Raw genomic sequence first — 72,089 nt, 5'->3', positions numbered from 1 at the left:
TTGTATCTCATTTGATGTGTGGATTATGTTTTGGGTATTCCAGTTTTCTAGGTTAGTAACCACTTATTAGTGAGTGCATACCATGATTCACCTTTTGAGTCTGGGTTACCTCACTTAGTATGATGTTCTCTAGCTCCATCCATTTGCCTAAGAATTTCATGAATTCATTGTTTCTAATGGCTGAATAGTACTCCATTGTGTAGATATACCACATTTTTTGTATCCACTCTTCTGTTGAGGGATACCTGGGTTCTTTCCAGCATCTGGCAATTATAAATAGGGCTGCTATGAACATAGTAGAGCATGTATCCTTATTACATGGTGGGGAATCCTCTGGGTATATGCCCAGGAGTGGTATAGCAGGATCTTCTGGAAGTGAGGTGCCCAGTTTTCGGAGGAACTGCCAGACTGCTTTCCAGAGTGGTTGTACCAATTTGCAACCCCACCAGCAGTGGAGGAGTGTTCCTCTTTCTCCGCACCCTCTCCAACACCTGCTGTCTCCTGAATTTTTAATCTTAGCCATTCTGACTGGTGTAAGATGAAATCTTAGGGTTGTTTTGATTTGCATTTCCCTAATGACTAATGAAGTTGAGCATTTTTTAAGATGCTTTTCCGCCATCCTAAGTTCTTCAGGTGAGAATTCTTTGTTTAACTCTGTACCCCATTTTTTAATAGGGTTGTTCGGTTTTCTGGAGTCTAACTTCTTGAGTTCTTTATATATATTGGATATTAGCCCTCTATCTGATGTAGGATTGGTGAAGATCTTTTCCCAATTTGTTGGTTGCCGATCTGTCCTCTTGATGGTGTCCTTTGCCTTACAGAAACTCTGTAACCTTATGAGGTCCCATTTGTCAATTCTTGCTCTTAGAGCATACGCTATTGGTGTTCTGTTCAGAAACTTTCTCCCTGTACCGATGTCCTCAAGGGTCTTCCCCAGTTTCTTTTCTATTAGCTTCAGAGTGTCTGGCTTTATGTGGAGGTCCTTGATCCATTTGGATTTGAGCTTAGTACAAGGAGACAAGGATGGATCAATTCGCATTCTTCTGCATGCTGACCTCCAGTTGAACCAGCACCATTTGTTGAAAAGGCTATCTTTTTTCCATTGGATGTTTTCAGTCTCTTTGTCGAGGATCAAGTGGCCATAGGTGTGTGGGTTCATTTCTGGATCTTCAATCCTGTTCCATTGATCATCCTGCCTGTCACTGTACCAATACCATGCAGTTTTTAACACTATTGCTCTGTAGTATTGCTTGAGGTCAGGGATACTGATTCCCCCAGATTTTCTTTTGTTGCTGAGAATAGTTTTAGCTATCCTGGGTTTTTTGTTGTTCCAGATGAATTTGATAATTGCTCTTTCTAACTCTGTGAAGAATTGAGTTGGGATTTTGATGGGTATTGCATTGAATCTGTATAGTGCTTTAGAAAAATGGCCATTTTAACTATATTGATTCTACCGATCCATGAGCATGGGAGGTTTTCCCATTTTTTGAGGTCTTCTTCCATTTCCTTCTTCAGAGTCTTGAAGTTCTTGTCATACAGATCTTTCGCATGTTTGGTAAGAGTCACCCCAAGATACTTTATACTGTTTGTGGCTATTGTGAAGGGGGGTCATTTCCCTAATTTCTTTCTCAGCCTGCTTATCCTTTGAGTATAGGAAGGCCACTGATTTGCTTGAGTTGATTTTGTAACCTGCCACTTTGCTGAAGTTGTTTATCAGCTGTAGGAGCTCTCTAGTGGAGTTCTTTGGGTCACTTAGGTAGACGATCATGTCGTCTGCAAATAATGATAGTTTGACTTCCTCCTTTCCAATTTGTATCCCTTTGACCTCCTTATGTTGTCGAATTGCCCGAGCTAGTACCTCAAGTACAATATTGAAAAGATAAGGAGAAAGGGGGCAGCCTTGTCTGGTCCCTGATTTCAGTGGGATTGCTTCAAGTTTCTCTCCGTTTAGTTTGATGCTGGCTACCGGTTTGCTGTATATTGCTTTTACTATGTTTAGGTATGGGCCTTGAATTCCTGTTCTCTCCAAGACTTTAAGCATGAAAGGATGCTGAATTTTGTCAAATGCTTTTTCAGCATCCAATGAAATGACCATGTGGTTTTGTTCTTTGAGTTTGTTTATGTAGTGGATTGTATTGATGGATTTCCGTATATTGAACCAACCCTGCATTCCCGGGATAAAGCCTACTTGATCATGGTGGATGATCGTTTTGATGTGTTCTTGGATTCGGTTGGCAAGAATTTTATTGAGTATTTTTGCATCGATGTTCATAAGGGAAATTGGTCTGAAGTTCTCTTTCTTTGTTGGATTTTTGTGTGGCTTTGGTATCAGCGTAATTGTGGCTTCGTAGAAGGAATTGGGTAGTGTTCCTTCTGTTTCTATTTTGTGGAATAGTTTGAAGAGTATTGGTGTTAACTCTTCTTTGAAGGTCTGGTAGAATTCTGCACTGAAACCATCTGGTCCTGTGCTTTTTTTGGTTGGAAGACTTTCTATGACTCCTTCTATTTCTTTAGGCTTTATGGGACTGTTTAGATGGTCTAGTTGGTCCTGATTTAATTTTGGTATTTGGTATCTGTCAAGGAAATTGTCCATTTCCTCCAGATTCTCCAGTTGTGTTGAGTACAGGCTCTTGTAGTAGGATCTGATGATTTTTTGGATTTCCTCAGTTTCCGTTGTTATGTCTCCCTTTTCATTTCTAAGTTTGTTAATTTGGATACTTTCTCTGTGCCCTTTGGTCAGTCTGGCTAAGGGTTTATCTATCTTGTTGATTTTCTCAAAGAACCAGCTCCTGGTTTTGTTGATTTTTTGTATGGTTCTCTTTGTTTCTACTTGATTGATTTCGGCCCTGAGTTTGATGATTTCCTGCCTTCTACTCCTCCTGGGTGAAATAGCTTCTTTTTGTTCTAGGGCTTTCAGGTGTGTCATTAAGTTGGTAATGTATGCTCTCTCCATTTTCTTTTTGGAGGCACTCAGGGCTATGAGTTTTCCTCTTAGCACTGCTTTCATTGTGTCCCATAGGTTTGGGTATGTTGTGTTTTCATTTTCATTGTGTTCTAAAAAGTCTTTAATTTCTTTCTTTATTTCTTCCTTGACCAAGGTGTCATTGAGTAGAGTATTGTTCAATTTCCACGTGTATGTGGGTTTTCTGTTGTTTCTGTTGCTATTGAAGACCACTTTTATTCCATAGTGATCAGATAGGAGGCATGGGATTAGTTCTATCTTCTTATATTTGTTGAGGTCTGTCTTGTGACCAATTATATGGTCGATTTTGGAGAAGGTACCATGAGGTGCTGAAAAAAAGGTATATTCTTTTGTTTTAGGATAGAATGTTCTATATATATCAGTTAAATCTAATTGGTCCAAAGCTTCAATTAGTTTCATTGTGTCCTTGTTTAGTTTCTGTTTTCCTGATCGGTCCATTGAGGAAAGTGCAGTGTTGAAGTCACCCACAATTATTGTGTTAGGTGCAATGTGTGCTTTGAGTTTTAATAAAGTTTCTTTTATGAAAGAGGGTGCCCTTGCTTTTGGAGCATAGATGTTCAGGATTGAGAGTTCTTCTTGTTGTATTTTTCCTTTGACCAGCAAGAAGTGTCCCTCAGAGTCTCTTTTGATGACTTTGGGTTGAAAGTCAATTTTATCTGATATTAAAATGGCTACTCCAGCTTGTTTCCTGAGACCATTTGCTTGTAAAATTGTCTTCCAGCCTTTTACTCTAAGGTAGTGTTTGTCTTTGACCCTGAGGTGTGTTTCCTGTAAGCAGCAAAATGTAGGGTCCTGTTTACGTATCCAGTCAGTTAGTCTGTGTCTTTTTATTGGGGCATTGAGTCCATTGATGTTAAGAGATATTAAGGAATAGTGATTGTTACTTCCTATCATTTTTGACGTTATTTTTTAAATTTGATTGCTTAACTTCTTTTGGGTTTGATAAAAGGTTACTATCTTGCTTTTTTCAGGGTGAAGTTTCCCTCCTTGTATTGGTATTGTCCTCCTATTATCCTTTTTAGGGCTGGGTTTGTGGATAGATGTTGGGTGAACTTGGTTTTGTCGTGAAATATCTTAGTTTCTCCATCTATGATGATTGAGAGTTTTGCTGGATATAGTAGTTTTGGTTGGCATTTGTGTTCTCTTAGAGTCTGCATGAGATCTGCCCAGGACCTTCTAGCCTTCATAGTCTCAGGTGAAAAGTCTGCTGTGATTCTGATAGGTCTTCCTTTATATGTTACTTGGCCTTTTTCTCTTACTGCCTTTAATATTCTTTCTTTGTTTAGAACATTTGGTGTTTTGATTATTATGTGACGGGAAGTATTTCTGTTCTGGTCCAGTCTGTTTGGAGTTCTGTAGGCTTCTTGTATATTCATGGGCATCTCTCTCTTTAGGTTAGGGAAGTTTTCTTCCATAATTTTATTGAAGATATTTGCTGGCCCTTTAAGTTGTAAATCTTCACTCTCATCTATGCCTATAATCCTTAGGTTTGATCTTCTCATTGTGTCCTGGATTTCCTGGATATTTTGGGTTACAAGCTTTTTGCATTTTGCATTTTCTTTAACTGTTGAGTCCATGGTTTCTATGGAATCTTCAGCATCTGAGATTCTTTCTTCTATTTCTTGTATTCTGTTGTTGATATTTGCATCTCTGTCCCCTGATTTCTTCCCAAGGCTTTCTATCTCCAAAGTTGTCTCCTTTTGAGTTTTCTTAGTTGTTTCTACTTCTGTTTTTAGATCCTGGATGGTTTTGCTTAGCTCCTTCACTTGCTTGTTTGTGCTTTCCTGTAATTCTTTAAGAGATTTTTGTGTTTTTTCTTTCATGACCTCAGCCTGTTGACCAAAGTTCTCCTGTATTTCTTTAAGAGATTTTTGTGTTTCGTCTTTCATGACCTCAGCCTGTTGACCAAAGTTCTCCTGTATTTCTTTAAGTGTTTTTTGCATTTCCTCCTTGTTGGCTTTTGTATTCTCCTGGATTTCTTTCAATGATTTTTGTGTTTCCCTTGCAAGGGCTTCTAACTTTTGATCCATTTTCTCCTGAATGTCCTTCATGTGTTCCTGTACCAGCATCATGACCAGTGATTTTAAATCCAAATCTTGTTTTACTGGTGTGATGGCGTATCCAGGACTTGCTGGTAGAGGAGAATTTGGTTCAGATGTTGCCATATTGCCTTGATTTCTGTTAGTGACGTTCCTGCGTTTGCCTTTTGCCATCTAGCTCTCACTGGTGTTACTTGGTCTTGTCAGTGCTGGACTCACCAGTGCAAGCTGCCCCTTCCCCGTTGGCCTCTGGTGCACAGCTTACACTCTGCACTGCCTGTAGACAGGGTGCTGTTGTCCAGGCTGTTCAGATCCTGAAGCAGGCACCTGAAGGCTCCCGCTGGGGCCCCGCAGGATTTATTGGAGCACACCGACTTCTCCCAGCTGGCCGCCCGGAAGCCCCCACTAGCCTCTTGAGGGACCTGGAGATGTGGCGGCCACCCAGGCTGATCTGAAGCGGAGAGAGTTGAGCTGGGGGCTTCTGCCTGAGGCCTTGCCCCAGATTGTGTCTGTGGACCAGGTGGAACCCGTGTGCACCCCCAGGGAGCTCCGAAGGTGAATGTTGCTGTGACCTCCCCTGTGCTCCGCTCACTCCGCTGGGCAGCGATTTCCCCAACTGGGCTGGCGCACACTAGGTTAGCCTTGTCGCCCGGGCCCTGAGTCCAGGCAAACGCCTGGGAGGCCAAGGTCCGAGCAAAGTTCCCCTAGGGCTATGTCTGTTATTTGGGTCCGCCAGGTGACCCGGATGGCGGGTGTGCGCGTCCGCGCTCCCCGAAAGCACCGGGAGAGTGCTAATAACCTCCTGGGCGGGTTGACACACAGATGGCCCACCAAGCCGCCCAGTTCTTGGGGTCAGTCCTGTACCTTTTGGGGCCTAGACCCCCGTTTTGTTAGCCTCAGGCTACGCTTGTTAGCAGTCTCTGCCCTCCTGAGCACTCTGGCTCCTGTAGGCAAAATGGCGGCGCGTGCGCCGGCCGGGGCAAAAAAAAAAACTCCTGGCTGGGTTGGCGCCCCGATGGCCACTCGAACAGCCCAGGGCCTGGGTGCAGGCCAACGCCCGTCTGGCTCAGACCCCTGCGGTGTTGGGCCTAGGATTATGTTTGTGTACCTCAGTCTGACCGATCTCTGGAGCCCGGGATCAAGATGGAGGTGAGTCTCTCCTGACTGGCGGGAAGCCGAGTTCTCCGTACATTCTTTCATGCACATACCTAAGTCATCAACCTAGCTGTGGTTCTTCTTCTCATCCTAACATCATTTATGTGGCCGAGTAAGAGATGGTTCAGTGCAAAGGTAAGGACCAGAATTGGAGCCTAGCACCCATATAAGGAAGGTATTTTGCACAGGTTGTAATCTCAGCCAATTAGATTTAGAGATAGGGGATCTCCAAAGACAAAGACAAAGTCTGCCTTACTGGACTAGCTGAATTGGTGAGCTCTGGGTTCAAGTGAGGAAGCTCTCCTAAATGATGGGAATAAGTGGAAAATAATTAAGGAAGACACTGCCTCTCAACATTTGTCTTGTACCTGAACTTGCACACATGTGTGTTCACCTCTAATACCACATGCATGCATGTACACATAACAGCATGCATATACACAATATGTATGCCACACACACAAAATTATCTAACAAAAATGTTTGCTGGGTAAAAATACATTGAGAAATGTGGTTAAAAGAGTGGTGGGCATAGGACTATAACTTCAGCATAGTCAGAGAAAGTCTCAATGTAAGACGAGAGAAAAGTGAAGCAAAGAGATATGGATATCTGTGCGAGGAAGCAGTAAAAGTAGACTAAACAGAAGTGGGAGGGCTCAAAGGTGGGAAAATGAGAGTCTTCAAATATAAGGGGCCAGGGAGTGGACATATGGCTCTGCATGTAACAGTCCTTGTGTAAAAACAAGGACTATAACTTGGATCTTCAGTATCCATAGAAAAAAGCTGGGCATGGAGCAGTGAGTGATGGCTAGGTGCTTAAGGGCACTTGCTCTCATGGATGGTCTACCTTTGGTTCCCAGCATTCCTATGGTCACTCCCATCATCTCTAGTGCTTGCTCCAGGGATCCAACAATCTCTTATATCTTTGCCAGGCACAGGGCACACACACATGACGCACATACGCACATACGCACATGTAGGCAAGTCCTCATACACGTGAAACAAAATGAATGATTCATAATATTTCTGAGCATGGACGTGTGTACCTAAAATTTCAGTGCTTGGCAGGAGGGATAGAAGGACCTCTGGGATTTCTTGGATAGCCATTTTAGCCAAATTGGTGGGCTGCAGGTTTAGTGAGAGACTCTGTCTCAAAAACTAAGGTAGAGAGTATTTGAAGAATATATAGGTTGTTGACGTTTGTCTCCATTGACCTCTGGCATTCACACACACACACACACACACACACACACACACACACACCTCATGAGTATAGATGTCTGTTGCCAAGCTTGATGACCTGAGTTTAATCCCCAGAATACACACGGTAGAAGGATATTGTCCTTTGATGTTTACACACACTATACCATGTACTCTTCCCTTCCTAAACAAATGTAATAAAAATGTATTTCCTTTAAAAAGCAAGCTATGAATGTGGCTGACCTGAAGGGAACAAAGAAGTGACTGACTGGACATGAATCCAAGTATAAAAAAATCTGATCCAGTTTTTCTCTGATGGGTTGTAATACTTTGGAATTTAGTTCTAAGAAATACAGTGTAGCTTAATTTTTTCCTCAATCCCACTTTAATGATGATTCTTAAATGCTTTAACCTCCTCTCTAGCTCACCACTTACCAGAGATCCACCAGAAAGGCTATTAGGATACCGGAGAAGTGGACCTGTTCAGAAAGGTTCTTTGGAGTAATTCCCACCTGTTTTGCCAGGAAATCAGCAGTTCTGATCACAGGTTTCAGCAGTGGCAGCAATATACCAGCAGACCAGTTCAGTAGTGTCGGGATAACAGCAATGGTGGCAACACCTAGCAGAAACAGCCAGGCCTCAGCCAAATCATACCGGTCAGCAGGAGCATTTTGGACCATCTGGGACACCAGGAGAAGTTCTCTCCCAAGCCTTTCTCAACTAAGTGAAGATCAGCGAAGACTGAAGCCTAAGAAGCTTTTGCACAGCTAGCTCTACAAGCAAGCCAAGCCAAACCCAGTCACTGTTCGATGAGTCCTATTTATATTCCTTCCAAACATCTTGCCTCACCATGTGTCTTGCCTCAGCGTGTATGTCTTAGCAAAATTCCGAGTCTGTCTCAGCTGACATCACTCTGCCAATCAGTCTGAGTCTGAGGAATCTACAAGAAGCTGCCAGTGCACCCCTAAAAGGTTTTTGGGGCATTTCTCTCTATTGACTCTCGACAAATGGAACTCAATTATGCATATAAGGTGAACCAATACATGCGTGTCATTAGTAATGAATCCTTCATCTTGCGTCCTTTCACGTGCTTGCTTTAGCTCCACACCTGACTTACAACCTTAAATTTCCATTTCAACATAGTTTTGGAATAAAGGAGTTGTACGGTCTGATTTTTTGTCTCAACTGCATCACTCTAGCTGTTGTGCTGATAGCAGAACTTATGGGAGACAAGCAAAAGCAGAACAGAGACCAGTTAAGAGAATTCCCTTCTACATCCTTAGGATCTAAGTCAACAGCTATCAGTTCCTACTAACATATTGGTGGTGAGAACTAGATATATCGTGGATAGGTTTTAGAAGTATTGTTGACTGAGCTTTCAAATTGTTGGGGGTGTATAATCATGGCTGAATTATATAATTTTTGCCCAGATTATCTGAACAGAGGGAATTGCTTTTAGAACATAAGGAAAAAGATGGTAGCAAACAGGTTTGAGAGTCAACATCCTGGAAATTATCTCAGATCTGATAAGGCTGTAAAACTTACCAGGCAACCAAGTATATACTCTTGGTAAGCAGCTAGAGATAATGAGCTGGGAAACACTGACAGAAGCCAGATTCTCTGTATCTGGAAGTTATCAGTATACAGGTAATATTTTAAGAAAGAATGAGATTACCAGAAATCCTAGGACTCAGTAGACGAAGAAGAGAAGATAACTTAATTACAGGATTCTTAAGTTATGAATTAAGTAGAAGGAAACAGACTGATTATAACAGGCCAGTAAGATAGATATTACAGAGTCCCAGACACCATGTAGGGAGGGATGAATCAACTTGAACATTACTCTGAGTAAGGTAAATATGTTTCAGTTGTAGGCACACCAATGAATGTGAAGATCATTTATGATCATGAAGAGAAGGTTTAGTGGGAGCAGTGGGAATGAAATCCAGAATGCTGGAATTGAACAGGGAAAGCTTATGGACAGGTTTTACTTACGTACGAATTTTGAGGAATTTTTCTATAAAGGCTAAAGTGCTGATAGCAATGTGACTCAGCAGTTAAGGACCAGGAGGTGAGACACAGGGGACTCATGTAGCAAGCTGGGCATCTTGTTTACACCTGTAACCCCAGCTGCACACGGGGCAATGACAAAGATAACTGGGGCTTCTTGGTTTCCAGCCTAGCTGTGAAAAATGCAAGTGCACCTTGCCCCCCCCCCCAGGGTTAAGGAGAGACCCTGCCTCAAAGGGAATAAGTGGAAAGTGATAGAGGAGGACTCCTGACACATCTCTCTCTCTCTCTCTCTCTCTCTCTCTCTCTTTCTCTTTATCTCTCTCTCTCACACACATTAAAAATAATATAAACATATGTGTCACGAAAATAAGATAAACTAGGATGCATTCCAATTGGCTCATATTTTGGCCTTCCCCTCTGCCCCAAAGCCCCTTAGCCCCACAGCTTGCGTCTGCCCACTTCTCAGACTCCCTGCCCACCTCTCTGTACCTCCACCCCTGGGCTTGCTTTTAGGCACCTCCATGCGTGAGTCACTCCTTCTTCTGGCTCCTTGGCCTGCCTCTCAGCACCTAGGCCTGCTTCTCTGCTGGCTGGTCTCTAGGCCAGCCTCTCAGGCCCTCAGCATATAGCCTGTCTCTTGGCCGGTGGCCTGATTTTCTGTCCCTAGGCCTGCCCCACAACTTTTCAGTGTTTTGTTCAACTTATATTGATTTGATTGTAATTAAAATATTTCTGTGATTGTGTCACTTGCTTGCATGTGTACCCCTCTTATGTCTGATGTCTTCAGAGGCCAGTATAGTTTATCAGATCCCCGAAAACTGGAGTTACAGACAATTGTGAGCCACCATATGGTGCTAGGAATCAAACCCAGATCCTCTGAAGGAAAAGTCAGTACTCTTTTTTGTTTGTTTGTTTTTTGTTTTTTTTGGATTTGGTTTTGTAGAGACAGGGTTTCTCTGTGTAGCCCTGGCTGTCCTGGAACTCACTCTGTAGACCAGGCTGGCCTCAAACTCAGAAATCCGCCTGTCTCTGCCTCCCAGAGTGCTGGGATTACAGGCGTGAGCCACCACCACCCGGCCAGTCAGTACTCTTAACTACTGACCTTTCTCTCTCATTTTTCTTTCTTTTGTTCATTCTTTTGTTCTTTTGTTCTTTTTTTTTAATATTTTTACTTTCTATATTCTTTGTTTGCATTCCAAATAATTTCCCCTTTCCCAGATCCTCCCTCCCCATATGTCCCATAAACCTTCTCTCCATCCCTTCTCCAATCACCTCCCTCCTTTTTCTCTGTCCTTATATTCTCTTCCCATGCTAGATCAATCCTTTCCAGGATCAGGACCCTCTCCATACTTCTTCATGGGAGTCATTTGTTATGCGATTTTCTTTCTTCCTCCCTTCTTCCCTCCCTCCCTCCCTCCCTTCCTTCCTTCCTTCCTTCCTTCCTTCCTTCCTTCCTTTCTTTCTTTTTTGATTTTGGGTTTTTTTTTTCGAGACAGGGTTTCTCTGTGTAGCCCTGGCTGTCCTGGAACTCATTCTGTAGACCAGCCTGGCCTTGAACTCAGAAATTCACCTGCCTCTGCCTCCCAGAGTTCTGGGATTATAGGCATGTGCCACCACCGCCTGGCTTTCTCTCTCTTTTAAATATATATTTTAATCCTAGTGTATTGGAAAGACTTTCTTGTATTTACTACACACCACAAACTTTTGTTATTTGCCTATTAATAAAGTAGGGTAAATTTTTAAAAGAAACCTTTACAATTGGAATATATGCATGGGTTTAGTGTCTACTGAGCCAGTTGAGGGTCGGTATATGGGCACAAAGAGAAATGCTGGCACTTTCCTAGATAGGTTGAGAAGCTGGTAGTGTGGTATATGTAGTTGAATCAGAGTGAAGATTCTTCATTAGAAAATTTCTCTAAAAAGTAATAGTGGTGATGGGGAACAGATAGTTTTGGAACTTTGAACACGGGAGCTGTGTAAAATAGTTCTGAGTAGGAGAGTGAGTGAATGTGAGAGGTGTTGCATATTACTTGATCAGTTTTAATACCTGCATTTCCCACCCCCCCCTTTATCTGTCTCCAACAGCAGAGATACAAGTAAGGAACAGGCAAAAAGTTGGATTTCTGTTGGTGGAGTTTCCCCGAGTTGTTCTAAATGAAGCAAGATGAAGCTAGGGAGGGAATGATTACAGGGGCTGAGTTCTGAAAGGGATCATTTGGAAAATGAGGCCACGAGACAGCGAGGAGAGTAGCTCTTGAAAGCCTGCCTCAGAATTGAGGTATGCAGCAAACGTGCATAAGCATAAAACACACGCTGCTTGAAGCCCATGTTCTTAGTAAATGTTGTATCATTGCAGACAAATCGAATGGAGAAGCTTTGGAGATAGAGAATAGCGTGCTAACAGCCAGACTTTTAACATATAGACTATCCTCCCAGTACTCAGCATGCTGATATGGGAAGATGACCACAACCACAAGGCCAGTCTGATACACATGGTGAGTTCTGGGCCAACCAGGAATATATAGTTAGATCCTATTTGAAAAGGGGTGGGAGTAGAAGAAAAATAACCAGAATGCTACAATCTTTGTGGCTTACTATATTCAATGAAATACACTGATTCAGAGGAACTTTTCTACATGCCCTTGGCTTTCTCATAAACTTTTCTCGTATTTGTGTCACTTGCTTGCATGTATGCCCCTGCTTTGTGCCACTCATTCAAAACCAAAAACTAAAACAAACTTAACATCCAGTCTGTGTGCTTAAAGACTCTAGTGAATTCAGCAACTCTTCTAAAAAGAAAAAAAAAACCTTAAGTTCTGGTATGTGTGCTTAAAAACTAGTGAGTTCAGTACACCATCTCACCTCATTTATATATTACTTCTATGATGGTCCTTAGTGGCTGAAAACAATCTGTCAGACTCAAACTTGCCTAAGAGTCTCTTGACACCTTGAACTTTGAGGAAAAGCAGATGAATTTTTAGAGATAGTAAGAAAGGGGCAGAAGGAAAAGGTAGGAGACATAGAAAGCAGCAGGCCTTGGTGATAAAGATGCCCGGGGAGGGCGGGGAGGTAAAACTTCTCTCGAAAGCACTAATGTTTATTTTCAATTAACTAATGTACTTATTTACTTTATCTCTAGATCCTCTTCTCCCATTCCCTTCCTCTCTACTCCCCTGCCCACCCTGTCTCCTCAAAGAAGGGGAGGCCTCCCGTGGATATCAAAAAAGAGTATTTTAAATAGCAGTAAGAAAGTAACAAAGAGGAATGAACAGGGCCGAGCAGGTAAACTATATATATAAAATATGTGATTAAAGCATGTTAAAACACTGTCTTCTGGGATGTTTCTGGAGGGGCGAGCCTGAATTTCCTTGTAATTTGAAGAGAATATTGATTTATTGCTAGCAGAGGCAAAGGCATTTTGTGTTTATTTCTTGACACTGTACTCTAATGGCTTATGTGGCAGTTGATGACAGTCTACATTTTACAGAAGAATAGACATATTCATTCACTTCCTGGGCCTTTCTCCCCAGGAGTCCAAAGCCACTGCCCTTTCCATTTTCTCACTCCACCTCCCAGTTGAAACAAATGCTGCCCTAGAAGGTATCCTTTTAGCAAGCTATAATTTGAACACCTTTCAATTTTTTATTTTTATAACTCACAGTTCCAAAACAGAACCATGTCTTCAATTGTGTCCATGACAAAAGTATGCCAACTAACCACACAATGAAAAGTTTATGAGAAATCTAAGGGCATGTAGAAAAGTTCCTTTGAATCAGTGTATTTCGTTGAACGCCATAAGCCACAAAGATTCTGGTTATTTTTCTTCTACTCCCACCCTCTTTCTTTCTTTTTTTCTTTTAATATTTATTTTCTATATTCTTTGTTTACATTCTAAAAGCTTTCCCCTTTCCCAGTCCCCCCTCCCCATATGTCCCATAAGTCCTCTTCTCTCCATCCATTCTCCTATCTTTCTCCCTCCCTTTTCTCTGTCCTGGTACTCCCCTACAATGCTGGATCAAGCCTTTCCAGGATTAGGGCCCTCTTCTCCCTTCTTCATGGGAATCATTTGATATGCTAATTGTATCTTCAGTATTCAGAGCTTCAGGGCTAATTAATGTACAGTTATCAATGATTGCATTCCATGTGTATTCTTTTGGGATTGCATTACCTCGCTTAGGATGATATTTTCCAGCTCCATCCATTTGCCTAAAAAATTTATGAATTCATTGTTTTTAATTGATGAATAGTACTTCATTGTGTATACAACATTTTCTGTATCCATTCCTCCATTGAGGGATATCTGGGTTCTTTCCAGCTTCTGGCTATTATAAATAAGGCTGCTATGAACATAGTGGAGCATGTGTCCTTATTGCATGCTGGGGAATCCTCTGGGTATATGCCCAGGAGAGGGATAGCAGGGTCCACCGGAAGTGTCATGTCCAGTTTTCTGAGGAACCATCAGACTTATTTCCATAGTGGTTGTACCATCTTACAATCCCACGTTCCTCTTTCTCCACATCCTCTCCAACACCTGCTGTCTCCTGAGTTTTTAACCTTAGCCATTCTGACTGGTGTGAGGTGAAATCTCAGGGTTGTTTTGATCTGCATTTCCCTAATGGCTAACGATGTTGAGCATTTCTTAAGGTGCTTCTCAGCCATCTGAATTTCTTCAGGTGAGAATTCTTTGTTTAGGTCTGTACCCCATTTTTTAATAGGGTTATATGGTTCCCTGGGATCTAACTTCTTAAGTTCTTTGTATATATTGGATATTAGCCCTCTATCAGATGTAGGGTTGGCGAAGATCTTTTCCCAATTTGTTGGTTGCCGATTTGTCCTTTTGACATTGTCCTTTGCCTTACAGAAACTTTTTAATTTTATGAGATCCCATTTGTCAATTCTTGATCATAGAGCATAAGCTATTGGTGTTCTGTTCAGGAACTTTTCCCCTGTGCCCATGTCCTCAAGGGTTTTCCCCAGTTTCTTTTCTATTAGTTTCAGTGTGTCCAAGTATGTGGAGGTCCTTGATCCACTTGGAGTTGAGCTTAGTACAAGGAGATAAGAATGGATCAATTCCCATCCTTGTCTCCTTGTACTAAGCTCAAATCCAAATGGATCAAGGACCTCCACATAAAGCCAGACACTCTGAAGCTAATAGAAAAGAAACTGGGGAAGACCCTTGAGGACATCGGTACAGGGAGAAAGTTTCTGAACAGAACACCAATAGCGTATGCTCTAAGAGCAAGAATTGACAAATGGGACCTCATAAGGTTACAGAGTTTCTGTAAGGCAAAGGACACCATCAAGAGGACAGATCGGCAACCAACAAATTGGGAAAAGATCTTCACCAATCCTACATCAGATAGAGGGCTAATATCCAATATATATAAAGAACTCAAGAAGTTAGACTCCAGAAAACTGAACAACCCTATTAAAAAATGGGGTACAGAGTTAAACAAAGAATTCTCACCTGAAGAACTTCGGATGTCGGAGAAGCATCTTAAAAAATGCTCAACTTCATTAGTCATTAGGGAAATGCAAATCAAAACAACCCTAAGATTTCATCTTACACCAGTCAGAATGGCTAAGATTAAAAATTCAGGAGACAGCAGGTGTTGGAGAGGGTGCGGAGAAAGAGGAACACTCCTCCACTGCTGGTGGGGTTGCAAATTGGTACAACCACTCTGGAAAGCAGTCTGGCGGTTCCTCCGAAAACTGGGCACCTCACTTCCAGAAGATCCTGCTATACCACTCCTGGGCATATACCCAGAGGATTCCCCACCATGTAATAAGGATACATGCTCTACTATGTTCATAGCAGCCCTATTTATAATTGCCAGATGCTGGAAAGAACCCAGGTATCCCTCAACAGAAGAGTGGATACAAAAAATGTGGTATATCTACACAATGGAGTACTATTCAGCCATTAGAAACAATGAATTCATGAAATTCTTAGGCAAATGGATGGAGCTAGAGAACATCATACTAAGTGAGGTAACCCAGACTCAAAAGGTGAATCATGGTATGCACTCACTAATAAGTGGTTATTAACCTAGAAAACTGGAATACCCAAAACATAATCCACACATCAAATGAGATACAAGAAGAAAGCAGGAGTGGTCCCTGGTTCTGGAAAGACTCAGTGAAACAGTATTTGGCAAAACCAGAACGGGGAACTGGGAAGGGGTGGGAGGGAGGACAGGGGAAGAGAAGGGGGCTTACGGGACTTTCGGGGAGTGGGGGGGGGCTAGAAAAGGGGAAATCATTTGAAATGTAAATAAATTATATCAAATAAAAAAAAAAAAAAAGAATGGATCAATTCACATTCTCCTGAATGCTGACCTCCAGTTGAACCAGCACCATTTGTTGAAAAGGCTATCTTTTTTTCCACCGGATGTTTTCTGCTCCTTTGTTGAAGATCAAGTGACCATAGGTGTGTAGATTCATTTCTGGGTCTTCAATTGTATTCCATTGGTCCACTTGCCTGTCACTGTGCCAATACCAAGCAGTTTTTAACACTATTGCTCTCTAGTATTGCTTGAGGTCTGGGATACTAATTCCCTCAGAAGTTCTTTTACTGTGGAGAATAGTTTTAGCTATCCTGGGTTTTTTGTTATTCCAGATAAATTTGAGAATTGCTTTTTCTAATTCTGTGAAGAACTGAGTTGGGATTTTGATGGGGATTGCATTGAATCTGTAGATCGCTTTTGGTAAGATGGCCATTTTAACTATATTAATCCTGCCAATCCACGAGTATGGCAGATTTTTCCATTTTCTGAGGTCTTCTTCAATTTCCTTCTTCAGAGACCTGAAGTTCTTGTCATACAGATCTTTCACTTGTTTGGTCAGAGTCACACCAAGATACTTTATATTGTTTGTGGCTATTGTGAAGGGTGTCATTTCCTTAACTTCTTTCTCAGCCTGCTTATCCTTTGAGTACAGGAAGGCAACTGATTTGCTTGAGTTGATTTTATAACCTGCCACTTTGCTGAAGTTGTTTATCAGCTGTAGGGGTTCTCTGGTGGAGTTTTTTTGGGTCACTTAAGTAGACTATCATGTCATCTGCAAATAGTGATAATTTGACTTCTTCCTTTCCAATTTGTATCCTCTAGGCCTCCTTATGTTGTCTAATTGCTCTAGCTACAACGTCAAGAACTATATTGAAAAGATAAGGAAAGAGAGGGCAGCCTTGTCTAGTCCCTGATTTTAGTGGGATTGCTTCAAGTTTATCTCCATTTAGTTTGATTTTGGCTACCAGTTTGCTGTATATTGCTTTTACTATGTTTAGGTATTGCCCAGGCTGCTCCAGACCCCAAGGTGGTGACTGGATGGCTCCTGCCAGAGGCCTCGGGACAGGATCCTCAGCTCTGCGGGGTCAGACGGACTCACCAGTGCAAGCTGTCTCCTTGCAGCTGGCCTCCGGATGCATCGCTGGCCCTCTGCACTGCTTGGGGACGGGGTGTGTGGCCCAGACTGCTCCTAATCCAGAGGTGGCTACTAGAAGGCTCCTGCCAGAGGCCTCCGGACTGGATCCTCTGCCAGAGGCCTCTGAACTGGATCCTCTGCTCCGCCAGGTCAGATGGACTCACCAGTGCAAGCTGCTTCCCTGCCTCCCGCCCTTTTTCAAATAGGATTCAACTATATATTCTTGGCTTGCCCAGGACTCACCATGTCTATCAGACTGGCCTTGTGGTTGTGGCCATCTTCCCATGTCAGCCTCTTGAGTACTGGGAGGATGGTCTATATGTTAACAACCTGGCTGTTAGCATGCTATTCTCTATCTACATTCATTTACTTAATTATTTATCTATTAATTGCATGCTGAGTTTGAGTCTAGGGCTTCACACTTCCTAGACAATTTCTGTACAACTGAGCTACATTCCCAGCTCCCATATTCATTTAGTTTATAATTGGATTCATTCATTTAATTTTGTATGTGTTCCTTTCCATAGATATTACTGCAGCATTTGCTGCTGTTTTGGGTTGAGTGTCTTTTGGGTACGTGTATATTTCTGGTGCTATGTTATTCTATGTAAATCATAGAAAAATAAATATAAATGAATGCTAACTGAAACATTACTTAAAACTCAGTTTTGAAGGCACCTTAGGAGAAAACTAACATTAAAAATACCTGCAAAAATAACATTGTTTTAAACATAGTAGTACTTCCTTCCTCAGTTTTTTTTCTTTGCTAAAATACTGTTTTATCCTTATTGAAGGATAACTGGGTTGTAAAAGGTAGGAGACAGAACAAATGTAGCAATTCATGTGTAATTGTGGCATATGCCTGCAATCCCACTGTCTAGAAAGCTTGACAGTTTTCTAGGCCATTCTCAGGTACTTTGAGCTTTGGGATACATGAAGATCTGTGTCCACCCTGCTTCCCCAAACCAGAAAAAAGTTAATGAGATAAAAAACAAAGATTCACTATTTTGAAAATATGTAATAATGAATTATGTATTTGTAATTCTGAAAATCAAACCTAGGGGCTCACATGGTAGGCAAGCACTCTGTAGAACTGAGATATAGCCAACCCACATTGGTGTTTTTTAAAAAATATATCCCCCCCTCTCTCTTAACATATTTCAAGTCATACAAATGGAATGGAATTATACTTTCCCCATTTAATTTTTTTTCGTCTTGGCGCACATCTTCACCACAGGAATCATGGCCTAAAACACTTTCTCTCAAGCAAGCACAAGAATAGAAGAAAAGGTGAAAAGGAGAAATCTTGATTTATGATTTCAGACCTCTGTGGAATGTTCTTCTGTAATAACCTCAGACAATCAACTGTGGATATTTTTGCCCAGCATTTGTTGATTGAATTTCATCATAGAATGTGGGCTGGACATGCTGCCTAATAGTTTTCCCTGTTACAGAGGCTGCATGGAAAAACACTAGGTCATTGAAGCATTTAAGCCAAGTTAAAAAATAGTCAGTAATGTATTAGAATATAGTGCAGAGATCCAAGGAAGCTTCTTCAAGATAAAATAAGAACTCTTCATTATTTCTAACTGTTTGGAAAAACAAAAACAAAAATCTTTGTTGTGCTTCTGCATGCTGTTCTTTTTTTTTTTTTTTTTTTTTTTTTGCTTCGACAGAAAAGCAGACATATCTGGGAAGAGGACATCTTAACTGATAAAATATCTCCACATAATCAGTCTGTCGGCGGACATTTATGGTATTGTCTTGACTAAAGTTTAATGTGGGACAGTCCAGCTTCCTGTGGTTGATGCTACTTACCCCTGGGCAGGTGGTCCTGGATAGAACAATAAAAGCAGGCTGAGTAAGCTACCAGGAGCAAGTCAGTAAGCACTGTTCTCCATTCCATGTTCCTGCTTGACTGCCCTTCCTGGTGGATTGTGAGAAGCAAGTGTTAGCAAAATAAAATAAAGCCTCCAATTTCCAGGATGTTCTCTGTCAGAGGTGTTTTATCAAAGTGATAGAAACCTGGTTCTTCTAAAATCTGTTTCTTCACATTTTACCCAAGAATATTCATGCAGCAGGTATCCTTTTGTGTCCTTTCGTGTCTCTTTCTTCTCCCTTCACCTGATCTCCCCCGTTTTCTTCTTTTTCTCTGAGACAAAATCTCATGTGTCACATGTTGGTGTTGAACTTCCTGTCTTGCTGAAGATGACCTTGAACTCCTGACCTTCCTGCCTCTGTTTCTCAAGAACTCTGGTTACAGGCACACATTGCCACATTCAGTTGGGGTGATTCAGTCAGCTTCATTTTTTTCCAGGTTTAACTACAGTATTAGTTTCATATACCAGTACTTGTTCCCTTTTTAAAAGTGTTTGTGTTACCACATATCTGTTATACATAATAATTAGCTTATTATGACAGATTCACACCCCCCCCCACACACATTTGAATCACATTCAGCCTGAATTGCCTCTTCTTGACCATTTCCATTCCCACTATCCTTCCTCTTTCTAACATGCCACTTTTCTACTTAGACAATTTTTTCTCTTGTGACTAAATTAGTTTAACTAGGTCTGCTTACAGAAAGGTGAGTAAGAGCTTGTTCACAGGAGCATGGGCATCTTACCAGTACCCACTTACCAGTTCCCAGACCATTGGAGAAAAAGGACTTCCTTTTTATATGTATGAATGTTTTGTTTGCATGTATATCTGTGCACCACTTATTTAACTGGTGCCCATGGGAACAAGAAGAGGGCACAGGGTCCTCTGGAAGTAGAGTTGTGAGCAACCCTGTGGTTTCTGGGAATTGAACCTGGGTCCTTTGGAAGAACAGCCTGTGCTCTTAACTGCTACATTATTTCTCTAGTCCCTTGCTTTCTTTTGTTTTTCCATCTGATATTTTCGATTCTTGTGCCTGGTCTTCTGTGAGTGATCTCATGAACACCAAAGTTTTTCCTTGCATACAATATCCTTTAAAAATACTTTAGTATTACGAAACTCAGGTAATGTAAGTGAAAATAGGGAAAACCCACAAATTTTTGAGTTTTGGTTGTAGCTACATTGTTGGAATGCTAGCCTCAAATGCAAAAAGCTGTGGGCTGGTTCTCTAGAGGTGTATAAATCTAGCCCTAGTTGGTCATGCCTATAATTCCAGCACTTGGATTGTGAGAAAAAATGAATTGGGAAGTCAGCATCATATGAGACCCCATTCTCTAACTAACTAACTAACTAACTAAGTAACTAACCAGAACAACAACAACAACAACAACACCCCATAATATATTAGGCATAAATTTGTTGCAACTTACTTTTAATAAGGGTTTAGGCTCCTCTCTAGCCCCCCACCCAGCAGAGGTAGTGGAAGAGAACTGTTATCAGGATATGGGGAAGTCCTGTAGCAAACACCAAATATGATTTAGCAGCTGCAGAGCAGTCCTCTAAGCAGGCAGACACAAGGCATGAACTAGCAACTGTACTTCAATCCTGAAGAAATGGCTAGGCTTATCAAGTGGCCCGAGGAGAGGCTGTGGAAGCAGCAACTGCCACAGGAACCTCAAGATCAGTTCTTGGCCAAGTTTCTCTCGATGGCCCTGTTATCACAAGATGAGCTCAACAATGATCTCTAAGGCAGAGCAATATGTGTGTCTTTTTTAAAGAATAGCAAGGAAGAGCAAACCAAACCAAAGCTCAATGCTTGTCCTGGGTCCTTTCATATGTCTGCTATATCCAAACATCCTTTCACCTGTGTCTGCTTCAGAAAAACAGTCATTCACATGTTTGTTTTAGCAAGATATCCTTTCATCTGTGCTTCCCAATAAACTGTCATTTGTCATAACTAACTTTCCAAAGAACTAGATGTTTCCATTTCACATCTGCAATGATATATTCTAAAATTGAGCTAGAAATCCAGCTCAGTAAAGCAATAATACTGTTGGGAGATATACACAAGAGAAGAGTACTCAGACATGGTCAGCAGAAAGGCTGTATTAGCCCCAGTGCAGTGACAAGCCTTTCTCTGGGTGGGATTTTAAGCACAAAAACCATATCCTGGGTTGACATACCTCAGTTAGTAAGCAGAAGTACGAAACCAACATTCAAGGTTAGTATATTTGTAGATTTTTCCAGGACTGTGGACATTAATGGATTAGGTCTTTGTCCTTGTTTTGGCTGGTTTGTACTGTCTAAGTGCTGGCTTTCAATGCTTTAATGGTATTCTCATCATGGTGCCCATGGTGCTAAGGTGTGGGGGCTTATTATAATATGCCCAGGGATTGTCTTGGTAGGAAAAGAATATGTTTCAGACTGAGAAGATGTGTCAGTGGCTAAAACGCATATCATACAAATGTTCAGACCTGAGGTTCAGTCCATAGAACCTATATGGTAACAAGTGTCTGTAACCACATCCTATGGCAGAACGGGAGTCAGGAGAATGCCTGGATGCTTGTGGGTTAGCTAGGCTTGTTTTTGTAGCAGCAATCAACAAAGAGGCCCTGTCTTGGACCATTATCGAAGATTGCCTTTGGACCCCCATAAGTGTGTCACTAAATGTGTGTACTATGTTTCATACATCAGAATTCACAGAGATGCATCCCACAAACACATACAGATGTTTTAACAAAAAAGAATATTTTACTCATGTAAGCCAATTCTTTGTGATGATGTTATTCTTCTGACATAATAAGACTGCCTCAATCTAGTTAAACTGTTCATTTCTCCTTAAGAGCCACGCAGATTTTAGGCAAGTTGAGTAATACAGGCCAGCAGAATCAGGTTCCCCTTAAGTGCCAGTAAAGTCATGTTCCATAGGATGTAGCTTCTGAGATTTAAGAAGGCCTTCAGTGGTGATGCATCTCAAAGCAAAGTGCTTTTGGGCTATTTCTCGGTCCTGAATTGCTTGAAAGGAATATTGTGCTTCCAGTTACATACAGTGCTAGGAAAACAATGTGGCTATTCCCTTCTTCAGTACTGAGTTACCCCAAAGATATACTCAGACCATGATTGCTAACTTGTAGCAAACATTTTCAGTGCATGAGGCGATTTTGCATTTATTACTTTATGCAAGGGACTGAGACAGTCATTATGGGAAAGGGCAAATCAATTATAGATGTCTATGTACTTTGTTTCTAGTATGTTAGTTTACTTTTAAAACTACCACACATCAAAATTGTTTTTTTTTTAACTATCAGAGGTAAAACAACAGATTGCAGTAAATTGTAATATATACTTTTAATTTAAAACTGCACAAAATAGAGGCACTGCAATCCTTTCATGGGTTCCTTTAAGAATGACTCGAGAATTTAGAGGTCAAAGACACATAGAAATTGAGCTATAAAAAGCATTTAACTTCTTACCATCTCTCTCTTTTCATATGTCATATGGTAACTTTTGGTCGCCAGCCTGTACCATGATAAACTGAAAAGCAATGAATCTGCAAGACAAACTGTTCTGTGGGGCAGGAGAGCAGGTTCAGTGGTGAAGACACTTCTCGTTCTTGATGAGGACCCAGAGTTTAATTCCCAGCACCCACGTGGTATGTTAACAACATTGGTAATTCTAGTTTCAGGGGATCCAATGCACTATTTTGTCCTCTGTGGTCCTCTGGCATGCACATAGTACACATACATACATGCATGCAAAAATATTTGTACACATGAATAAAAGTAAAATGCAATAAAAATTAAGAAACAGAGCAATAGACAAAGACACCATGGACCTTGGGCCGCCACATCCACATACATACATGCACATACACCCATGCACATACAAGAGCATGGTATGCATAAGTACCACACATATAAATCACACACACACACATTCTTTTACCTGTACACACACACACACACACACACACACACACACACACACACACACACACACACACACGGTGACACATACTCCAGCACTCACAAGAGAAATCCAGCATAGCTGGCAGCATATAGGACAAAGCTGAAATGAGATTCCTGTCATGGAATGCCTAAAGTTACTTAGGTAGTTATGCTTTCTGGAAGTCTTTAAAAGTTGATTTTCATTTGTTTAACAGCTTGAGAATGAGACAAGCCTTGAAGTCCAAAAGAGAAAAAGAAAACATTCTATAAAATGTGATTTCATTACAATATGTTTTAATTAATATACTTATTTAACAAGTATTAGCTGAATAACTTCTATGTGTCAAGTCCTAGTAACTCTCACGTACAGATGACTAAGAAATTAAGTCCATATCTTCATAGGGCTTAGTATCTCATGAAAGACCAATGCAGCAATTAATCAGCTTCTCAGTACTGTAGTGTAGTCTGAAAATTATTCTTAGGACAACTAATGCAGCTTAAAGGGATAATGAGAATAAGGGTAATAATTTTGTACAAGCTGATCAGAGACAGCCACTGGATGTCCAAATAAAGACATTGCTTCGGGAGAGAGTAAGGTATACATAAACTTCAGGAAGAAATTTCCAAAGGACTAAGGGAGTGGCCAACTTGAAGTGACAATTAATTTAGGTGGTAAGAATGTTGGACCAAAGACAAAAAAACAGTTTAGATAAGTAGACAGAAAAAACAAACAACAAAACTAACCAACCAACCAAAAAACCAAAACACACACACACACACACACACACACACACACCAAAAAACCAAAAAATAAAAAACAAAAATCAAAACTAACCTGTGTGTTGCCATGTCATTTGTGACATAAGGCTTGAGTTAGATTTTCAAAATTTGTTTTACTCTCCTAAAAAGATTGAAGCAGCAAGAAGCACCTGGAACCTCACAGGAATTTCTCTCTAGGACATCACCACAAGTGGATCTCAGCAACACACTGTAAGGTGAATCAATACATGTGTGTTGTTAGTGAACAACAGCGAGCTGGGCAAAGCAAACAAATGCCAGAGCTCCCACTGTCTGTGGCTCACAGTTATATTCCTTCTAGACATCACATGTCCTTTCACGTGTGTGCTATAACAAAACATCCTTTTGCCTGTGTCTGCTTCAGAAAAACACTCTTTCACATATCTGCTTTAGCAAAACGTCCTTTTACATGTGTGCCCCAACAAAATCATCATTTGATATAACTGACTTTTCCAAAGAAGTTTCCATTTCAGGTTTTTCTTCCTTCCTTCCTTCCTTCCTTCCTTCCTTCCTTTTTTTTTTTTTTTTTTTTTTTTTTTTTTTTAGAGATGAGTCTCAGTCTGTAACCCTGGTTTTCCTTGAATTTACTTTCTAGACCAAGTTGGCCTCAAACTCACAGAACCCCACCCGCCTCTGCCTCCCTATTGGTGGGGTTAAAGGCATGCCACACTCAAGTTTTTTCTCTCTCTCTCCTTATTCAATTATAAGAACATATACACATTGTATTCCTCTATTTATCCACCAACAAAGCCTGCTCTAACTTGGTGATATTTCTGTCCTTGGTCTAAAATAATTACTGGCCAGATAGCATATCCCATGATGCCAATTGACTTAATCTATTTCCTTACTCTGATGTCAGATTCAGAGCATATCTGAATATGTGGCACAAAAGTCCCTTTCCCTTTAAAATGCATATGTTTACTTGTGATAGATTTTAAAATGCAAAGTCCTCAAGTTACAGTATAATTCTTGGAATGGGTTTTTTCCCTGCTTATTGTGTGTTTGTGTGTGTGTGTTTGTGTGTGTGTGTCTGAGAGAGAGAGAGAGAGAGAGAGAGAGAGAGAGAGAGAGAGAGAGGGAGAGAAGGAGAGAGGGAGAGAAGGAGAGAGGGAGAGAGAGAGGTTTGAAGCTCTTCAGCAACCAAATGGCAGAAGCAGATCGAAAACTGAGTAAGAGCTCTTCCTGAAATTCAGGAAAGCAGAGCATTTTATATTGCTTTTTTGCTAAAGCTCTCCTAATTTAGCATTTAGAATTGATTTTCCTCACTGCCCAGGCTGTAAGCTTTATCAAGTCTCATTTAGATTCTGTTTCAAGGGGGAAGTTGCCTCCTTTGCCTCTTTTATAGGAAAATATATTTTAAACCTTTCAACATATTGGGAACAATAGGGAGAATGTTTTATTTTTGTTGTCATAGGCATAATAAAACCGAATAACCAAGACTAACATTAGTTTGAACTTTACCTTGGAACATATCCATGAAGAACAAAGGAAGCCAGATTAATCTTTTTTACTTTTTTCCCCCTTGCAGCTTATATCAAAAGACAGTTAGACATCAGTGAGTTATAGCCTGTGAATGATTTGTCATAGCCTGGATCAATCTTGATGCCCTTGCATTATTTAGAATGGCGATTCCCCCTTCCCTTTGCACCACTCAATCTGCTTTTCCCGTTATTTCAGCTATTCGTTTACTTTGTTGAGATGTTTTTATCTTTCAAACCGCATTATTTGGGAGGATAAGCTGCAGGCTGAATCAGACTGAGTGTCAGTTCTGATTTGGGAGGAAAGTTCTTGAAATCAAACAGTGCTGAGCCTGATTGCTCTGTGTCCTAAGAGATTTCATTGGTACATTTCTGAAAGTTTTCAAGACTTCACAAGGAATGTGGGTCAGTTAATGTGTTCAGCCATATTATTTCAGAGTAAACGTCCCATGAGATTGGTAGACCTCCCTTAAAGCTGACTGTGGCTATATTTTCATTTATTTAAGCAAGATAAAGGAGTAAAGGTATCTAACTACAGATAAACTTCCACATGCTTTTGTTATAATACAAATTTTATAGTCATGGTTTTGGCAAAATTTCTTCTGTAGGATGCCACATAGCTGTATTCTGTTACTTTGGAAAAGGAATTAACACCACCAAGGTACCCACCAAAGGTTTCCTCTCCTTCTGTGCTCAAAAAATTCACCCAAGCAATGTACAGGTGATATTAATATGATCGTCTTTAAAAATGAAAATATCCCACAGTCATGTAAGATGCTCTGTCTTTGATCACAGGTATCAAGTGGATTGTTGTGCTTTTAAAGCAAGAATTTGCTATCCTTTTCCATAGTGGTCCAGATGGTATACACAACAGGCACCTTACTGACTAAGGTATCCTCCCATCCCCAGGAGTGGTTTCTTTTTAAAAATAACATTTATTTTAAATATATGCATGCATATGGGTCTGTGAGTAGGTATGTGCATGTGAATGACAGTGCCTGTGGAGGTCAGAAGCATCAGACATATTGATCTGTGGTAAGCCACTTGACATGGATACTGGGAATCCAACTGTGATCCTCTGTAAGAGCACTTATGCACCCTTAACCACTAAATCGACTCTGCAGCCCCACAAAGATTTTTTTTATTTTTTTAAAAAATATTTATCTATTTGTATTTCATGTGTGGGAGTGATTGCCTGTATGTGTATATGTGTGCCTGATGCATGCCTGGTGCCTGCAGAAATCAGAAGAGGGCATTGCATCTTTTGGAGATGATATGGATGCTGAAGACTGAACCCAGGTCTTCTGGAAAAGTAGCACATGCTCTTAGCCACAGAGCCATCTCTCCAGCCCAAGGAGATGTTTCTTAATAAAATAATTTTGGCATAGCCAAAACCATCATGAAATTCCTGGATAATTGAGAAATTGTGAAATCATTTTGCCATCCATCCCAGTGTCTTCATTGTATAAGAGTCACTTCATCATCTATTGAGCTTTTTTTTTTTTTGAAAGAAGTGACAAGAGTTCAGATATTCATAAATCCCATTTCTATAGTTCCCCTTGCCATAGCAAGATTTGGGTTTCTATTTAATTAACATTTCTTAATATGTAGTGTACAACAAATTTCATAAAACAACAGTGATGCTGAAAAGATCTTTGTGGGAACTGACTGAGGAAGAATAAGTACCATTTATTGGAATTCTGCTCACTTTACTTTCTAATTTGACCAAGTATTGTTTTATGTTGTTGTTGCCTTGTGGAAGGAATTTTAGAGCTCATCAAAGATATCTTATGCCCTCAGAAGACATGTGCTTGTTTATTTTTGTTGACCAGTGTAACCATGTATAACTAGTCCGCTTTCCCACTGAGGTGGAGCTGGGAAATGTTCTTCAATAAGTATTTTCACATATGTTTGTTTCATTTGATAGAATTCAATTATTTTTACAGATGAACCAGAGAGAAGATAAAGTTACTCGCCCAAGGTCACCTAACCAGTTGAATGCAGATGGATTCAACAACAGGTCTGCTGGCTCTCCAAGGCTGTGCTTTCCCCACTCCAGCACAAAGTCTACAGGAAGCTACTCACAGTTCTTGGCAGGCTTTCTCTCTGTGTTTTGTTTTGTTTTTGTTTTTAAATTCAAGTTCTTTTAAAGTAAATCACAAGAGAGAACTGAGTAGTCGAGCCTTTGATTCTCTCATATTTTGGAAATACATGTTTTCAGACGAAGATATAGTTCTTTTGTTTAAACAACCAGAGTTCTAGAACCAGGGTATTTCCAAATAAGGGTAACGTCCAGAAACAATTTGCTTTCTTGGCAGTCACTGCACATTCTTTGTGAATGCAACTACATTTCCCATATTCCTTCTTCAGCAAGGATTCCGGTGGTCATAAAAAGATTTTGAAAGGTGTGGCTTAGTGATATTCTTTGCAGATTTGAAGTAACCAGACTTCCTGGCAGCATAATGCCACATTGTGATGGAGCTGGCTGTTAAGTTCAAAATTCTAAAGTTAACCTGTATTAGAGTACAGTTTTGTATAGTCCAGATCATCAGTATGAACTGAGATTAAACAGGAATGTTAAAATAATGTGATACAGGGGGTAGGTGCGGGCAGAGGAGAATCTGTTAAAATACACTTGTTTACAAATGTGGAGATATTTTTTTTCAAATAATGAGATTAGAAATTATCAAAATACAGCTCTTCAAGTGTGTGTCTTTACATAAATATGGGATCCTAATGATTTTGTCTCATTCTTTTTCAAGGAAAGCACTGGGAATATCAGAAGATCATATCAGGAAAAAATGTGAGAATATGTGAACTCTTACTTAAAAGCATTGTAACATCTGTGGTATGTAGACATTATTCACTGCTGTGCAAAACTTTAGCTTTTCCCTATAACAGCTATATTTAAGATTTTGAGTTTGAATACTGAGATTCTTTGAGAGAGGACTGGGGAAAATACACTACCCTTTGACCTAGCTTCTCCTACTTAAGGTTGGTGACATATCTTTTGGCTCTCAGCATCTATGTTGGAGGACAATGGGTGAGGAACAATAAGAAGGTGACAGACCTGGAGTTGTTATTCACAGTCTAAATAGATTACGGCCGAGATGTCCATTTTTGGTCCACATGTGCCCTTCAGTCAGCAGTTCATGGGTCCTTTCCCACTACTGCTGTGACTCCGGAAACTGCCACCATAGCCACAGTTCTATCTGGACTAGAAGCACCTCCTAGCAGTAGCTTCCCAGGCTCTTGTTGCTGCCCTGATCTAACAATGGCAGGAAAGGAAGTATGTGGTTTTGAATTTCTTTGCAGTCTGTTTCCAGTTTGCTTGTGTATTCTTATGGATCCCAGTATTCAGGAGGCTGAGAGGATGATGGTGTGTTTTAGGCTTTGCAAAGTTATATATAGCAAGACCCTGTCACAAACAAAAGAAAACATAAGCTGGCACACCAAACCAAACCAAACCAAACCAAACTACCACCACCACAAAACCAAAAACCAAACAAAACTACAACCAACCTAACAAAAACAAAACAAAAACCAAAAAACAATGTCTTCTTACCTCTCCTTTACCTTTCATTAATTTCAGTGCTCCTCCTTACAGCCTACATAACACATGCCCACGATCTCAGAACTCATGAAGTAACAGGAGGACTGAAATCTAGAGGCCAACCTGGCCTATAAAGCAAGAAAGCCTTACAGAAATGAGGGCAATTGGGGGATTGCATGTGGATGGGAGTATTTTCTCTGGGAAAGAGCACTTCCCCTCCCACACAGCATTCCCTGGTTGCCCATGCACTTTCCTCTTTCCATGTTGGCATGGCCATTGAATGTATTATATAGTCAAGAATGTATACACACTGTTGTGATCATAAAAATAGAAATACATGAAAGAATATGTTCTGCGGAGTGGAGTGAGGTGTGGCCTCAGTGGGCCCATGCTAATGGTATAGCATAGAATAGAGTTTATTTAGGGTATGGGGAGGGGAGTTAAGAGGGTAGTAGAGGTAGAGAAAGATGGAGAGAAGGAGTAGAGAAGTAGAGGCTAGCCATGACCACGTGGAGAGAGGGGGAAAGGATTGGGAGAGAGGGGGAGCAAGGGGTCAAGAGCAAGAGAGCAAGAGAACAAGAATGAACAAGAGGAAAGAGAGAGGGGAGGGGCAAGCAGCTCCTTTTTTAGTGGGCCAGGCTGTTGCCAGGTAACTTTGGGGGTGGAGTCCAGACAGAGTACTAACACACACACACACACACACACACACACACACTCACACTAATTAAAGAAAAAGATGCCATGAATTTGAAGGAGACCAATGTAGGTGCATGAGAGTAACTGAAAGGAGGAAAAGGAAGGGGAAAAAAGTAATTATAATTTCCTAAAAATAAAAATGAAAGTAAATATTTTCCATTTCTAATGACTTTTCTTTCTCTTTTTAAAGATTTATTTATTCATTTATTGTATATCAGTACACTGTAGCTGTCTTCAGACACACCAGAAGAGGGCGTCAGATCTCATTACAGATGGTTGTGAGCCACCATGTGGTTGCCGGGATTTGAACTCAGAACCTTTGGAAGAACAGTCAGTGCTCTTAACCACTGAGCCATCTCTCCAGCCCCATGACTTCTCTTTTTGTGTTAGTTTAGACTTCTTACATCCATGAACTTACATGTTCATTCTAGGATTTTATTTGTTTTGATTATCTGTTCACTGACTCACTATTGATTTCTTTGCACAATTAATACAGTGCCAGTTACCCACTAAGAGGGAAAGGTCATAGATAGTGGATAGAATATAGTGAAAAAATAGCTAAAACTTCAAAGTCTTAGCTCTTCATCTTGACTAGTATATCCAGTATATTGCTTTTCTGTGATAATTTCTCAGTACTTAATAAATTTTTTTTTAGATGGAATGTGGAAATAAGAAGACATTCTGATACATCAGTATAATCTAATGAAAAGAAAAGGAAATCTCCAAGTTGAGATATGTAATCCCATAGCTGAAGAAAAGGCTGCCATCTTTAGAGTTTCAACTTCTTTCTCATCCTAGATGGCTCCACACTCACTGATGTACATCAAGCAGTCTAGTGGCTCATCTCACAGTGGTGTTCCCACTGCCTGCTCCTGTCAGGACTGCTGTTTAAGGTAGCCATGACCTCCCCTGCGTTAGTCATGTGGTTGACATCTGAAGTTCAGCTAAATTCCATGTTCTTCCAAAGATACAGGGGGCTAGAAATGTAGCTTAGAAATAGAGCAATCTGCAGTTGTGGAGATTATAATGCTTTTGAAAATGCATATGTTTCTTTTTTTTTTTTTCAGGTGCCTCGAGTATGGCAAGATTGATGTATGTTGATTAAAGCCTGTAATAATGTAGGAATGTAGTAATGAGCATGTCTTAGCTTCTAAAACATTTTTGTGTCTAGTTTTTGTTGAGACAGGGTTTCATGTTGTCCAGGCTGGCTATGAATTTGCTATGTAGCCATGTGTGGACTTGAGCTTCTGATCCTCCTGGCATTGCTGCCTAAGTGCTGGGATAATGGGCATGTAGTTATTCATTAATTTTTATGTAGTGTTGAGAATTGAACCTGGATCCTTGTCCATTTGAGGTAAAGACTCTTCCAACTAAATCTCATCTCTCAGTCCATAGACTTCATTTTAAATAGGTAATTTCATATCTTTGAAAACATTCCCCCCTCCACCCCCTGAGATGCACTCTTGATATATTGCCCAGGCTGACCTTGAACCTCTGGGCTCACAAAATTCTGGCTCAGCTTCCACAGTAACTGGGACCATAAAGATGTCCCTGAATGTGCCTGAATGTGAAAATGTTTATCATTTTTAGAATGTGTTTAGACTATAATAATTTGGTAGAGAGACACATAATATTTAGTATCTTCAGTAACTGATGTCTAAAAGTTACATTGATACTTTAAGTTATCAATGAAATCTTATTCACCTATTGTCAACGACTACAGTTCCTTGGCCTCCAACAATATAATTATTTCATACCTACTTCATAACTGTAATTTTGCTACTCTTATGAATCATAATGTAAATATCTGATATGTATATGTATACTCTAAAGGTGTCAATACTCCTTTGTTAATGACTAGAATAATATTCTATATGCTGATGACAATGTTTTGAAATTTCAGTGAAATTCATGTTTGCATTTTGGAAGAACTAATTTGGGAAAAATCTCTAAGAAATTAATATCTGTTAAAATAAGAAGTTTGTCTTTTGGACTTTAAAACTCTAATCATAGAAATATTTTTTTAAGAATACAGATTCAAAAATATACAGGTACTCATATATCTTCCATTAAGTATTTAAATAAATGAAAAATTCAAAGCAACCTAAAATGTCAACAATGAAATGCTCAAATAAATGATGATGTATACATACAAAGACATACATAATACAGTCAGTGAAAATACTGCTTTTACAAAACATTTAATGGCATGGTGCTCATCACAAAATATCAAATGGAGTATAATTAAAAATGCATATAAGAGAATATCATGACTTATATATTTATATAATATGATCATGAATTCAATACATCATTCAAATAGGACTATATTTTTTTAATATTACTAAGGATAGAAATGGAATATCTACAACTTATACAATGTCTCTATAGTACAGAGGTTCTCAACTTGTTGGTCTTGATCCCATTAGATTCACATCAGATACCTTGTATATCAAATATTTACATTATGATTCGTAACAATTGCAAAATTATAGTTATAAAGTAGCAATGAAACAATTTTGTAAGTGGAGGCCACCACAACCTGAGGAACTGTATTAAAGGGACAAACACTAAGAAGGTTGAGAACCATTGCTACAGTGTCATCTGTAGCCCAGGTGTTTTCCACCTTTCCACTTGGCCATCTTTAGCTCCTGTCTTTTGTCCCTATGCTCCTCACCTCATGATCCCAAGGTGGCTGCTTCACAGGCACCTTCACCAGCACACTCTAGATTAGAAAGAAAAAGGAAATCAAATGGAAGATCTGGTTCCACCCATGCAGACAAAGCAATGTGAATAGTAGTATCTAATTAAGTTTCCTTATGTCTCATTTATTTATTATTTTGTTCCTTGCTTAACCCAAGTTTTAAGACTACCAAGAGGCATAAATCTTTAGCTGGGGAGCATTGTGATACTGGACAGAATGTATTTATTAAAGAAGAAAGGAAAATGAACACTTAACTTCTAATAGTATTTCTTACTCCATCAGGGGCTCAGAGCAAATCACCAGCAGCTGGCCCTTTATTCTCTTGCCCAGATGAAAGGCAGGGTGACATGACATAATTACTAGAATCCTCCCAATATTTCTACTTCAGTAATAGGATTTCAGATATTTATGTTTTCTTACAATTCTCTGCATTCCCCACCTTTTCTATTGTGAAATGTGCTACTGTATAAATCAGAGAAGTAGGAGTTTTCATATGCTAATATGTAAATAATTCATTGCTTTTTTGGGTACAATAGAAAACATTAGAAAAAAATAAAAACAAAACAAAATAAACCAACCTATGCATTTGCCATTAGAGATTTTGTTTAATAGTATCACACTCATAATGGCATGTCTCTAAAAGCATACTGTTGTCAAAATATGAAAAATAGCAAGTTTTAAAACACTGTTATTTATTTTCTTTTAAATGGATATTTCAATAAGCGTAGATAAGCATTGAAAGGGGGTTGCAAAACCAGGTTCTGTGATATTTTTCATTTTCTTTGGGGGGAACAGTGTTCAAATAAGGGAATATATTTCAGGAAAAATTTGTACTTGTTATTTGAATACAAAATGTACTTTGGACACATTTTTCAATCTTTTTATAAGTATATATTGCTTTATATTACACGTGTGTGTGCATGTGAGGTGTGTGTTGTTAGCATACATGCAACCATGCCAGTGCACACAGTCCTGTGCATAAATATGTTGGCCAGGGAGTGAATTCATACATCTTGATCTATCACTGTCAGTATTTCCTCAAGACTGACATCTACCTAACTGGACCTGTAGCTATGTTGGCATCCAGCTAGGTCTAGCTATCCCCTGTCTCTGACCCCACTTCTGTGGGGTTCTTGGCTCTCAGGGAGTATTACCCCACTTGGATTTTGTGTGTGTGCTGAAAATTTAAATTTAATTTAAATCTTCATGTTAGTGAAGTAGGCATTCTAACTGACTACATCATGTGCCCAGACCTATTACTAAGTTTACAAATATAGAAAATGAACTAAGAGGCTTACAATTCAATGCTTAGTTTAAGGACATAGTATAAGTGCCATGTCCTTAAACACTCCAAACTTCTGGTTTGAAGCAGTGATGTTTTGCTTATTTGGAGCAAAATTAAGTATTTTCTTTTTGTTTTTTGTATTGATAATATTTTACTTGAAGTATTTTCAAACTACAGAAAATTATGAGATGCCTTCCGTGTCTATACAATTGTGCTATTAACTGATACACATCATAGATATTTTTAAGAAAAAGATAATATTGTAGGGCCATTGGTAGCAGTCTGTGTCCAGAGAGGCAATAGCAGCTAGCCTATCTCACAAAAAGCTTTAGGGATTTTTGTACACATTGGTCCTAGAAATTACACGAATATTTCTCTTACTTTCTGACTTCCAAAAAGAGCATATTGTGCTTCTAGCAGCTTGTCTTAGGGTTTTACTGCTGTGAACAGATTCCATGTCCAAAGCAGCTTTTATAAAGACAACATTTAATTGGGGCTAGCTTACAGGTTCAGAAGTTCAGTCCATTATCATCAAGGCAGGAACATGGCAGCACCCAGGCAGGCATGGTGCAGGAGGAGCTGAGAGTTCTATATCTTCATTTGAAGGCTGCTAGAAGACTGGCTTCTAGGCAGCTAGGACTAGGGCATTAAAGGCCAAGCCCACAGTGACACACTTACTCCCACAAGGCCACACTTCCTAATAGTGCCACTTCCTAGGCCAAGCATATATAAACCATCACAAAGCTATTTATTGCTTTTGACACACTATCATTCTTTCTTCACACAGTGACAAATGACACTTTGGAACACAATGGATATGTTTCTATTCTCTTTCTGCAGTGAGGCAGTATTTTAGGAAAAGCTGCAGTCCTAATATACATGGCATGCAATAATACTTATAATAAAATGTACATTTTTTTTTTTACTCTGGCTTAAATATTTGGAGGGAGGAGGACATTTTAGTCATGCAGTCTATCATTAGGGGTGACTTTTACGAAGAAAATTAGCCTTTCAACTACAAACACTGACCTTTTACCATTTCAATCAAACCAGCCACTTTTTATTGATTTATATTACTTTTGTCCTTTGGAAGACCACAAAGTAGAATACACAGGCAAAAATTCACACTGTTTTATATTTGTACTTCTGCATTTTGTGGTTTGTTCAATGGTTTAAAGAATTGTCCTCTTCAAGTCCTTTCTCACACCAAATCCTACTGTTTAAGACACATGAATTTTCCTGCCTGCTTCCAACCTCCCTGTCCCTCATGCTAGCCCACTGTGTGAGAATGGGATCTCAACTATCTCTTTCAGTATCTGTTTTGTTTGGCTACTCCAAAGTTATCTACTAAATTTAATGATTATATTTGTAATATTCTTGGGGAGTCATTAAATTATTTGGAATTAAACACAGATTGATAGAACATTATGCAACCTACTGAAATTTTTGGAATCAGAAATGTTTTGGATTAGAGGGTGAATATTTGCAAAAACATCATAAGGTACATTGGCATCCAAATCTCAACAAAAACTCATTAAAATTTTATCCGAACCTGGTACAACTATACTCAAGTATTGTCTACAATATTTTTAGCGCATCTTCCTTTTTACCGCAGTCTTTCATACCAATTCAGGTATGGATTTTTTTTTTTTTTTACTTGTAATGCTGGCCAGCACCCATCGAATTTTAGATTTTGGAGCACCGATTCTTTGGATTTAGGCATGCTCAACCAATAGTTGTGCACATTTCCCTTGAAATAGTTTGGAAGGTACTAGGGTTCCAGATGACCCCGGAATAGCTTCCTTTAGATTAATAACATAGATGAAAAAAAAATGACCACTTGGAGAATAGGTGCCAGAAAAGTGTTTTGTCCTGTAGAGCTATCAGGAGACTTGTTCTGTGAGTGTCTCAGACGTCAGTGGAGTAGTGGTTGCATGATCTTCTATGGCTACCACTGGCATGTGGCCAAGCCCTCCACCCTTGAGACTACCATCTGGATCTGCACACATCCACTCTGTGGTCATGGCACAGTGCTAATGCCTCTTGAGCCTGAATGCTGGAAAGCAGGGCCACAATAATTGCCACTAACTCATGGAACTTTGACCATTTTGCTACATCAGAGAACTTCAGTGCTGTGGGTATGGGGACTGCTGGGAAAGGCCTGAGGTGCAGGACTCTGTACTCTGTAGCCTAACGGGCCACCATATTATCTGTGTAAAGCTAGAACTCATGAAAGCTGGTAACAGGGGGTACACTGAGTACAACCTATGAATCCTGCACTCTTGGAAGGTTGGGCCTTCCTTCCTGTTGCCTGAGAAAGCACAACAGCTACTACCAGAAACAGTCAGTCCAGCCTCTTCTGTGCTGTGTACCCATTGGAACTTCAAGTGTGATACATCCCTACACTCTTCAACCTCTAAAAATGTCATTATATAACTTAACCAAGCATTCTGTCTCTGGCCTACAGACCAGCCCTTTTCAATTTCATTTTTTTAAGCTATTGAGATAGGGTCTTTCCCTGTAGCACACTCAAACCTTGCACTCTTTCTTGATCCTGACTTGGCCTCTTTATCAGCTGTGATCACAGACACGGATACTACCAAGCCGGTGACAATATTCATCCTTTGAGATGAATGCAGTAGCTTTTAGACCTAAAAGACTGACATGGAATTGCTCTATGTGGTTCATCAGGACATGAGTTTCTCACATCAATATATATCAGGGCTCGACTCTCCAGTAGTTGTTGAGTCTGTACAAAGGCTGCCTGGATTTTTCTCGATGTGATGTCTGTCAAAGGGATTTTGCTGCTTTTTTCTTCGTGTAAAATGGAAAACTGCATACCTATTTCATGATAGGGATAGTGTTTTAAGTTTTGAATTAAATAAGAATTGATCTAGAAAATAGTCAACTGAAGAAATCCTTAGTGAATTTGGTTGGGCAAATGTTGCTTTTCAACCTTTTTAAATTTTTTCTCAATAAATATTTTTGTGTACATATACGTGTGAATATTTTTGTGTGCGTGCATGTGTGTGTATGTATGCATGTATGTGTGTGTATTTCTTCATGAGTGTCAGGGCACTGATTCTGGGTGTACATTCACCTATGTGTGCTTTGATGTGGATGCTAGAGATTGTCTTTGTTATTTTCTCCCAGTAGCTATCTACCTTTTGTTTTGAGATGCCATCTCTCAGTGGTACTTAGTGCTTACTAATTGGGCTAAGATGGATGTCTAATAAGCTGAAGGGCTGTATTTATCTTGGTTCCCCCATGCTTGGATTGTAAATGCGCTCCACTATGTGCTGTGTTTACATGTGGGTGTTCAGGATCTAAATCAGTTTCTTATGCTTACTCAGCAAGCACTTTACCAACTGAGCTGCTTCTCCATTCTCCACTTCTCAACCTTTAAAAAATGTTTGTGTCACTTTATACCCATTAAAACTGAACTATCAGGGGCTAGAAAGATGACTCATTAGTTAAGAGCTTGTACTGCTCTTACAAAGGACCCAAGTTCAACTCCCAGTGCCCACATGTGATTCACAACCACCCATACTTCCAGTTCAAGGATGGCCTCTTCTTGCATCCTTAGGAGCCCACAGACACATGCACGAGCACAAATGTCACAGAGTTAATTAAAACCAATACTAAATAAGATATCTCCATTTTATATGTTTGGAATGAACAATTCCATGAATATTCTTGTTTTGTTTTGTTTTTAAGATTTATTTATTATATGTAAGTACACTGTAGCTATTTTCAGACACACCAGAAGAGGGCATCAGATCCCATTAAGGATGGTTGTGAGCCACCATGTGGTTGCTGGGATTTGAACTCAGGACCTCCAGAAGAGCAGTCAGTGCTTTTAACCGCTGAGCCATCTCTCCAGCCCTCCATGAATATTCTTATGGTTCCTTAAGTATGCACTCACTAATAAGTGGATATTAACCTAGAAAACTGGAATACCCAAAACATAATCCACACATCAAATGAGGTACAAGAAGAAAGGAGGAGTGGCCCCTGGTTCTGGAAAGACTCAGTGAAGCTGTATTCTGCAAAACCACAACGGGGAAGTGGGAAGGGGTGGGTGGAAGGACAGGGGAAGAGAAGGGGGCTTACGGGACTTTCGGGGAGTGGGGGGCTAGAAAAGGGGAAATCATTTGAAATGTAAATAAATTATATCGAATAAAAAAAAAAGAAAATACAATACTTTGGAGACCAATTGACAAGACTCAATTGACCAGAACCCTAGGAAATAGCAAGCATAGCCATGAGATAACAGCCCATGTCACTTGGGGGCATTGTGTGTACTACATGCCAAACCAAACTGCTCATAGTTCTCTGCCCATATTTCCTTCTTGTTCCATGATGATCTGGACTAGTTTTCAAATGTTTGGGTCAAAGAGGAAACTCTTGGTTTGTTTCCACTGTCAAAACCTTTCACAGCATTGAAAATATAATTGCAAATAGAGAGTTCTTCTTTTCTCCTCAGGGACCCAGGTATTGAAATGAAAATTGGCTCATGCTCACCTATCTGATAGTCAGTTCCTAATTCGATATGATTAGCTCACCAGCTAGAGGTATGATGTCATACCTATGTGCTGGAAACATTTTGGTCATTTCTACAAGCTGTTTTGCTACTTTATCTTTCTCTGTTCAAGGTATTTGTTTTGTTTGTGATAAAAATTCAAAGCAACAAGAAACAAAACAACAAACATGTTGCAGGTTACAGCTTTGTAATTCTACCAGATTAATCATTTTCTATGCAGTTTAAACTGTTGACATAAAAATCTACACTTAACTGAATTCAAATTATTTTAAATAATTTTGTCCCTTACAACATCTTATTGCCAGGCCTACAAGTATCTGATCCAGTTACTAACGTCATTTAACCAGCTAGGCAGCGATTCAGCCCACTGTTCAGTCACTCAAGTCCACCCACAGCTAAGTTACCTCAATCTTGACCAAAGCTGTATAATTTGAGCTTGTTTTTCCCCCTTTGGACTGGCATTCCAGAGTGTGTCTGGAAAATGACGAGGGTATGGAAAAGAAAGAAATAAAAGTATGTAATGGGGGATGATATTTAGACGTATTTGCTATATTTCCCTCCTGTTCTGTTTTTAGCATTGACTACACAAACTCTTAAAGTGTGAGTAGATAAAATATTGCTTCCTACAGATTCTTTTCACTCAACTCAAAACCATCCATCACTGTTGACACTGTTTTGATTTATGCTGTGTTCTGTGAAGGATACACTCAAGACTAGAAGTAAACTGTATGTCTGAGATGAGAACTACACAATTAGAGTTGCTCAGATGGCGTACTTTCATGCTTCTGTTATGTGTAATCTTCTCCACTTTGCCTAAAACATCTTCACACAAAAGTTGAATTATTTAATGCCCTTTTACACACAGACATCCAGATACACAGATGCAGTGTCATCTTTTGAGTAATTTATCTTTTCTTTTCAGCTTTCTCCCATAAGTATTAAATGATTCAGTAACAAATCCCATTTTGCAATACTTGCTGTCACAATTTTGAAGTCATTGCCCTTCCTGCCTTTCCCTAAAAACTATTTCTCAAATTTTCACAGCTACACTATGAGGTAGCTATCTAAATTATCCAAAAAGGAAACAACAACTTAGAAAAAGGAAATAACTTTCTTAAGACTATGCAGCTGGTACGTGGTATTGGCAAGGTTAGAGGCTGTGTTCTGCAGTCTAGTTTCTCAAGTACTGCTTCCCAAAAAGCAACACAGAGACCACTGCTCTGGAGCTGTGGTGTAGCTCAGTGTCTGATGGAAGGGCAAGGACGTGGGTTTGGTTCCTACTGCTAAACAACAAATGACAAAAACCTTTTCTGTTGCTATATGAGATGTGTGTGTGTGTGTATGTGTGTGTGTGTGTATGTGTGTGTGTGAGTGATACATGGGTTTCTAGTTATTCATTTGTGAAATATACCAAATATTCAATCCTTCTTCTGCTATGTGTGTTCTGGAGATCAAACTCAAGGTAGCAGGCTTGAGAGAAAGTCCCTTTACCTGCTGAATAACTTTGCTTGTCACATCTCCATTTTTAATGTATTTCTAAGTACATATTTAGCAATACACAATAGTATTATTCTATTTGCCTCCATAATTTACATGAATGTCCTATCATGTTATTTTGCTACTTGTTTGTTTCAGTCCACATTTTATATTAATATTTATCTATTTGATTCAGCCTTTGCTCATGCATACTAAATTCTGTGTACACTCAATTATATCAGTATGTTACAGATTTGTTTATCCATTTGCTCTTTCACTGATACCTAAAATACTTTCTGGGATTGATTTGATAAAGAATGCATCACCTAGCATCCTTGGGAATGTCTCCTTGGCCACATGTGCTCCAATTCATTTTCTAGGTACAAACCAAGAAGCAGTACTATAGTACATGCTAGGTCATGTAGTATAAAGATCTTCAACTTTACAAACAGTATCAAATCGATGTTCAAATTGTAGGAATTTTCCCTCACCAACAACTTATGAGAGTTATCCTAATTTACTAAAGAATTAATTTTACTTAAATTATGTGTATACATGTGTGCCTGCATGTATGAACATGAATATATCACCTCAGGAAGCCAGAAGAGTGTCACAGATCCTCTGGAGCTGAAGTTACCTGTGGTTGTCTTATACCTGATATGGGTCCTGGGAACTGAACTTGGGTCTGGAAAAACAGTACTTACTCTTAACCACTATGCCATCTGTTCATCCAGAAAGAATTATTTTTCCTTTAATTTCTCAAAAGATTACTTCATTTTCACCATCTTTGTAAGTAGAAAGTGTTGGTGTTTTTAGTTTTTCTTTTATTGAAAATGGATTCTGTTCTCATATAATATATCCCTATTATAGTTTCTCCTCCCTGTATTCTTCCCATTGCCTCCCTACTTCCAATCTACTCAGCATCCACCCTTTCTAGCATTAAAAAGCAACAGGCTTCCAAGTGATAGCAAACAAACATAACAAAAATAAAACATAATGAAATGAAGCAAAAACTATAATATTGAAGTTGAACACAGCAACCCACCAGGATGAAAAGTTCCAGAGTAGGCTTACAATTCAGAGACCCACTCATTCTCACAGTTAGGAAACCCTTAAAAATACTAAGCTAATAGCAATGTTATATAAACAGAGGACCTGGTGGAGACACCTGTAGGCACTGTGTTGTTTTAGTGTCTGGGAGCTCACATGCATCTTGTTTAGTCGATTCAGAGAGCCTTGTTCCCTTGATGTCCTCCATCCCCTTTGGCTCTTACAATCTTTCCACCTCTGCTTCCTATGAGGATGTCTGGACAAGGCACCAATCTATGAATATAGCAAAGTATCATGAAGAATCTTCATTTTTTCCTTAAAGATGAGTAGTGTTTGGTTTTACCCTAGGTCTCTGGGGCTATCTAGTATTTGGTTCACAATTACCCAATCAGTGTTGGGTATGGATTTCATCTCCTGTCAAAGTCAAATCAGACACTGGCATGGTACTTCCACAAGTTCTATGCCACCATTGCTCTTCCATATTTTACAGTCAAGACAGATTATAATGCCAAAGGATTTCTGGCTAGGTTGGTATCCACATTTTTTTCAGTAGCCTACAGATGGCCTTCCAACACTAAAGAGACAAGAATATATGGTTGAATACTCCATATGGGTACCATTGGGCTGCTCTGTCAGTTTGCAAAGAGCGATCCTTTGTCTTAGGAATATCCTAATTTTTGTTGTAGTTTTGTGTTTTGTTTTTGTTTGTTTCAGAGCACAGTGACCTTGTTGGCCAATAACTCAATTGAATGCAACCCACTCCCACCACTGGAATTCTCTGTTCATCCTCCCTAGACTTCTTTTTACTGAACCTCTCTGGGTATACGGATTGGTTATTGTTTACTTAATGGCTAATATTCACATATAAGTAAGTGCATATCACAGCTGTCTTCTGCTTCTGGGTTACCTCACTCACGATGACTTTTTCTAGATCTATTTATTTGCATGCAAGTTTCATAATGTCATTTTTTTAAAACAGCTGAGTAATACTCCATGGTGTAAATGTACTTTTTTCCTTATCTCTTGTTCAATTGAGGTATAACTAGGCTCTTTCCAGTTTCTGGTTATTATAAATAAAGCTGCAATTGACATAGTTGAATGTGTGTCCTAATGGTACAATGGGTCATCCTTTGTTTTTCCATATGAAGTTGAAAATTGTTGTTTCAAGGTCTGTAAAGAATTGTGTTGGAATTTTGATGGGGATTGCACTAAATCTGTACATTGATTCTGGTAGGCTGGCCATATTTACTATGTTAACCATTCTAATTCATGAGCATGGGGAATCTTTCCATCTTTTGATATGTTCTTCAATTCCTCTACTCAAAGACTTGAAGTTTTTATCATATAAGTTTTTCATTTGGTTGTTTAGAGTTACCCCAGGATATTTTATCTTATTTGAGGCTATTGTGAAAGGTGTTTGTTTCCCTGATTTCTTTCTTAGTCTGTTTGTCATTTGTATCTAAGACGGCTACTGGGGTTTTTAGATAATTTTGTATCCAGCCTCTTTGCTGAAAGTGTTTGTCAGCTGTTAAGATTTTCCTGGTAGACAATGACTTATGCTTTAAGATCTGGAATCAACAAATGGGACCTCATAAAATTGCAAAGCTTCTTCTGTATGGCAAAGGGCACGGTCAATAGGACAAATGGCAGCCAACAGATTGGGGAAAGATCTTTACCAATCTTACATCCGACAGAGGGCTAATATACAATACATACAAAGAACTCAAGAAGTTAGACGCCAGAGAACCAAATAACCCTGTTAAAAATGGGGGTATAGAGCAAAACAAAATAATTCTCCACTGAGGAATACTAATGGCTGAGAATCACCTAAAGAAATGTTCAACATCCTTAGTCATCAGGGAAATGCAAATCAAAACAACCCTGAGATTTCACCCTACACCAGTCAAAATGGCTAAGATGAAAAACTCAGGTGACAGCACATGCTGGCAAGGATGTGGAGAAAGAGGAACACTCACTCCTCCATTGCCAGTGGGATTGCAGAGTGGGTAAAACCACTCTGTTTACTCAGAAAATTAGACATAGCACTACCTGAGGACTCAGCTATAACACACCTGGGCATATACCCAGAAGATGCTTCAACATATAACAAGGACACATGCTCCACTATGTTCATAGCTGCCTTATTTATAATACCAGAAGCTGGAAAGAACCCAGATGTCCTTCAGCAGAGCAATGGATACAGAAAATGTGGTACATTTATACAATGGAGTACTATTCAGCTATTAAAAGTATGAATTCATGAAATCCTAAGGCAAATGGATAGAATTAGAAAATATCATCCCGAGTGAGGTAAGCCAGTCCCAAAAGGACACACATGGTATGCACTCACTGATAAGTGGATGTTAGCTCAAAAGCTTGGAACACCCAAGATACAATTCACAGCCTCTGTATTTGTCAGGCTCTGGAAAAGCCTCTCAGCAAACAGCTGTATAAGGCTCCTGTCTGCAAGCACTTGTTGGCATCCACAGTAGTGGCTGGGTTTGGTGACTGTATATAGGATGTATCCCCAGGTGGGGCAGTCTCTGGTTGGACTTTCCTTCAGTCTCTGTTTCGCACTTTGTCTCTGTATTTCCTCTCTTGAGTATTTTGTCCGCCTTTCTAAGAATGACTAAAGCATCCACACTTTAGTTTTCCTTCTAGTGAATTAACTTCGAATCGCTTTAGTTTGTGAGCATTTTATTGAGTATTTTTGCATCTCTGCTCATATAGAAAATTGGTTTGAAATTCTTTTTTTTTCACTGAGTCTTTATGTGTTCATGGTAACAGTGGTCTCATAAAATGAAACTTGGCAGTGTTCCTTCCGTTTCATTTTACAAAATAATTTGTGGAGTATTGGAGTAAACTCATTTTTGAAAGTCTGGTAGTGTTCTGTGCTAAACCATGTGTCCCTGAGGTTTTTGTTCTGTTTTGTTTTGTTGTATTGGTTGTGAGACCTGTAGATTTTCCAATTCTGTGGAGCACAGTTTTCAAACTATGACCCAGTGATTTTTTGATTTCCTTAGTGTTCATTAATGATTTTGTTAATTTGCATATTCTCTGACTGCCACATAGGTAGGTTGGATAAAGTTTTTTTTATCTTATTGATTTTCTCAAAGAATGAACTTGTTATTTCCTTGATTCTTAGTATTGTTCTCTTTGTTTCTAGTTCATTTATTTCAGCTCTCACTGTGATTATTTCTTACAGTCTACTCCTCTTGGGTATAATTATTTCTTTTTGTTCTAGAGCTTTCAGGATATTTTTAGACTGCAAAGGCAAATTTTTATTGTGATACACAATTTTATAAAATTCAATTTATGCATGTGTGTTTTGCATACATATATGTACATATGTATGTATGTATGCATGCATGTATGTATGTATGTGCAGTGTATGTGCCCCTGATGCCAGTGGAAGTTAGGCTGCTCTCACATTTCCTGGATCTGGAGATGCAGCCGGTTATAAGTTATGTAGGTGCTTAGGATTGAACTTGGCTCTTGGGCAATTGTAATGAGTGCTCTTAAACATTGACCTAACTCTTGAGTCCATTCTATAAAGTTTTCATAAGAATATACCTATTGTCATTTGACTGTCATACACTGTCCCGTGTTCTCTTCTGTATCTGAAACTTGTACCTTTTTTCCTTGTGAGCATTCCTTCTAGCTTTTGTGTCACATAGGTTTTATTACTCTCTTTTGTTCTTTTGATCTTTGGACCTCTTCCTCCTCTCTCATAGTCCCATCCTATTTATAACTCCTGCCTCTGGTTTTCTTTTCTTTTTTCTTTTTTTTTTTTTTTTTGGTTTGCATTTCCTGATTGTTATAAGGTTGAAAAACAAATCAGGTTTCATCTTTTCTAAATTCCTTAGCTTTCCTTTTAAAAATATCATTGAGTTTAAATCTTATTTACAGTACAATTCAAGTTTTGGTATAGTGCTCAGTGAGTCTCGATCAGTGTATCCAAGTCTGCAGCCATTACCATGAATAAGATGTGCTTCTTTATGGCACTGTTCCCTCTTACTTTTTGAGACAGTGTCCTGTAACCTAGGTTTGACTCCCACTGGTTATTAATCTTAGATGGTTTTTAAACTTGTAGCTCCCTCACCTTATCATCCAAATTGCTGGGATCAAAGGCACAATCCACCCACCCTCCCAAATTTCCTTCTTTTCTCAGACTTTAGTAAGTACATATTCCCATTACATTGTTCTATTTTAACTAAGGAATGCTGAGAGTGGGAGAAATAGTCTACTTCAGTGCAGAACAGACCATTTGGTTATGCAATACCACCAACTACTCAGCTCTGAAAATAGATATACAAGTAACATTATGCAGACCAAACAGGTTATATTTGCTAATATATATGTATACTCCTATTATATACATGTGTAATAACAACTAAGGAAAAGAGACCATGAAGTTGAAAGTGTAAAAAATTGTGAGTGGGTGGGTTTTGAAAGAAGAAAGGGAAAGGGGAAATTATTCAAGCATAATCTAAACATAAAACTAAAATCCTTTAACATATTTTTATATTGTGTCTGTGTACCATGGTATCTGTATGTATCTGTATGTATCTGTATGTGTCCGTATGTATCTGTATGTATCTATATGTCACTGGACAACCATGTGGACTTGGGTTCTAGAGATAAACTTAGGTTGGTGTCTCCTAGAGTGTTTTTACCTGCTGAGCTCTCTCACTGGGCCCTCCATTATTTTGTTATTATCTCTATTTACGGTAAGTTTTCTGGGAATAAAAAGAGTCTTGTAGTTTTTCTTATGTCGGGACGAAATGATAACAAATTGTCTTTTGATTTCCACAGGATTATAATAATAGCATAACAAATATGCCTAACTATGAGAAAGTTCAAGATAGGAAGTATAAACCCTCATCATTCCATGAGATTTCTGTGTTTATGAAGTAGTAGGAATCTGTGCTTTACAGAGTTACTCCAGAAAGCTGGAGGAAGTCATTTTTATGGTTTCTTGACATGTGTGTTTCAAAGTCTCTTTGAAGATCTATACTCCCAGCTGGAGAATTGAGCATGGAAAATTTCATGCTATGAGAGACTTGGTGCAAATAAGCATCCCTTCATACTCCAGTGGCTTTTACCCAGTCACACAGATTCAGTCAATTGTCTCATGAGTTTGGAAATTGAGTGTAGGTTTATGCCCCAAGGAAATGAACAGAGATTTTGTTGGCCATTTAGTTGTTTCTGTCATCAGACTTGTCAGTGTTTTTGAAAATACCTACAATATTTCAATAGATTTTAAAAGTAAAATTCAGATGTTCATTTCTATTGCTGATTTATTCCCTTATAGTTTTTACAGTGTTGAATTTAACTATGGTCTTTTAGGAGTCTATACATAATATTATGTAGTTTTCTTTGTTAATACACTAATCTATGAAATTGGATTTCTCAATTCTTTTTGCATCCTCCATATAATACATATAATATTTTATATTCATGCCCCTATAAGAGCTTTGTCCCTCGTGTCTGTATTTCTTATTACTCAAGCTGTTTGGTTTTGTTCTCAAGGAATGTAAAGTTCTAACGGCATCATGATTATCATGATTCTAGTAGTTTTCTATCTGTAGTTTCTCAAACAGATTATGTAAATAATAATTACCACCTCTCAATAGACTTAGTTACACTTGTGCATAAATCTTTAGTCTACTGTTGGCTCTTGGTTTTTAGTTTGGCTGAAAGAGGAGCCTGTTCATATATTCCACATATATTCCATTTAAATAAATGATTATCAGTTTCTTCTGGCATTCTACTTCTTCTCAATCATTTTGGGTCAGCACATAGATTTTCTGTTACTTTGAAATCTATTTTATTGATTTTGTTTGCAATCTTGACATTATTCATAGACATTTATTTGTTGATGTTTACTTATGAATTTGACTAAAGGGTTGATTAATATTGCATTACATAGATTAAATTTAGAATACCCAGTATCTTTATAAGATTATGGAATGTTTCTCAAATAATATCATGTCCCTAATTTTTGTTTGTTTGTTTGCATTTTGTTTTTTGTTTTTCTTGTTTTTTGATATAGAGTTTATTCAGGGCAGAGGATGGGAGTTAATGGGGCAGTGGAAGCAGAGAAAGGCAGAGAGAGAGAGACAGAGAGAGAGAGACAGAGAGAGACAGACAGACAGACACACACACACACACACACAGAGAGAGAGAGAGAGAGAGAGAGAGAGAGAGAGAGAGAGACAGGGAGACAGAGAGACAGAGACAGAGACAGAGACAGAGAGCAGAGAAGTGAAGGCTGGCCATGATTGTGTGGAGAGAAGGGGGAGGGGAGGAGAGCCCAAGAGGGGCAGAGAGGAGAGAGGTGAGAGTGCCAAGGGGCAAGAGCGATGGAGATGAGGTTGCCCAGCGCCCTCTTTTATAGGCCAGGCCTATCTGGCTATTGCCAGGCAATTGTGGGGAGGTACATACCTGGCTGTTGCCAGGTCATTGTGGGGTGGAGCTTAGACAGAATCCTAACATTACCCAGTCCTGGTTTAATTAAAAAAAAATTAAAAAGAGGTGACAGCGAAGCAGGAATAGGGTTGTTGTTGTGATATCTGGCTGCTTCATGCTGACATTGGGGGCGACATGTCTCTGGGGAACCTAGAGAAATGGGTATGGGGATGTTTGTGCAATCTTAAGAGAATTGGCTGCTTCCTTGTTGTCCAGGGTCTGTGGAGCCATCTGAGGATAGGTCAGAAGAACAGGTCCAGGATAAGTTGTCAGTGTCTAGAAAAGCTGAGAGGAGATTGGAGCATCTGAAAGTTGCTTCTCTGGAGCTGTCCTGGAAATAGCAAGGGCTTGGATGTCTGTAGTCCAGCTCCCCAACAATGGTCAGCTGTGAATGGGAAGTCCAATGATGTAGTAGTTGCTCTGTCCTACAACGCTAGTTGTTTCAGCTGGTCTTCTATAGAAGTAGCTCCTAACAAATGTGCAAACCAGCTCCTGCAGCTCAGCCCCCTGCTCCTCCACACTGTTATTAATGACCCTGTGCTCACCACGTTGAAACTTTGGATTTCGCCTGATTGCACCTCACAGCACTCAGAAGCAGAGATCAGAGAGTAGGTAGTTTTTGTTTTTTGACACAGGGATTCTCATTGTAACCAGCCCTGACTCCATTTGTAGCTCAGCCTTGCCTTGAATTCCCAGAGTTCCACCTGCTTCTGCCTCCCAAATACTGAGATTAAAAGCATGTGCCACCATGCCTGGCAATGTTCCTCTTTTTTATGGAAGTTTTTATTTCCATAAAGGCATTCATTTCTTTTATCTTTATACTATTTATAATCTTTTTTTTTTTAACTAGGATGAGTCTTAGAGTTGGTTCTCTTATTTAGTGTATTATTACTAGTACAAATTTTTGGAAATAACTTCTAGTGTTTGGTATTTTGTGTGGAAACTGTTGAACTCTCATTTAATTTATTAATATTTTGCTGTCAATTTTAGGTAGGCTGTGCTTTTGCTTTGCAAATAATTACATTTTATGTCTGTTTCTGAAATTTTACATAACTGTAACTTCATAGTGTTTTCCGTGGCTGGTATTCATCAATGAAAATTTGTGTTTTGTCTTTGATGATTGAGAGAATGTGTTTTAATATTTCTCCATTATTTACAATGTTTGTTAAAGTTTTGAAAAACATAACCATCATTCAATTAGGGACTGTGCTGTTCTCTAGCAGTAGGGTAGTTAGCTACCTTGTGTAAGGATAGGCCTGAGTTCTATTCTTAGCACTTCAGATAAAATATGAGTTTCATATATCTTACTAGCTTTGATATATCCCTTTTCTTTATTTTTGGTGTCTTTATTTAGGAGACAGAATGGCTAGTACCTATCATTATTATATATTTATATACCATGATCTGTTTTATGTATTTTCCAAGCATTTAATTCTCCCTCCCACTTCCAATAACACTATTATTGTTCCCAATTACCCAATGCAAAAACAACCTCTGGTGTCTCTTATTCTATGACCAATGGGAACCTGGTAGTCAAACCTTCTTCAGCTTGACTTCAAAGGTGGAATTTTAGTGAAATGCAAATGTCAAAGCATTTATTGAATATTTCCGTACAAAGCATTAATATTTGCACTTTCCCTGTTGTTATTCCTGGTTTTTTGCTACTTCTTTTAAGTATGATTCAGCATCCTCTTAGGAATAACCATGAATTCTATTTCATTTCATCATCTGTGATTCAAATATAGGCCAACATTTCCTGTCAACCTCTACTGTTCTTGCCATGGAAGAATCTCTAACTGCTTCACAGTGCTTTGAATATAGGAATTACATGTCTTTCTCAGTTAAAACTTCTTACACTAGGCAGAATGTAACTTGCCATGGCTAAATATAAAGAAAACTGTTATTTTCTGTTGGTGTAAACAAATCATGAAACTCAGTATTTATGAAAGTTATTTTGTTCTCAGTTTTGGAGATTCATTGACTTCTTATTTTTGACCTCTGTTGACAGTTTCATGATGGATAAACTCATAATGATGAGAAAATTTTGGAAAGGTGGAGATTATGAAATAAGTGGCTAGAAAATGACTTGGAGATATACTATAATAACATCCAAAAAAGAAGATGGGATGTAAGCTCATTTAAAACAATATTCTCTCTCTCCCTCCCCCCTCCCCCCCCCCCTCTCTCTCTCTCATTCTGCTTCTTCTTCTCCTTTTCTCCTATTCTCAATTTGTCTCATTCTGGCCTGAAAAATTTTAATAATCATCTTGCCCTTACCCCTTTGAAAATATGATTTTAGGTTTGAGCTTCGCAGCTAGGCTAACAATTCTTCTTTTAAAAATTTTCTTTATTTATATTTCAAATGTTATCCCCTTTCCTCTTTTACCCTCTGAAAACCCCTAACTCACTCCCCCCCAACTCACCAATCCACCCACTCCTACTTCCCGGTCGCCCCCGCCCCCCACTGGAGCATCATCACAGGAACTAAGCTGGAGGCCATGAGAAGTTTGTAAAAGCTTGTGAGGGCAGAGTTCCCACCAACCAATACCTCCTACTGGGACTTGCCTCTTAGAAATTTTGTCACCTCAACACTGCCACACTGAGGAACAAACCTGCAATTCATTAACCTTCAAACCACAGCCTGGTCCTAGTGGACTTCAACATGTTCAAGAGATCCACATTTTTCAATATTTTTAAAGCATTTGATTTGAAATAATTATACATGAGCAGAAGTATGTCCTATGTAGTCCAGCTATTCCACAATGGGAAGATCTCAAATTATTATAGGTTCAAGTTAAGAAGCTAGCATCAGTATAATTGGTTATTCAGAGGTCACTTTTCTGTGCATCTGTGTGTCTGCATGTGCATGTGCATTTTTATTTATGCAGTTTTTAATTACATCTCCATTTTGAGGGTGACTGGAGCAGTACCTCAGAAGTGTTTGCATGGCCCCTTCATAATGTTACTTTCTATCTTGTAATTCTATTTTATTATTTCAGTGTTGTTAAGATCAAATAATACAATATGGTTCTTTAGGAATTTGAAATATTTTTATTGATATTTGCAAGCATATGAAGAAATAGATTTCACTATGTCATTTTCATGCAAATATGCCATTAAAGTACATGGAAATTTTATATATTTTTTCATTCATCATAATTTCTTAGAGGGTAATATAGCTCACAAGGTCCTTCTTTTTATTACTGTCACCTTGTAATATTGGTATAGCATCTTTATTAATATTTTTGGTGGTACTGCGTATTGAACCATAGAACTCATGCACACTAATCCAGGTCCCAACAAAAAACAAGACTCCAAATAATTGGGGCACATGCTGGGTTTCTGTGGAAGAGAGGGTCATGGGAGAATGGAATGGGGTATAAAGAAAATAAAATTCATTATATAAATGTATGATATTAATGAGCAATAATTTATTGAAGTAACCATGTTGTTTAGTCTGTTAATGTGGAAAAGCTTGTTGAGATAGGTTTTTGCTTTTTAAGGACTATTAAAATAAACACTATCCATACATAGGGAATTTCTACTTTAGAAAGCAACATGAAACCATTAAGCATTTATGAGAAAAGGACTATATAGATTCATCTGGCTAAAGAAGTAAAGTGGATTTAAGGAGTCAGAGATAAGAGTACCAATGCTGAATTTAGGCAAATAAAGTGGTAATTGCTTTGTAGTGAAATAATTCCTGATCAAAGACTTAGGTAATCCCTATTCTAATTCCACGTCTGCCACTCAGCTTCTTAAACACACAACCTTTGCACAGCCCTTCAACTCATCTTGGCTTCAATTACCTCACTTCTAAAATGAGCGGTCTGGCTTGAAGCCAAAACATCCTCTATCACTTTGAAATGAACAATTTTGTGTTTCCAACCCATGAGAGAACAGCACGGACATTTTTTCCCAGTAGGAACAGAATTTACTAGAAGGATGTGGCAGAAATTTCACTTGTTCTTCCACGAATCCATTGTAGTTCACAAGAGTTGTCAGAGAAACTTTCAACACCCCAACCTTGATGACAGGGAAGAGTCAATGGTATCGATTAAATGGAAAGAGAGTTCAGCAAGAGAAGCTGATTTTGATGGAAGGTCTTGTTAATGTTGAATGTGTTTGTTTTTTTGTATAGGAAAACTGTGTTGCACAATTTTTCAGGGCCCTATTTCTATGTAAATGCCCATCCCATACAACATAAATTGCAGCAGCACACAATGCTTAGCTTGGACAACTCCATAGAAAGGTCTGAAGGACAGGCTCACCTGAATTTAGCATTTGGGAAAGTGGATGCCCAAGGAATTGTTGACTTGGAACTAGAGGGGAGCAATGTGTACAGACTGCATTTTGAGAAAGAGGTACATATTGGGAAAAGAGTCAAAAACTTAGCGAGAATCAAATGTATAATTCTTCGAGGTATGGAGGAATGTGTGTGAATTCTGTGATCTTTGGTAGAGGGGTTATGAACAGCCTGTCTAATATTAAGAAGTATGACTAAGCCAAGCATTTGGTCTAAAAGTGATAAAATATGCCCAAGAGTGGGGAGATAGAACCTGAAGAGACCACCTCCACTAGATAGATGTGAATACCAGTTGAGTGATGGGATCACCCACCAATCTCAATTTTTTTTAAAGATTTATTTATTTATTTATTTATTTTTGGTTTTTTGGATTTGTTTTTTTCGAGACAGGGTTTCTCTGTAGAGGCCTGGCTGTCCTAGAACTCACTCTGCAGACCAGGATGGCCTCAAACTCAGAAATCTGCCTGCCTCTGCCTCCCAGAGTGCTGGGATTACAAGCATGTGCCACCACTGCCCAGCAAAGATTTATTCATTTATTATATGTAAGTACATGGATGCTGTCTACATACACTCCAGAAGAGGGCATCAGATCTCATTATGGATGGTTATGAGCTACCATGTTGTTGCTGGGATTTTAACTCAGGACCTATGAAAGAGCAGTCGGTGTTCTATTTTTTTAATTATATATTTTTATTTTCTATATTCTTTGTTTACATTCCAAATGATTTCCCCTTTCCCAGATCCCCCCCGTCCCCATATATCCCATAAACCTTCTTCTCTCCACTCATTCTCCAATCACCTCTCTCCTTTTTCTCTGTCCTGAAACTGCCCTTCAATGCTAGATCAAGCCTTTCCAAGATCAGGACCCTCTCCTTAGTTCTTCATGGGAGTCATTTGTTATGCTAATTGTGCCTTGGGTATTCAGAGCTTCTGGGCTAATTAATATCCACTTATCAGAGATTGCATTCCATGTGTATTCTTTTGTGAATGGGTTACCTCACTTAGGATGATATTTTCCAGATCCAGCCATTTGCCTAAAAATTTCGTGAATTCATTGTTTTTAATTGCTGAGTAGTATTCCATTGTGTAAATATACCACATTTTCTGTATCCTTTTAACCTTAGCCATTCTGACTGGTGTGAGGTGAAATCTCAGGGTTGTTTTGATTTGCATTTCCCTAATGACTAATGATGTTGAACATTTCTTTTTTCTATATTTTTTAATTAATTAATTAATTAATTAATTTTTATTTACATTGCAAATAAAATAAATAAATAAATAAATAAATAAATAAATAAATAAATAAATAAAATATAGAGGTGCTTCTCGGCCATCTGAATTTCTTCAGGTGAAAATTCTTTGTTTAGATCTGTACCCCATTTTTTAATAGGGTTATTTGGTTCCCTGGGGTCTAACTTCTTGAGTTCTTTGTATATATTGGAATGGCTAAGATTAAAAACTCAGGAGACAGCAGGTGTTGGTGAAGATGTGGAGAAAGGGGAACACTCCTCCACTGCTGGTGGGGTTGTAAGATGGTACAACCACTTTGGAAATCAGTCTGGCGGTTCCTCAGAAAACTGGACATGACACTTCCTGAAGACCCTGCTATACCTTTCCTGGGCATATACCCAAAGGATTTCCTGGTATGCAATAAAGACACAGGCTCCATTGTGTTCTTAGCAGCCTTATTTATCATCGTCATAAGCTGGAAAGAACCCAGATGTCCCTCAATGGAGGAATGGATACAGAAAATGTGGTACATTTACACAATGGAATACAACTCAGCAATTAGAAACAATGAATTCACAAAATTTTTAGGCAAATGGTTTGATCTGGAAAATATCATCCTAAGTGAGGTAACCCAATCACAAAAGAATACACATGGAATGCAATCTCTGATAAGTGGATATTAATTAGCCCAAAAGCCCTGAATACCCAAGGCACAATTAGCATAACAAATAACTCCCATGAAGAAGTATGGAGAGGGTCCTGATCCTGGAAAGGATTGATCTAGCATTGGAGGGGAATATAAGGACAGAGAAGAAAAGGAGGGAGGTGATTGGAGAATGGATGGAGAGAAGAAGGTTTATGGGACATATGGGGAGGGGGGATCTGGGAAAGGGGAAATCATTTGGAATGTAAACAAAGAATATAGAAAATAAAAAAAATAAATAATTTTTTTAAAAAAGTTGGGAATATGGATAAGCCAGTGCTAAATAAATAAATAAATAAATAAATGTTTGGAAAGATAAAAAATAAGTAATTAAAAATAAAAGTGATAAAATAAATTTATTACCTAACATACATTTGAAAGCTCTTTTATAGAAGGAGATTTAGTGTATAAAATGGGCAAATATTCATAGGTTCTTATCTTCTTGTGCTAAAACATGGAGCAACTCCTAAATTGTATTTATTCTTATGTATTCACCCTGTACATTGCTGTCATGGATGTTTTTGTTGGTGGTTTGTATTTTTCTAATTTTTTTTTAATCTCTTTGAAAGAATCTAGACTGAGACCGAATTTTGAGGTTTAAAAATGAAACTCACTCTTTTATTTGAAGCCACCCAGCTGGTCTAAGATACTCATCTGCTTATTAATTTATAGAATCTTTAGATACTAATCTAGCTAGTATAGGAACCTCATAAGAAAACAAATGCCTTGGACTACAAATACAATTTTTTGCCCTAATTATATTACTCAGTGCAGTCACATTTAAGTCAAGAGAATGACTTTTGACAGGTTCCAAAATATTAGTCATGCCTTTAAGAATGACATGTTACCACCATGAAAAATATTTAAAGCAGTTATTTCCAGGCTGTGAAGACATTTTTGATGGGAAGTCATAGAAACTGGGAAATAATAGTATGATAAAGCCAGGAAAGATGTTCCCTTTGAAAAGCTGTGTCTATAAATGAGTTCATTCACATTATTGAGCTCTAATAGTTTTGTGAGTTTTTTTACTTCAATTTTTAATTTTAACCTTCTATCTGAATATATAACATAGGGCACTAGATCATTCCACCTACAGCACAGTTTATGAAATGAAACAAATGATAAGTGTGTACTATTTAGATATCTGATCATTTGCAGGCAGTCTTTGGGGTATCTTTCTGTCCCTAGAGATTTCCCACCCATGCCAAGGACAGCTGTCTTCACCACAGATGAGAAGTGGCTTGTGATAATTCATGACATGTGAAGGTTTGTTTTTTGAGAATGATGAATACAGACAGTCCTCTACATAACTAGGAACCAGTCTGTAGGCAGTAAGTAAAGAAAATTAGTCACCTTTCTTCCATATTGAAGTTCAAAGAATTTAAAAAAAAAAAAACCCAAAAATCAAAAAAAAGAAATTCTATTCCTAATGAGGCCAGATGCTGCCTACATCTTGTATAGCAAGTTACCATGTAATGAGGTCCTTGCCTAGAATTCTGATTACTCACCAGGTCCATCTGCCTGCTTGATAATAATAGCCTATATAGTATGTCTTCTGTCAGTGCTTTCCTCAATTACAAAGTGTTATGCAATCAAACAGGAAGTACTTTATCTTACATATAAATGTTATACTGATAATGATGATTTGAATGTGCTTGGCCCGAAAGGTAACACTATTAGGAGGTGTGGCATTATTGAAGTACGGGGCCTTGCTGGAATAAGTGTGTTACTGTAGGTGTGGGTTTTAAGACCCTCATCCTAGCTGCCTGGAATCCAGTCTTCTCCTTTTTGCCTTTAGAACAAGATGGAGAACTCTTAGTTCTTCCTGCACCATGACTACATGTACACTGCCATTCTCCCACCTTGATGATAATGGACTGAACCTCTGACCTGCAGCCACTATTAAGATTGCCTTGGTCATGGGATGACAGTATTAATCCAAAATCTCCCTGTCCATGGCTTCTTTGCTGGAGCAATCTTTTTTCCTCCATGTCAGTTCAGGATTCAAGCCTTGTCTAGGCCTGCCAGACTGCACTCCCAGTGATTACTCAGAAGCGGTGGACATGTCTCATTGGAATGCATGCTCGGTATCCATAAGGTTTTGTGTTTGCTATATAGTACCACCTAAGCTGGATTATGGTAGCACCTGAATGTAATCCTAGCACTCAAGAGACAGAGGCTGGAGGATCAGGAATTCAATGCCAGCTTGTGCTCCAAAATACTTTGAAGCCAGCTAAGGCTATACAAGACCCTCTCTGAAAATCAGTGGGTGGGTGGAAAAGTGGGGGAGGATGTGCACTGAGTGGATGAGTGGGGGACGATGACCAAAATATATTCTTCTAAAAACCTATTTCCAGTGAAAGAACACTAGAGAACATGATTCTTGAAAAAGGTTATTCACACCTTCTGATTACACCTCTGAGCTCTCAGGTCTCTAACACACTGAACAGCATTTTGCACTGGGAAAGTGGGCTGAAAGAATGAGCCATGCAGGAGAGCATAAGGGGGAACGGGAGAGGAGGAAGAGAAGGAGGGAAAAGATGGGGGATAGTAAGAAGATTATGGAAAGTTGAAAAAAATACAAACTGGACACAAGAAGGAACCTACATTAGCATCATTGTCAGAACAGAATGTGCATATTTTGGAGGGTCAGTGATGCACCCTGAGAGTTTTTTGGAAATCCACACTCGGATGTATAGTAAGATATCTCTGCCTTAGAGAGATTTGCATCTTTCTATATTAAGTGAATTTAGGCAGTCCATATTTTCTTTGGGTCTTAAATTTGTTTCATTTTAAGAAAACCAAGGTTTTAGGTTTGTTAAGAGCTATGGAATCCAATCTCATCCTTTCCTCGCTTCTAGTTTTCTTATGGAGTTCATGATTACATTCCCCAGTACTGAAAATATTGGTGGTTTACTCATTCTTCAGTATGCAATCTACCATTCCTGGCTCTCCTACAGGTTTTAGGGCCCTCTGAAGGAGCAGCCAGGTGAAGGCCTCTCTCCCCTGTGCTTAACTTGGGACCATGTCAAGTTATTCTATTATGGCATTTAACCAAGAAGGAAACTCATTCTCTTAACTAAAACCAATCTCTTCTCAGCTTATGCAATCCTTTCATGAGGATAATTTCACTTATCATGAGGATAAGTGCCTTCAGAGTTCCAGCCCCTTATCCCCACATCCAGTTTTCTTGAAATTGAAACAAAGAGGAACAGCCCATTGAGAAGTGTATCTATAGTGTGGGTCCTCCTTAATCTCTACAGAGATACCCCCCCTAATGAAGACTCTCCCCATCCCCAATTACTATGCACCATGATGGATTCTATTAAGTAGTTCATGTCTTGAAAATGGATTTATTCTCTCACCCCAGTGAAATCCCAAGTTTGATCCCTCTCGCCTCCCCCCACCAGACTTGAATATCCTATCACATACCATCTGCTTTTACAGTTCACTGAATTTCAGCCACATTGTTCAACCATCCTTTGATTACACTGCCTACCATTTGCCTTTGCACTGGGGCTATTTTCTCATGGTGGCACACTCATAGCAGACAAGCTGGCACTTTGCATCCAGCTTCCTTCCATTGTCTCCACTCTGTGCATGTGATAGCATCTGAGGCCATCTGTGCCAGGTGGTAGCTAATGAAGGTTTTGCCTTATGAGTAGATGTATCTTGGATTAGGAATCATCCCTTGTTAGTGAAAGGAAGCTCGGATAGTACCCCAGAAGGCCAGATAGCAAATTAAATATAATTCTATCCTGTCTTCACTTTCCTCATTAAACCTTGGGTTGTGGATGGCCACCATAGAATCTGGAGCCTTCTATCTTCTTCCTGGTTTCCTATCCACTTTTCTCTTTTCTGTCTCTCCAAATGCTCCATGGCAGTTTATCAATAGCATCATATCACTAGTCCTTTCAATCTACACAAACCTCAAGAAAAAAACTTCATTAAGCTTCCCCTTTCCCCAGTCCTTCTGTCTCTCCTTCTTTGCTTCCTCCCTTCATTATGGCTTAATGTATTTACTTTAAAAGTCACTCACTTTAAATGTATGATTTAATGACTTTTAAATAAATTTCTAGAGTTGTATCATGTGAGTCCATATGCAGGTTTAGAACATTGTCATTGCCTGCCCTCTATCACCCACTAATCTACTTTACATCACTATGGATTTGCTAATTCTGGGCATTTCATAACTCTAGCATCAAATGTACTATTTTGTGTCTGACTGCTTTTTGTAGCAACATTTTAATATTCATTCACTCTGTAGGCTCTATCAGCACTTGATTTTTTAAAGAGAATCATATTCAAAAATACTGATGAGACACCTGGTCAAGCACATTTTATCACTATCACTTCATCTGCGATGGTTATTTGTATTGTTTTACCTCTCTGCTTTTGGAAATAGTGCTGCTTTTTACATTCATGTACAAATTATTGCTTGAAACTATTGAACTTTATTTTGTATATAGCTAGAAATGAAATTGCTGAGTCATAGGGTTAATATATGTGTATCTTTTTAAGGAACCACCAAATTGCTTTCCATAACGCCTACACAAGTTTATATTTCTACCACCAGAACATGATGATTCCAATTCCTGCAGAGTTTTACCAACACGTGTTATCATATGTCTTTTTGATTATAGACATTCTTATGGGTGTGACATAAAAGAACTATAAAAGGAATTTGGAAACATCTTATGTCAACACTGCTCTCAGATGACTTAAGAGATGTAATTTGCCCGTGTTATGGGAGGAGTCCTAGCAAATAACCCCCTTTCTAGCCTTGGGGCATAGCTAAGTTGGGAGAGTGCTGGCTTTGTACACACTAAGCCCTGGGTTCAATCCCCACCACCACAGAAGCAGCTTATATGGTGAATTTTTACAATACTTGCTCTTAGTAGTTAGAAGTAGGTGATTCAGGAGTTTGCCATCCTTTTCTACATGATAAATTTGAAGCCATTCGAGGACACTTGAGAAACTCTCTCAAAAATATTTGCTGTTCTAGTCAATGACAACCAAGCTATAATCTATAGAACTGTGGAGGTAAGGTAAAGTATTAGCAACTGGGTGGAGGAGGGGTAGATCTCATGAGGAAAAGAAAATAGAATAAATAGTTATGGATGAATTGAGGGCATTGGAATGAGAAGGTCAAGAGGAGAACAGGAGGCAAAAGGAGGACAAAGGAGGGAATATTTGGAGAAACAGTTACAGTTTACTTGTGAGTCTAAAAACCTAATACAGTTGAATCTTCTTAAAATTTATACTTATATGAATGTTATCCATATGATATTGCTAAATAACCATGGATACAGAGCCCCAATTGCCAATCTCTTGTGACCAAAGGAAGCTTCCAGTAACAGAATTGGGGCACATCTAATTGAACTTTTGGCCAAACCAGTACCATGGGAACCCCAAATCACCCAGACTATTGCTAAGATTATAACTATAGGCTGATCTCCAAAACTGACCAAAAAGTCCCTATTGCTGAAAACAACATCTATGTAACTCATTGAATATGAAGAAGTTGAAGTGGTATCTACATAAAACCTTAAAATATATGTCCTAGTATAGTTATTACAGGAAGGTTCTCTGTAAGCTACTAAAAGAGAAATATCACAAAGCCAGTCATAAACACTTTGATCTAAAATGGTGTCCTGACTGCAAGATATTCTAGAGCAATGGTGACACAAAACTTGTTGGGAACCAAGAACCAGAGTCTAGACAGCCCAAAGACCTGTTGTGGAAACAAATACTACTGTTCTAAAAAACAGTAGTGATAACATAACTCCTAATGACATATTGCTATACTCATAGAGCAGCATCTGGCTTGCCCATTGTCTTAGTTAGGGTTTCCATTGCTGTGAAGAAACACAATGGCCAAGGCAGCTCTTATAAGAACATTTAATTGGGTCTGGCTTACAAGTTCTGAGGTTCAGTCCATTATTAACAAGGCAGAAAGAACAGCATCATCTAGATAGGCATGGTGCTGGAAGAGGTGAGAGTTCTACATCTTCATCCAAAAGAAGCCAGGAGCAGACTCTCTCTGACCTGTTTAGGAGAAGTCTCTCAAAACCTACCCCCACAGTGACACACTTCCTCCAACAAGACCATGCCTACTCCAACAAGGCCACTCTTCCTAATAGTGTCACTCCAAGGGCCAAGCATATATAAATCAACACATCCATCATAAGAGGATCCTCCTTCTATAGCAGATGGGAACAAATACAGAGACCCCCAGCCAGATATTATGCAAAGAGTGGAGACCTTGCAATGCTCAGCTCTAATAGGATCTCTCCATCATATCCCTTAGAGCTTAGAGCTCAGGGAACCCTGCAGAAGTTGGAAATAGAAAAGGTGTAAGAGCCAGAAGGCATGGAGGACATCAGGAGAACATTTGCCTCTAAATCAACATGAGCAAAACTCATACGAACTGGCAGAGACTGAGACAGCATGCACATAGCCTGCATGGATCTGCTTCAGGTCCTTAGTTTATATATTATGGCTTCCAGTAGAGTGTTTTTAAGGGATTCCTGGTTTTGTGAATGAGTGAGTCTCCTATTCTTGTGCCTTCTCTTGGGTTCTTGTGCCTCTGTTGGCTTGTCTTGTCTAAGTCTCATGTGTTAGTTTTTGTTTCATCTTACTATAGTATGTTTTGTTTTATTATTATCTCTTTGAAGCCCATCTGTTTTCTATTGAGAAACAAAGACGTAGTGGATCTGAATGGAAAGGGAAGTGGGGAGGAACTGGGAGGAGCAGAAGGAATGGAAACCATAATCTAGATATATTATATAAATAAAAGTGTACTTTCAATAAAGGAAGGAAAAAATCTTGCTCTTGTACAGCAGATCTTAAGCAATACTCTAGATGGAGGGAAGAAATACAGGCAAAATAGCACAGACAAGAAGAGGATATAAGGAAATACCGGCAGCTCTTTTAAATGTGGTGGTTAAGGACAACATCACCAAGATATTGACATGAAGAAAGTATAGATATGAAAAAGGGAGGGTGAGGGAGCTTGGAGGACATTGAAAGTGCCAAGTGTGAAACACACCCTGAAGAGCACCTTTTATCTTTGCCTCATGTGGCTGATGAAGCACTTCAGTGTTTACTGGACACTAATTCACCTTAAGGTATTCACATATAGTAGATATTCTTCCTACCTGTCTTCAAGATCATTCTCTGAAATATCTCAGCTCACAGTTTGATGCTTTTCCTCCAGAGGATGAACATTCTTCTTTTACCTACCTTATTAATATAAAGCTGCTGCTTCACCTAGTTTGGAAGCAAAGCAGAGTATCTTATATCGTCACACAGCCAGGAAGCACATAGAGAGAAGGACAATATGAGTTGCACCTTCCCACTTGGGACCCCAACCTAGAATGGTGCTGCTAATGTTCAGGATGAGTCATACACACAGTTAATTCTTTTCTCTAAAAGAAACACCCTCAGAGATATACTTCCAAGTGAGTTATTGAAACAAGTACTTTTCATTTATGGTTAGAAATTTTGCTTTTCTCCGACTGAGCTATATTTAATAGGTGTGTGTGTGTGTGTGTGTGTGTGTGTGTGTGTGTACATACAAATGTACACTCCTTAGCCATGCCATGCATACGGAGGTTCAAGGACAACTTGGAGGTATCTTTCCTCTATCCAGTTGTCCACGAAGACAGCACTTAAGTTGTCATGCTTGAATTCAGCTGTTGTTCAGACTAAGCCTTCAGGGTGTCCCTGGAGTTCTCTTATTTTGTATTCAGTGATTCCCTAGTGTACCTATCCACAGTAGTCACAACTGATGGGACTCTTAGTAGTAAGAGTGATTGAAGAGGAGCTGTAGAGATGACTCAAACGTTAAGAGAAGACCGACTTTTGGTTTCCGATGCCCACATCTATGTAGTGGCTCAAAACTACCTGCAAAGATAGCTCTCGGGGACTTGATGACCCTTCCTGGCCTCTGTGGGCCTGCATTCATGTTCACATACCTCCACATAGATATGCAGATGTACAAATATAAAACAGAATATTTATTGATTTATTCTTTAATCTTTTCACAGTCCAGACTTTATCCCTCTCCTGGTCCAACCTCTGACTGTTCCACATCCCCATCTACTATTCCCTTAGAAATCTAGGTAGAGCATATACTGTCTCATGGATGAATTTCATATGCAGTGACCAGCTCCAAATTAGTCCTGAAGTACAGAGAAAATGGTTAATCAGCAATCAACAAATAATGGAAGTAATTTTTAGAATCAACATTGTGCTCAATACCAGCTGTATGCTGTAGGGAAAGAACATTGGCTTGGAGATTCAAGCCAATTCTGTTTTTAAATCGGCTGCTGCCATGGACATCAGAGAAGTGTATATGATCCCCCTTATAAGACTATTTAACCACCAGATAGAAATGGAGGAAAATCTACATTTCTGCAAATTCCAAAATGGGCACTGCTCAAATTACAGTCTTTATCTTCCTCCTGAAACCATATCTTGATTGTTTTGTAAAATTATGTGTGAAGTATCTCTGTTTCAGCATTAGGCTATATCCTAGTTTGGTTTCTGTTGTGATGACCTCAATGACCAAATGTAATATGGGGATGGAAGGGCTTATTCCATCTTACAGGTTACATTTGGTCATTAAGGGAAACCAAACAGGAACTCAAAGTCTCCCTGTCTTGTGCTCAGCCAGCGTTCTCATACAATGCAACATCACTTTGCCATGGGTTTTGACCAACCACAGTGGAATGGGCACCCACACAGCAATCAAGAGAATTGGCCACAGATGGGGTGACAAGTCAGTCTAATATAGTCAGGTGTCTCTAGAGATGTGCTATGCAAATACTGTATCACTGAACTCCACCCACAGCTTTGTTACCCTTTATCAGCTTTTCCCTCTGGCCTGGGGACTGATTCTCATTGCTCTTAAGGGAGAGTATTTCGTTCCTTCCATTTCCTCCTTCTCTCTTTCTGGTACTACAGATGGAATCCAGAGCCTTGCACATGTTTGGTACTAAATTCATTCTTCTTCCCAAGTTCTTCAACTTTAATAACACTTTACCTGTTTTCTGTATATCTCTTCCATGTTAGTGGACTTTTGAGCATAGGAGAAAGAATGTATTTAATTAAGATAAATTTATGTTAAAGTGGGATAGTGAAAACTTTTATAATCCCAAGTCTGAATATGAGAACAAAAATTCTCATCATCCAAACAGAAGAAATACTTTTCTTCATTTATAGTTCTAAGCAAAGAGCAAAGAGGCTTTAAGCCAATGGAAGGAATTTCAAAGTTGGGAGGTGGATCTTTTTAGATTAGTGCTATCCTTGGTTTCTTTTGTATTTTTACAATGGTTAATTAAGGTTCATTTACTTTTCTATGTGGTCGTGTAATTCTTGAGAATAGAGAATTGTAAGTCCTATTTCTCTACATGCTGTCACCGAGGAGGTCATGTGTTTAGTTCTGATGTGATATTTGTTCAACCCCAAATCTGATGTGTTTTTTAAAGTGTCATTGTTAGGTAGCTGAATAAATATAATCAAAGTCATAAAAATCCATGTAAAGGGGAACATAGAGCCAGATTGTGAAGAATAACAGTTATAATGTTATGAACTGCTATGACTATTAACTGTAAGTTCATACTCTGTCTTGGAACTTAAAAGTTTGTGTATATTTTATAACATATACATGTGTGTTTAGGTTATTATGTTTAGATTTTCCAAAATATGTCTAAATATTTGTGTTTTAGTATTATATTCTTCTTGTATTTCCTTCCTCTTTTCTCCTCTCCTCTTGTTTCTTCTTCTTCCTCCTCTTTTCCTTGTGTTTTGAGAAAGGACCTTAATACATAACCCAGGACAACCTTGTTGCATCATCATGACTGATGGTATTACAGGTATTTATCACCACACCTGAATTACCATTATGTCCCAGTTAGGTCTTTATTAATGACTATTTTATTTCCTTGAGTCTTCAGACAATGATTTTTTTATAACTAACCACACTTGAACCATATGGCACAAAGTAAATTATCTATTTTCTTCATCAGATATGACACTGGTCTCAAATAACACATGATAGGCCTTAGTAATGTTGGTTAGTGATAGACTGCTATTGTTTTTGAATTCATGGGCTTAATCCACAGCAACAGAGGATTTAAAAACCCAAACCGAACCAAAGAAGCAAAAAACCCAGCCTCCATCTCTCTCAGACTATATTTGAGGAAATTTGTAAACTCAGAATGAGGGGCTTCCCATTTCATGTCCCATAGTGTTCTGACATTATTCCTAATTATCTTTGCAATGTTTATATGATATGCTAGCGCATTATTTGTATTATAAAATATAGGTTCATCTTGGAGAATGTTGTTAATATTTTATTTAAAATATAGTAAAATGGCAAAGGTATATGACTGAATTACTCCATATATTCCTTTAATAACTGGAACAGTGTTAACTGATTAAGAACACTGCATAGCTATGAAGAGTGAACTTCACCCCTTGAAACATCTGCCAAGACTAACAGTCAATAATTGGAATTGAGACATGATGCAGTTGCTGAAAGTTTTGCTGAGTAATTTTCCCTTCAATTTCGAGCAGGATGCAGTTTGCTTCCAAAACTTAACATTTCTTTAAAGGTAGACTGAGACAGAGAAAATGTGTAGTTTTGTTTCCTAGTTAAGATCAAAGCTATTCATGGACTGTGTGGTAGGAAGGATTTCAGAGTAACTCATTTTTCTGCCATGTATGAGGCCTTATGTTTGAACAAAATAGCCAAGACAGATAGACAGGTAACTAGATGGATGGTTGGTTGGTTAGATTGATGGTGATGGTGATGATGATGAAGATTCATGCCATTGAGTCAGTCTTTGAATGTGCATATTTTTTTTATTTCCTAGCTTCTTTTCTCAAATGCATTTCTGAACAAATGACACTAACTACCCCAGTGAGAGATGTAAAGCAACACCCATACCTCAAGATACCACAGTCGGATTACTTAGAAAAGAGAGTTAATCTAGGAAAGCAGAATCAGTCATGAAGATTAGGCAGCAAATCTGTGGGTCCAGCTGTGAGCATGAATTTTTCATATATTGCAGTCTCGTTTCCAGGAACATTTCGAATTGGGAGTCCTGGTAAGGCTAATTCTTTAAGAAGTGCATGTTAATTGAACTTTGATAAGACAAGCATGCTACTTTTTGTTCCTAAGTATTGACAATACATCTAACAAGCTAAACTCTGGAAATTCAAGATAATAGTATTCTTTCTCTCCTGACATCACTGATCACTGCCTGAATTCTTCTATGTTTGCTTTGTGGTCAGTAAACTGCCTCTTCTCTGATTTGTGGACTTTGCTTTCCTATTGGTCCTTTCTTTGGCTTCTTGATTAGGGTTAGAATTCACACCCCAAGGCTAGATCTTACTCTAAATTCCAGCCTGAGTGGAGAGGATGTTAATTCTCTGAGCAACTCTTTCTCTTCTGATGGCCTGTGGAATCTGGACCTTGCTTTGTCTCCTTTTGTAGTTTGGCTGTCTCTTTGCTCTAATACAAATGGAGCATTCAATACAAGGTCATGCACAAAAATGTTTCAGTCTACTGCTTTCCCTACTCACCCCCGGGGTCCTAGAATCAGATAATACATATAGTCAAGCCAAATTTTGTCTCATCTTTTCAATTCCAATTTGAAATAGGACATAGTATCTTGAGGGTACATTCCTATAGCAATGCTAGTCTACATAAATCCAGTCAATGCTTTTTCATGAGTTTCTCTAATCTCTTTCCCCATCTTCCTTCTGCTTAGGTCCAAAAAATGCACTGAGGCCCAGTACACACTAATCACGATAGCAAACAGATCATAGACAGTTAGTGATGGAAGGAATCTTGTATCCACATTACAGATAAGATTATTTCAAGTGTCCACAAGTAAGGATAGTCATATCGTTTCGTTGTATCTGCTGAGGAATGAGCAGGTCTGCAAATCTTAAAATGATTCCTTAGAAATAAAAATTGAACTAAATTAATAACCTGCCTCGTCAATGATTCAATTATGTAATTATTTTATTTAACCCATGATTAAAAAGCCAATAAGTCAAAGTGAGAACATTATCTCCTCATAAAAGAAAACAAGGAAAAAAGAAAAGGAAAGCAAATCCAACATTTGGAGGCCACGTATACAAGCAGGATTAATTTTAGTAGCATGTTCTATGGACTTTCCCTAACCTATAAATTCTGTGACTGTTTTAGTACCTGCTTCTTGAACATTTCAACCGCGAGATGGCTTGTTGCATAAGAGCACTTAATACTCAAGCATGAGGATTTGAGTTCAAATATGCAGAACCCATGTAAAAATCCAGGTATATGTTCTAGATCCAGGTTTGATGATGTATTCTATTTGAATTGAATAACATGGACCATGATAGAATAACAACGTTGATTTCCCCTGTAGCTTCTTCATTTGTACCCAGACATATGTATGTATACATGCATGTGCACATACACCTCAACCCCACAGATATAGGGCAGTTACAGAGAGAGAGAGAGAGAAAGAGAGAGAGAGAGAGAGAGAGAGAGAGAGAGAGAAAAAGAGAGAGAGAGAGAAGAATCCCTGATATCCTGACATATGTAGTTTGTAGTATTGTGGTACCAGAGATGGATGGTGTGGTGATTCTGTCCTCAGTTGATTAAGGATGGGAAGATAGAAGTCCTGAGAGCTCTATGGATTGTGGAGACCCGGATTAAGAGGTTTCAGAACTGAAGAGTATTCACAAATAGTTTAGAGACCATTCATAGGACATCTTAGCAAAGAATATGTCACTTTCTGCCTTTATTTTAAGAGTTACAGTGTTAGGAAGGTTGATAACCACTGTCCTAATGGCAAGGCCTCAACCATACATGCTTCCAGCTTGTGAAAAGGAAAAGCTTATGGATTGTTCTGTTCTTAAAAGGCAATAATAAATGAAAGCTGCAGTAAATGTGATTCAAAGAGGGAAAGTTTCATCCAAATTAGACAGCTAAATATTGGACATGTGCTTTTGGGTTTAGAGACATGAAGGATGTTGAAGCAAAGGGAATGTGGAACTTTCCTCAGTGTCAAGGAGAGCCATTGCTACCAGGAACATGCCCTGAGCCATGCATGGAGCCCCAGGGAGGTCATAGTGTAAAGCTATGAAAGTGAGGCTGGGATTCTGCATGAGATCTGAAGATGTTACAGGCGCTAGAATCTCAGCATATCTGCCAATGGGAGATGTATACAAGGAGTAGAGACAGCACAAGACCAAGAAATGTGCAGCAACTAGCAAAGCTGGAAGGACAGAGCTTTGATGTCAGACATGAAGCTTCAGAATTTGGAATTTGCCATACTAGGTTTTGCCATTGTACAATATTTTTTTCACTATGCCCCAATTCCTCCTATTTGGATTGGTAATATACATTCTGCATGTTGGAAGTATATCATTTGCTCATTGATTTTGCAGGGGTTTGCAATGGAAGATTGCTTGAAGTCTCAGGGGTGATTTTGGATTTTCCAACAGTGTTAAGACTATAAAAGATTTTTGAATTTGGATCAATTGCAATTCGCATTATGATATGTCTATGAGCTTATAAGGAACATGGATTAAAATGTGGCTGTTTGAGTGAGAATGGTCTTCATATGACTATATGTTTACATATTTGTTCCCCACAGGGTGGAACTCTTTGAGAAGGGTCAGGGGGCGTGGCTTGTTGGTAGAGATGAGTCACTGCATGTAGGCATCAAAATTTCAAAAGGTACCATTCGCAGTGTGCCCTTTCTGTTTTTAGATCAAAATGTGAGCTCTCTGCCACCCCTGTCATCATGATTTTGACCTACCATCATGGAATCTAAAGCTCTCAAACCATAAACCTTACAAATATTTTAAAAATTATTTTCTTTGGTCATGGTGTTTTGTCACAGCAATGGAAACATAACTAAGACAATATTGTAAGATTTGTTTTGTGTTTCAAATTAGAAAACATTGCCAAATGACATATTTTCTTTAGTTAAACCCCTCTCCATGCAGTTTCAATGGGATACATTCCTAATTAAATAATTCCTTAATTAACAATAATATAAAACTGCACTTGTGGTATTCTCAAATGTATTATTCCTCTGCATAGGCTGAGCTCACTCTCCTTCTGATTTTCCTTTCACCACTAGCAAGATAGAGCTATAATAAAACTTCAAATACACTGTTTTATAATGTTAATAAGTTCAATTATAAATTTGCCCAACCGGTTCCTCAGAAAACTGGACATGACACTTCCGGAGGACCCTGCTATACCTCTCCTGGGCATATACCCAAAGGATTCCCCGGCATGCAATAAGGACACATGCTCCACTATGTTCATAGCAGCCTTATTTATAATAGCCAGAAGCTGGAAAGAGCCCAGGTATCCCTCAGTGGAGGAATGGATACAGAAAGTGTGGTATATTTACACAATGGAATACTACTCAGCAATTAGAAACAATGAATTCACAAAATTTTTAGGCAAATGGTTTGATTTGGAAAATATCATCCTAAGTGAGGTAACCCAATCACAAAAGAATACACATGGAATGCAATCTCTGATAAGTGGATATTAATTAGCCCAGAAGCCCTGAATACCCAAGGCACAATTAGCATAACAAATGACTCCCATGAAGAAGTATGGAGAAGGTCCTGATCCTGGAAAGGATTGATCTAGCATTGGAGGAGAATATGAGGACAGAGAAAAAAAGGAGGGAGGTGATTGGAGAATGGGTGGAGAGAAGAAGTTTTATGGGACATATGGGGAGGGGGGATCTGGGTAAGGGGAAATCATTTGGAATGTAAACAAAGAATATAGAAAATAAAAATATTAAAAAAATAATAAATTTGCCTAACTACAAGATTCGATTCTAGGATTTTCTGTGATGTGGGAAAAGAAGAATAGTACTGTAGCAAGTCCTCTAGTCTGCAGCCTCTGGATGTACCAGGAAGAATAGTCCCCTCATCAAAATTCCACCCATTTAAACAGAGCATAATATAATCTATTCAATCCTTCTCAATAATAACCTCAATAATATGAAATATCTTAACCAATCTGATTCTCAGTACACATTCTTACATTACTAAAATATGAACATTATTAAAGACTTTTTACAATTCAAGTATTTTCTTATTTTATTTGGCCTTTAGTAAATAAACATTAAGTAGCTTATTAACAAAGTGCCAAGATTTTAAATGTAAGCTCATGAATACACAAGACATACATGGACTAAGAGTGACAAGACATGGCCCAAGCTGTACTCTCAACCCATTAAATAGCTTATCAAGGATCACCTACCCTTACCACACCACATTTAGAATCTAATGCTATAGTCACCCTTTATTCTGATTTTAATAAATACTAAAAATAGATTTTTTCATGAAGTTTAAATACTTAGTTTATTATTTCATCTGCTGACATTTTTATGTGGCCACAAACACAATTGATTATTGCAATTGTAGTTTTGAGTAAAGAAAGCTGTACAGTTTTAGTGGCAAATTCCTCATTGCAAAGAGCTATCAATATTGCAAAAGTCATTTAATATCACAATGTGAAGTATGCCTCCTGGCAACATAGGTGTCGATGAATAGTCAGCCTTATTATTTATTGACTATAGGAATATTAGGTAGTTCTAATTATCCACATCTTAACGCCGATTTTCAGGTAATTATACTAAATTAAATTTCTATTTTCCACTTCATGGTTTTAGATTTTTAGAAAAGAAAATATATACTTTCCATACATTTTGGAGTAAAACATTCTCATTTATGTCCTGTACATGTCATATTTTATTTCAAAAGGAATTATGATGAGGTAACCTAACACTTTACCTATCTAGATCGTTTACAGTACAGTGACTCCATTAATGCAAAATTTATATGAGCTTTTTAAACTCATATTTACCCTACACTTTCTGAAATTCATAAAACAGGAATATTAAGATTAAATTTTTACCTAGTCAGTGTTATGTTTCAGTCCAGATTATTATATTCTTTTTATTTATTTGATTTTAATGTAACTTAATTTGTTAAACAGACTCTCATGTAGCTCAGGCTGGCCTCAGACCCTTATGTTTGATAGCTGTGGGAATTATCTCCCTATCTCTACCTCCCCAATTCTGAGATTATTCCAGCCACGTGTCCTTGCTTGATTTCTGCAGTGCTGGAGATAGAGTCCAGAGCTTCATGCCTGTTAGGCAAGCATTTATCCAGATGAGTCCCATCTCCAGCCCTGCTCTGATATTTTCATTATAAGATCACCGACATTAACTGGAGATTCTGTGTACAAAATTAATTTCCATAGTGACATTCAAATCAGGCTTCTAAAAATACTACTGCCTGGCCTGCGACTTTGGATATTGAAGAAAATTTTCTTTCTTGTACTGTTTGGATATGAAAATGTAGAGCTTTCATTCATAAAACTTTATACAACAAAAAGCTTTTTGTTTATAAAGCTAGAATGCACTATTTATGTATAATTTCCTTGTCTTTTAGATAATCATCATTAGAACCTGATGCACTGTTTAAAATCTCAATGGCAGCCAAGAGAGAGACCTGCAAGACAATTCAAACTTTCCCAATGTTCCCTACTTATTATATGATGTTGGATCTTACTTTTGTTCCTTAAGTGTAAAGAGAAGAAAACCCTGATTTTTTTCTCCTAATGCCTTCAGATGAGATAGCACCAACAATTCACTGATAAATTTTTGGGGAGTAAAGTACTAGTAGGTTCTACTTTGTCAGCATTTGTCTCTGAATAAGAGAAGAAACTATCTGAAATTGAGAGATGTCCGAATAGTGGCTTGCTTACATCCCCATGCGACAATAGCAATGAGCTTGAATATTATTCATTTAGAATGATTACTACTTCTCTCTAGGTGAAGCCATTTGCAGTTATACCTCATGGAGACAGTGAAGCCTCTGTATCCTTTAATTCAGCGATCCCTAAACTTGAGTCATGGGTAATAAGCACACAGGGATGTGCTAGAATGTAGACTCTGGGTCCCCACCCTCTGAGATTCTGATGCAGAAATAGTAGTTTAAGTTGGGAACCTGGTCTTTCCTCTAAAAGTGCCTTTGAAAAGGCTTATTTATTACAATATAATTCATATGCTATTCAAATTTACTCATTTAAACTGTAATTTGGGGCTGGGTTTGGGGTTCAGTGGTAGAGTACTTGTCTAGTCTTGTCAAGGCAGTAGCTTCTATCTCTGTTACTATAACAATAAATGAATGAATGAATAAATAAATGCTATTAACATTTTTGTGTTATTAACATTTTAGTGTATTTGCAGAGTTGGACAAATTTTACCACAATATGATTATGTATATTTTCAATATTAATTCTGAAAAAATTCACAATTTTTGGAATCACTTTTTAACACATTATGCATACACACATATATGCATATAAAGATAAATGTGTGTGTATGCACACATACATATACACACATATGTACACACATATACAGGTACACACATATTCACATAGGCACACACATATAAATGCACACACACATGCCCTGAAAAACTCTGTTGTCAGTTTTTCATGAGAGCCTTACATTTTACCTCACACAGATTATGTAGTATGTGGCATTTGGAAGCCTTCTTTCACTTTATCATTCATTCAAGTATCATTTGTGTTTTAGGATTATTGGTATTTATTTCCTTTCTGTGAGAAATTATATTCCATTGTAAGAACATACCATATTGTAATCATGCATTCAACATTTGATGGGTAGCTGTGTTGTTTCTACAACTTTTTCTCATTTTAAGGGTGTGTGCATCTGTGTGTGTGTGCAGTGTATGCATATATGCATGGACAGGTGTGAATGTTCCTGTGGTTGCACATACCTGAGAACCAACAAAGAACATTGGGTGCCTTGCCACTCTCTACCTTAGTAATTTGAAACAGGGTCTCACGAAATTGGATCTAACCTGACAAGTGCCAAGTCCTAGTGATCTACCTACTTCTCTCCACACTGCAGCAAGGGCAATATATGCTTGGCTATGATGAAGCTTTAAATGGGGTTCTAGGAATTTGAACTCAGGTCCCCAAACTTGAACTTAATTATACTCACCTATTTTTCTGTCTAGGCCTGAACTTTTTTAAAAAAAACTATTGTGAATGATGTTGTTATGCACATGTCTGCTCAAATTTGTGTGGGCATTGTTTCTAAGTATCCATTTTTCAAGAAATAAATTATTTATTTTATAGATGTGAGTACACTGTCACTGTCTTCAGACACACCAGAAGAGAGCATCAAATTCATTACAGATGGTTGTGAGCCACCATGAGGTTGCTGGGAATTGAACTCAGGACCTCTGGAAGAGCAGTCAGTGTTCTTAATCACTGAGCCATCTCTCCAGACCCCATCCTGCTCACTCTTTAATACACTATGTAATTCTTAAAAAGTCTAAGCTACACTATTCTTTTTGTTCAATTTTCCCCTTCAACTCCATCATATACAATATGTGGAATTTAAGCAAACTTCTTGGGACCAAACCACACTTAGTTACTGGATAATCTTATATATTACTGATGGATCTATTGAAGGATATATAAGACCAAATATCATTCATATTGAGTTCAGTTCCAGAACGATTTCATCTCTAGAAATATAGGCTTTATGTTTTCATCAATTAACAATAAAAGATGTTATTTTAGAGCCCGCGACTGTAGTTCAGTTGTTAATATGCTTATCTAAAATTAATGAAACTCTAGGTTTGACTCCCAGCACTGTTTAAACCAGGGGTTGTGGTTCACGTTTCATAGCCTAGTCCTAGGGAGATAGAAACAAGATCAACCACTCAAGTTCATCATTGGCAAAGTGAAAAGTTCAAGGCCAGCCTGGGATACATGATTTTATCTGAAACACTAGGCAAATTAAATATGATAATGAATTTGATTTATTCCAATGTTGTTTAGTCATGTTTTATGACTATTGACACAAATTAGCCATTTGATTTTCTTTCACCTTCTTTAATCAATCACAAGATATCCGACTAGCTTACCTGTAACCAAACTGATTTAATTATTATAAAAGCATGATTTTAAGAAATTCTCATTTTTAAGAGAATTGGCCAGTCCTCAGCTTGTCAGCTAACCCTACTGAGTTGCTCTATAGGTGAGAGAGAGTAAGTTCTGGGAATC

Source organism: Apodemus sylvaticus, chromosome X, assembly GCF_947179515.1.
Source record: "Apodemus sylvaticus chromosome X, mApoSyl1.1, whole genome shotgun sequence".
NCBI classification, from domain to species: domain Eukaryota; kingdom Metazoa; phylum Chordata; class Mammalia; order Rodentia; family Muridae; genus Apodemus; species Apodemus sylvaticus.
This window is presented reverse-complemented; position numbering follows the sequence as displayed.